The sequence below is a fragment of the Cajanus cajan genome, chromosome 11, assembly GCF_000230855.2.
Source record: "Cajanus cajan strain Asha chromosome 11, NIPB_CcT2T_4, whole genome shotgun sequence".
NCBI lineage: Eukaryota > Viridiplantae > Streptophyta > Magnoliopsida > Fabales > Fabaceae > Cajanus > Cajanus cajan.
In genome coordinates this window covers 23,536,114-23,608,202 of record NC_138527.1, presented here as the reverse complement: position 1 = coordinate 23,608,202, position 72,089 = coordinate 23,536,114, and the positions used below count along the sequence as shown (strand labels likewise).

At 33.6% G+C, this 72,089-nt stretch overlaps 5 protein-coding genes across 7 annotated transcripts in view; 4 read left to right on the top strand and 1 right to left on the bottom strand.

Annotated features, from left to right (window-relative positions):
• Positions 1–34,086: 34,086 nt before the first annotated feature.
• Positions 34,087–37,752, top strand: LOC109791279 (F-box/FBD/LRR-repeat protein At1g13570). The gene is made up of 4 exons (XM_083066874.1): positions 34,087–34,751; positions 35,400–36,224; positions 36,654–36,809; positions 36,900–37,752. The coding sequence occupies exons 2-4, from the start codon at positions 35,409–35,411 to the stop codon at positions 37,200–37,202; spliced, it is 1,275 nt and encodes a 424-aa protein (XP_082923000.1). The 5' UTR covers positions 34,087–34,751; positions 35,400–35,408; the 3' UTR covers positions 37,203–37,752.
• Positions 37,753–39,964: 2,212 nt separating this feature from the next.
• On the top strand, positions 39,965–42,662 carry LOC109791277 (F-box/FBD/LRR-repeat protein At1g13570). Of its 2 annotated transcripts, none has more exons than XM_020350550.2 (4): positions 39,965–40,121; positions 40,599–41,430; positions 41,969–42,124; positions 42,299–42,662. In XM_020350550.2, exons 2-4 carry the CDS (start codon positions 40,606–40,608, stop codon positions 42,395–42,397), a joined length of 1,080 nt encoding a protein of 359 aa, XP_020206139.1. In that variant the 5' UTR covers positions 39,965–40,121; positions 40,599–40,605; the 3' UTR covers positions 42,398–42,662. The 2 variants fall into 2 exon arrangements, with proteins under 2 accessions (XP_020206139.1, XP_020206137.1); XM_020350548.2 differs by having other exon boundaries at positions 42,205–42,662.
• A 3,087-nt stretch (positions 42,663–45,749) lies between these two features.
• On the top strand, positions 45,750–49,647 carry LOC109791275 (F-box/FBD/LRR-repeat protein At1g13570). The gene is made up of 5 exons (XM_020350545.3): positions 45,750–45,810; positions 46,984–47,104; positions 47,687–48,509; positions 49,045–49,200; positions 49,285–49,647. The coding sequence occupies exons 1-5, from the start codon at positions 45,750–45,752 to the stop codon at positions 49,573–49,575; spliced, it is 1,452 nt and encodes a 483-aa protein (XP_020206134.2). The 3' UTR covers positions 49,576–49,647.
• Positions 49,648–61,435: 11,788 nt separating this feature from the next.
• LOC109791276 (F-box/FBD/LRR-repeat protein At1g13570) lies at positions 61,436–63,644 on the top strand. 2 transcript variants are annotated; one of them, XM_083066087.1, is made up of 4 exons: positions 61,436–61,769; positions 61,970–62,795; positions 62,897–63,055; positions 63,178–63,644. In XM_083066087.1, the coding sequence occupies exons 2-4, from the start codon at positions 61,983–61,985 to the stop codon at positions 63,469–63,471; spliced, it is 1,266 nt and encodes a 421-aa protein (XP_082922213.1). In that variant the 5' UTR covers positions 61,436–61,769; positions 61,970–61,982; the 3' UTR covers positions 63,472–63,644. The 2 variants fall into 2 exon arrangements, with proteins under 2 accessions (XP_082922213.1, XP_082922212.1); XM_083066086.1 differs by having other exon boundaries at positions 61,437–62,795.
• Positions 63,645–66,873: 3,229 nt separating this feature from the next.
• NIK2 (NSP-interacting kinase 2) overlaps positions 66,874–72,089 on the bottom strand; it is a 5,296-nt gene continuing 80 nt past the window's right edge. Inside the window, exons 1-11 of the mRNA XM_020350551.3 lie at positions 71,397–72,089; positions 71,174–71,306; positions 71,004–71,075; positions 70,767–70,910; positions 70,588–70,659; positions 70,430–70,489; positions 70,204–70,295; positions 69,755–69,904; positions 69,316–69,657; positions 68,268–68,647; positions 66,874–67,517 (exon numbers count right to left, since the gene is read on the bottom strand). The exon at positions 71,397–72,089 is cut by the window's right edge and continues 80 nt beyond it. Of these exons, the coding sequence (XP_020206140.1) occupies positions 67,197–67,517; positions 68,268–68,647; positions 69,316–69,657; positions 69,755–69,904; positions 70,204–70,295; positions 70,430–70,489; positions 70,588–70,659; positions 70,767–70,910; positions 71,004–71,075; positions 71,174–71,306; positions 71,397–71,496 (1,866 nt within the window). The 5' untranslated portion in view covers positions 71,497–72,089 and the 3' untranslated portion in view covers positions 66,874–67,196. The remainder of the gene's footprint in view (positions 67,518–68,267; positions 68,648–69,315; positions 69,658–69,754; positions 69,905–70,203; positions 70,296–70,429; positions 70,490–70,587; positions 70,660–70,766; positions 70,911–71,003; positions 71,076–71,173; positions 71,307–71,396) is intronic.

Below are 72,089 nucleotides of genomic sequence, written 5' to 3'. Positions count from 1 at the left end.
AACAATTTCAATTAGGGGTGTAAGCAGGTCGGGTTGAGTCGAGTTTGGATAAACTTGTTACTTGATCTAATCAAAATTAACGGGTTGAATTGAATTGAATTTGTACAATTTTTTTTTTTTAAATTCAATCTAACCTAATCCAATCATAAACGGGTAGGATTAGGTTAATCAGATCAACATAATTATATTTATTTATTTTTTGTAAAAATTTAAATATTTTAAAATAGATATATTGTTGCAAATTGAATGTTATTAATTTATAAAGTAAACAATAATACAAATTAAATTCTAAAATAAATTTATTAATTTGTTGCATTATTATCAACTCAAAATTAATATTAATTAATACAAAATAAAATTTAAAATAAATATATTATATTTGTTATAATGTTATCAATCTAAAACACAAAATTTGTTACTAAGTAAGAGTGACAATGAGCATTGTTCTGAGCAAATGATCATTTAAATATTATTATTATTATATATGATCGAGTTGGGTTGGGTCGATAATAAATTGAAAACACAAAATCAGTTACCTAACACGTGCAATATCGAGTTTTGATCAGGTTGGATTGGGTTTAACTCGAATACTGAAAAAATTCAATCTAAACTCATTGGATTGGTTTTGAGTCAGTCTAGGTTTGCAGGTTACTCGTACCCGCTTACACCCCTAATTTCAATAAAGAGGAACTAGTCTTGTCCATTTCAAAAGAAAAATGAGCTTCAGTGTAATTATCGTAAGAAATTGGGTCATACTAAGGACACTTGTTGGATCATTCATGATAGGCTTTTAAAGGTGAAACAAACCAACAACTAGGACAACAGAGTTAACACAACTTTAGTGGCACAAAAAAGTAATTTCTTGCATGCTTGCAAGAGAAAATCAAGGCATGGATCGTTGACTTGGGAGCTTCAGATCACATAAGTGGAGACTTGACTATGTTTAAAAGTTACTTTTCATACCTAAATAATTACACAGATTGGATAGTTGATGGTACTTTATCTAAGGTCATGGGTATAGGTTCAATTATTATCTAACAAAATATTACCTTGAACGCAGTCCTTTATGTGCCTAAACTTAATGATAATTTGATGTCCATTAGCAAACTACAAGAGATTTGAAGTGTCACTAAATTTTCCCCTAACCCATGTGAATTTCATACTTTGGAGTCAAGGAAGGCAATTAATAATGCTAAAGAGTGTGTTGGACTCTACCTCCTCCAAGTTGAAGAGTCAGAAACAGAACATATGGCTAACTCTTCTAGAGTAGTTCCTCCAACTAGTGAAAATCTTATAATGCTATGGCATTATCACTTGGCCATCCAAATTTTTTGTACATGGAAAAATTGTTTCCATCATATGTTCAACAAAAATAAAAAATATTTCAATATGAAATTTGTCAATTGTCCAAACATACCTGCAACTTTTTATCCACCTTAGCCTTATGAATCTACCCAACCTTTCTTCTAATTCATAGTGGTGTATGGGGACCTAATCAACAATGTCACTAGGTCAAGATGGTTTGTCATTTTCATTGACGACCACACACATGTCATTTGGTTTTTTTTAATGAAGGAGTAATTAAAAGTTGGAAAAGTATAAGGGGGTTAATAGTGTATATAAAAAGTTTATACATTTTTTGCAATGAATATGGATAGTCAGATCAAGCAACAAGAGCAGTCAGATAAAATACTGAGTATTTTTATCCTAATTCTGTGACACCCATTCTACCCCCAACATAAGTTCGTAAAATCAACTATCGAAGAAATATAAAATTCAATTACAATTAAAATGAATAATCTAAAATCCCTTGTTCCGATGTCACATTATCAAAGCAATCCCGTGAGTTAACTATTGGAACCTTGAATGCCACTCATGTTCGAATCTTCCTCACCTAAAAACAACCACAAAATGTATGGTGAGAAAATGAAACATCTATATGAAAAACACAGTAGGAAATTTTCACAAAACAATCTCAATTTACAATAATATAATAACACAATATCCATCATTCAAACATGCTCAACATCATTAACTCTAAATTAATCCATTTCACCATCTCATCACAAATCATATATATACCATGTCACACATCCAACACCGTATCACGCACACGCCCTTACTAACGCATCACACATCCAACATCATGTCACGCACACGACTGTGCCAATGCATTCCACTATTAGCACCACACACGACTGTACTGACGTATCACATATCTAGTATTGTGTCATGCATATGACTGTGCCCAAACATCACATAACCATCACTGTATCATGCATGCACCGTATCATGCATACACCCGTGTCGATGCATCTCACGTCCTACACCGTGTCATGCATACGACTATGATAAAACATTACACAACAACACCATATCACGCACATGCCTATGCTGATGCATCAAATTTCTGCGAGAAACTAATTTCAGCGCCTGACGCAAGAAACTAATTTCGGCGCTAACGCGATTTTCTGCAACCCAGAAATGCGAACAAAATTTGAAGTTAGACATGAAACACATAGAAGGGGGTTGAATATGTGTGTGTTAGTACGAAAGAATTTTATAATCATTTTCGCAAGAGTAATGTTCTTCGTCCAATGCACTTTTGAATACCAGACAGTTATGTAGAGCTTGCTTAACACAAGGGTACTGCGTCTGAAAGATTTATCGTCTGCTAAGGAAAATGTTTCATATAACAATAATGATTAAGGTTTTTGCATTTTCCTTTTCAAGATAGTTTCATATAGGGATGAGTAGTAGATAAGACTTTTCAGTGTAACATATTTGTTAAACAAACTTTGCGTCTTCGTCTGAAAAATGATTTTAATAAAGAATAGACATTAGACGAAGTTTTCAGCATTATTTATCAATTAGGAAGAGTTTGCGTATGAAATATGAGTAAAAAAATGCAAACAGTTTTATACTGGTTCGCTCAATTGAGCTACGTCCAGTCTCCTTCATCTGAAGGGTTCTACTAAATATGCAATTAAGTACAAGTATTATTGACCACTTCTGACCCGTTGACTTCACTCATCAACACTAGTATCTTCTTATCAGCCTCTTCAGGCTAGCATTGCGTATTATGGATCACCCAGGTCAGAACCACTCCTGGTCCAAGTATTTTCGACCTCTCCAAGCCTTGAGTATTCTAGACCTTCCCAGTCACGGCCACTCCTGGTCACGAGTATTCTCAACCACTCCTGGTTAGCTAGCTTCACTCACCAACTCTAGTATTCTTAAACCACTTCTGGTTTCCCAAGTATTCTCGACCACTCCTGGCCTGCCAGCTTCACTCACCAGCGCTAGTATTCTCTTATCATCCAATTCTGGCTAGCAGTGAGTATTCTCGACCACTCCTGGCCCGCCAGCTTCACTCACCGGCGCTAGTATTCTCTTATCAACCACTTCTGGCTAGCAGTGAGTATTCTTTGACAAGCCCCCCTAGACTTTACAAGTATTCTTTCCCTAGCCTCTTCAGGCTTTACACATGATAGATTTGTGCTTTGTTTTGAGTGCATACATAACTCTCATAGAGAGGATTGGAAATTTTCTACACTCTCTAAAGTTTGCTACCTTAGTCTTACAACGATTGAGTGTTTGGTTTACTCTCACGGAGAGGATACATAAGTTGGCACACTCACTACGGTTTGATCCTAAGATGTACATATTTGAAACTTCGTAGTTTACTGAGATGAATACATTAATGTACATTTGACTCTATACGCACTGTCTCTGGTTTCATTGCATCATGGGCTGGATATCACTCTTCTTCACGCTTGCACCATTTCGGGCCAAACAGCCAACCTTTTAAGGTTTGATGTTGAGACCTATATATAGTCTTGTGAAATCTACCAATTGCAAGTTTCTGTTGAAGCAGATATAGTCGTCCACGACCAGTTTGATCTTCTCATTTAATGCTCAGATTCTTGCATTAAATGTTGCTTCTTGTGATAGACCTTGCGTGAAGTATTCTTTGTCTTGGTAGCAACAGTGTCTAAGTTTAGCAGAGACTTAGGAACCTTTTTGTCCTTTTCTGGTCTCATAGCTATGGGATTTTGTCTTTGTCTGAAAAAGTAATGTACTTTTTCTGACACATGCATGTTTTTAGTTATTTGCTTGATTTCCTCCTTTCTTCTCTTCTTCTCACAGTTTCAATGACTTCGTGTGTTCTCCTGTGAGTTTGGACGACATTCAAATTGTCCTCTGAAACTTGATTTCTCATGTGGTTGCGTAACAATTTTCGTCTGCGTTTGGTAGTCTACGTGTAGAGCAAGCCTTGACCTTTGTCTGAGCATTTGTCATTAACGCATTGACTTTTCCTTTTGTCTGGTCAACTCTTATATGGTCAGACTTTCAAATTATCTTTGACCAACCTTCGTCTGAGTCTTTATGTTTTGCTTTAGGTTGTGCTTGACGCGCTTTTGTCTTGTTCTCGATTTGTCTTGTGTTACCCTTTCATGTATCGTCGTGTATCGTCTGATGCATATGATTGTTCTTCATTTTACCTGTTCTTATGTTTTTCTAAAGCACTAACACACTTGTTAGAGATAACAACATGTATTATATTTGTCTCACTCAAAACCTTGTTGGGAGTTTCTTCGTTTAACTTAACGAAATTTACATACATTCATCACTCAACAAATAAACCATATTTTCACATTCTAACCGGCCGAAATTCATCATTTTCATGCACAAATACATTATGCAGTCTCAGGTTCCCAAAAACATATATCCTTAAACAAAATCCTAATTCCCTTGAACCCTAACCTACATGCACATTTAATTGATCAAATCCATAATTCAAAACCGCAATTTCAGTAATTTAAGACCAACAAAAACAATATAAATCCATACAAAATTATTTATTATCATCAAACATGCAAACAAAAAGTATCATAAAATTACTAATAATCTTAGGGAACTTTCACTTTACCCATTCCTTCATGTGACTAAGCATATGGAAATCCCCTTTTTCCCGCGTACCTTGTTGATTTATTCCAAATAATTTTGATGCAATTGGAGATTGTTCCTGAGTACTCATTCTCAAAGCTCTTTATTTTTCCTCTTCTCTTCTCTTACTCCTTTAGAATGTCAAAATAAGAGATCCCAAAATGAGGGTTAATTTGCTAACCCCTTCTTAACATTCCGTCGGATCGGGTCAACCCAACTCATTTCACTTTCCGACCCGCTTCTCTTTTCCCCCAAATAATCAAATAAATAAATAAAATACAAAATACTTTTTTTACCAACATTAATAAAATATTTTTGATCCAAAATATAATATATAATTTTTATATCAAAATATCCTATAAAATCAACCTTTTAAATTTTTTAATAAAATACAATTAATTTAATTTTAATTAAAAGTATACTTTATAATTTTATAATAAATATTTTTAAGAATATTAAGTTAAATATTTTAAATTATATATTTTAATATAATAAGAGAATAATGATACAATACTCATATTACTAAGGAATAAAAATATAATTTATTATATATTTTATCATATGAAAAAAAGATAATATAATTCTTGCATGTCTTAAGAAAAGGGAAAAGTTTAAAATCATTATCTTTTTTTTTGGTGAAAATAAGGGGCACGACCCCCACAAACTAAATTAAAATCCTCGAAGGAAAATAGTAGAACTTACATCAGCAAGAACAACTAAAGAAATAAAAGGCATAACATTTTCAAAGACATGTAAATTATTTGTAAGGCTTCTCCCATAGTTAGCTAACCCATCAGCAACTTGATTAGCTTCACGGAGAATATGCCTACACTCAAAGTCACCACCCGCAGCAACAAAGGAAAGGATACTCTGGACCAGACTAAAACATGGGTGGCACGAAGAGCACCCGTTCTGGAGAAGACCAACTGCTAGCAGGGAATCCGATTCAACCACCAATTTTGTAAATCCCCTGTTCCAAGCAGTAGTTATACCAATGTAAATGGCCCACAGTTCAGCCATCAACACACGACAGAAACCGATCTTGGCTGCAAAGGAAAAGATAATTGTCCCATGATGGTGATAGAGAAGGTGAGGAGGAGTGATAGTTGACTTCTCCTTAGCTACTCCTTAAACTCGGATCTTCTTCAAAGGAGATTGAAAACGAAATGATGAACCAAAGAAGGAGGAAGTATCACGGATGGAAGAGGCTTAAGCCTTGGATGGAAGCATCCAAGCTTAAGGTGCAAGGGAAAACTCACTTCAAAGAGGAGGAAAACCTAGTAGGGTTCCTAAGGTGAAGCTTTCTCTCATGGTGACTCTTGAACGAAATTTGGCTGAATAAGCTCTCAAATTTCATTATTCTCAAAAGTGAATACAAAATGTGAAGGAAAGGCTTAAGTATGCACCGAAAATATGACACTTAGGCGCCTAAACTTAAGGCTCACAAATTGGCGCCTAAACTTTGAATTCAAATTTGAAATTTGAATTCAAACTTTGGTGCACATGTGTAAGTCCGAAAATTTAGGTACCAAGGTGCATTTAGGTTTGATTTGAGAGTGATTTAGGGTTAATTTGAGTGGCACATGTTCAGCCACCCATGGTGCTAAACATGTGACTCAAATGTAACTTAAATGACTTCCAAATTAAACCTAATTTAACCTAATTAGCATACTTTAATATTCCTTGTATTTTCCTATTCTAATGACCTAATTACATTGGTCAAACAAATACAATGGAAAGGAAAAATTACAAGAATGAAAATGAGCCCAATATTGGGTACCAAAAGCCCAAAGGCCCATGAAGCCCAAAACTAGGCCCAACAAGCCTAAAACCTAAAATGCTACTCTATGTGGTCCAAAATACAAGACCAAAATATATTCAAAATATGCTAACAAAATTATAATAAGAATGTTCATATCAAGATAGGCCCATGTTGAAACTTGGTTTGAGCCTTCCAAGCCCATAGGGCCCATTGGGCCTTGACTGGCCCAATCTTCCATGTCTAGCCTACTCCTCTTGGATCTTTGAGTATGTCATCTCTTGCACTCCAAAGCATGATTCCATCATCCCCTCCCTCTTGAAAAGGATTTGTCCTCAAATCTCGAGGATGAATGGAAGAAATATCAACACCTACATGTATAACATACAATGGATAAGAGATGAAAGTTTCATAAATCCTAAGAGGAGTCCTTCTATCTAGCCTAAGAAAGAAAAATAAACTATCAAAATTAGACTCCCTAAAAATAGAAATAGGCTCCTCTTCTAAGCATAACCTAGAAGTAAAACCTAAAAATGTAATAACACTATGGCTAAGACAAGAATGATTTTTAAACACTACAACATCTTGCCTAAAATATCCTAAATGGTATCCTAGGTTTTTCCAAAAGTATAAAGAAAAGATAACTAGAAAATGCCCTAAACAATTTTAGCTTTGGTTGTTTACTAGATACTCAGAATCATATAAACTATATTTGTCTTGTAGGGAAGGAGTCATATTAAATTTAAAAGAGTAAGAACTTCCCATAAGAGCAAACATAGAATATAGATTATTACAAGTTGTATCTATCAAATAATGAAAACCAAAAATTGGGTGCTTTATTAAGACCACAAAAATACTTCCTCCCTTGTGCACCTTCAAGGAAGTAGTATAAGAAGTTAAACTAGAACTAGTCCACTCCTTCTTCACTATATCTCTAAGTTGAGAATTCTTGGTTTGAAGTTTATTTTGTTTCTCATTCTCAACTTTAAGATAAGTGGCAGCATTAGGATAAGAGTCAAGACTTTTATGAATAAAGAGAGTTCTTTTTAAGGCTTGTTTAGTAATGAAATAACTCTCCTTGGTCACAATTGTCTTAGTGGAATCCCCTTTATCCACACTCTTCCCTAAGAGATTTTCTTTCTTTTCTTTATTTCTTTTTCTTTTCATTTGTTTTTTATCCTCAAACACTTGGGGTGGTGTTAAAGGATTAAAAACAATTTCTTTATTTTTATGAGTGAAGGATATTTTGTTAGTAAGGCCATCATGTGTAGTATGTTTTTCAAATTGCCATGGCCTACCAAGAAAAATATGACAAGCTTCCATAGGGATCACATCACATAAAACTTTGTCTTTATAATCCCATATAGAAAACTTGACCTTCACTTGTTGATTTACCTCTAATTCCTCACCTTCATTGAGCCAATGAAGTTTATAAGGTTGAGGATGAGGAATGGTGGTAAGGGCTAACTTGTTAACCAACCTTGTGCTACAACAATTAGAACAAGAACCATTATCAACAATGAGAGAACAAGATCTTTTAGAAACTAGACATCTTGTGTGAAAGATGTTCTCTCTTTATGATAGTGATGTGGGACAAGGTTGGCTTCCAAGAAACCTTTTAATCATGAGAAGATCACCATCAACAGGATATAGCTTTTCAATTTGATGATCTTCCTTCCTAGTCTCACTATCACTTGAAGTGGTAGAGCTAGATTCATCAAGACTACTATAAATGTCTTGTCCTCTCAAAATCATGACCTTTTTAGTTGGACATTGAGAAGCTATATGGCCTCTCCCAAGACATTTAAAGCATTTGATGTCACTAGTTTTACTACTTGAAGTGACAACATTTTTATTTTTTTTTCTTTTTCTATTTCTTTTTCTTGACCCTTACTAGAGTTTTTAAAAGAGTCATATTGACCCTCCCTCTTGTAGTCTTTCTTGATATAAGAGTTAGCTTGAGTTTTTCCTTTAAAAGAATCTTTCCTCAAATTTTGTTGTTCCACCCTTATACAAAGTTGGACCAAATCATCAAGGTCCCTATAAGGGAGTAACTCAACCCTATCTCTTATATCAAAATTTTGACCACTTAAAAACCTAGCAATGGTCAATCTTTCCTCTTCCCTTATTTCAGCCCTCATGAGATACAACTCCATCTTTTGTTTATACTCCTCCACACTCATGTTCTTTTGTTGGAGTCTTTGGAGCTTATCCATAAGCTCCCTACTATAATAAGAAGGTATGTGCCTTCTTCTCATAGTACTCCTCAATTCATTCCAATAAGTAATAGGAGGGTCATTGTGAAGTCTTCTCTCTCTTTCCAAGGATGTCCACCAATACATAGCTTATCCTTGGAAAGCTAAGATGGCTAAGGGAACTTTTCTTTCTTCACCTACTTGGTGACAAGTGAAGATTTGCTCCACTTTCATCTCCCAATCCAAGTAGGCATCTACATCCTCTTTACCATGAAAGTAAGGGAGATCAACCTTTGATTCCCTCATGTCGCCACCGGCCCGAAACGGGCTTTCGGCATTCGCGAAGGATGGTTGGACTCTTTTATTTGTTTAAAAATATGGATTGCTAGAATGACTTATTCTCAAACTGAGACCTTGTCAAACGAGCAATTTTATTAAAAGGCTCACCAATCCATGTTAATCCCAAGCGGGACCCTCCATGGATTAGCGGTTTTCATAAAAAGGAAGGGTTCATGGAGTCGCCACCAATGTTTTACTCAAAACATTGGAAAAAGAAGTTTAAGGCAATCGATTCAAAAATCGACTTCGGCCATGACAACCAGAGTCGGGTAAGGGAGTCGGTTACGCGTGGGGAAGGGGTTAGCACCCCACAGCGCCCCTTTCGGGTTCCCTATGACAGATTATTTCTAAAAATAATAGTGCGAAATTACTAAATTACCCCTATTTATTCTAAACAATTATAACTTAACTATCTACATGATGACAGTTAAATATACACACAGAAAGCAGTAAAAGGAAGGTCTTAAGAAGAAACCTTTGAAGCGTGCTTTTATATTCAAGTAAAACTGGGAAGCTTTTTGGCGTTCCCTCGCTCTACAAGCCCGCTCGCTCCCTCCTAGAAAATTTTAACTATGGAAATCCGGAGGATTTCCCTTCGACTCAGTTCGAGACTCAAGCAAAAAGCTCAGAACTCGAGAACTTTGTCGGATCAACTCTCCGAGTGATTTCTAGGCAGAGCACTGCTCAAAAAAACCCAGAATACTCAAGAAGAGGGTTAAAACTCAGTGTAAAAGTGTAGAATGACGTCCAATTGACGTCATATTTATAGGGATGAGGCGCAATACGGCCTCTGGGGGTCAATACGGTCCGTATTGAAGTTTTGAACTACAATACGGCCGTATTGAATTCAGTACGGCCGTATTGAAGTTCAAAAAACCTCAATACGGCCGTATTGAGTTCGGTGCAGCCGTATTGAAGTTCAGTGCAGCCGTATTGAGTTCAGTGCAGCCGTATTGAAGTTCAGAAACTTCAATACGGCCGTATTGAGTTCAGTGCGGCCGTATTGAAGTTCAAGAAACCTCAATACGGCCGTATTGAGTTCAGTGCGGCCGTATTGTAGTTCAAAATGTTCAATACGGCCGTACTGAACTTTTGGGAGGCCGTATTGGGCTTCATTCCCTCCACTTCCTTATTTTGAGCTATTACAAGACCTCTAGACCTACAGAGAATCCTCCTAGGGCCTTCCATGAGTCCTTCTGGCTGACTTTCCTTCAGTCCTCAAGAGTCTTCAAGCTTTATTTCTGACCCGGACAATTTTAGGGGTCTACAGCTGCCCCCCCTTTACTTAGTCGGACGGCCTTTTGGTGTACCGGCTGACAAGTAAAGGAGTTGACCCAATTGTCCGGGTGATGTGCCAACCTTCTGACTTGTAGCGTCTTCCGGTGGAAAATTGTTGAGTAGCCTCTCCAGGTTGTTGCATACCTCGTCGCTTCTGACAACCTCGGTAGCTAAGTTTACCCTCTCCAGGGTCAACTTCACTCGACGCCCGAGCCGGAAGTTGAACACCAACGTGCCTCTGACGACGCTGATGGTTGAGTACTGTCTCTCCAGACCTTGAGTACCGTCTCTCCAGACTCTGAGTACCGTCTCTCCAGACTCTGAGTACCGTCTCTCCAGACTCTGAGTACCGTCTCTCCAGACTTTGAGTACCTTCTCTCCAGACTTTGAGTATCGTCTCTCCAGACTTTGAGTACCGTCTCTCCAGACTTTGAGTACCGTCTCTCCAGACTCTGAGTACCGTCTCTCCAGACTCTGAGTACCGTCTCTCCAGACTCTGAGTACCGTCTCTCCAGACTCTGAGTACCGTCTCTCCAGACTTTGAGTACTGTCTCTCCAGACCTTGAGTACCGTCTCTCCAGACTCTGAGTACCGTCTCTCCAGACTCTGAGTACCGTCTCTCCAGACTCTGAGTACCGTCTCTCCAGACTTTGAGTACCTTCTCTCCAGACTTTGAGTATCGTCTCTCCAGACTTTGAGTACCGTCTCTCCAGACTTTGAGTACCGTCTCTCCAGACTCTGAGTACCGTCTCTCCAGACTCTGAGTACCGTCTCTCCAGACTCTGAGTACCGTCTCTCCAGACTCTGAGTACCGTCTCTCCAGACTTTGAGTACCGTCTCTCCAGACTCTGAGTACCGTCTCTCCAGACTCTGAGTACCGTCTCTCCAGACTCTGAGTACCGTCTCTCCAGACTCTGAGTACCGTCTCTCCAGACTCTGAGTACCGTCTCTCCAGACTCTGAGTACCGTCTCTCCAGACTCTGAGTACCGTCTCTCCAGACTCTGAGTACCGTCTCTCCAGACTCTGAGTACCGTCTCTCCAGACTTTGAGTACCGTCTCTCCAGACTTTGAGTACCGTCTCTCCAGACTTTGAGTACCGTCTCTCCAGACTCTGAGTACCGTCTCTCCAGACTCTGAGTACCGTCTCTCCAGACTCTGAGTACCGTCTCTCCAGACTTTGAGTACCGTCTCTCCAGACTTTGAGTACCGTCTCTCCAGACTTTGTGCATACCTCGGTGCTCTGGACATCTGGGTAGCTGAGTATTGCCTCTCCAGGCTTGTGCATACCTCGGTGCTCTGGACATCTGGGTAGCTAAGTATTGCCTCTTAGGCTTTGAGATGATTTTGTCTCCACAGTCCACTATGCTGCTTCGACGTTTTTTCTGATTTTGTGCCACTGAGGGCTGGATAACGCAGGGATCCGTCTAGGGGATGTGCAGTCATTCATAGGTTCTTGTGTCCCAACTTTCCTTTGCATAGTTGGTGCCCATTGAGGAATTTCTGTTTCCCTAGGGTGTAGACACGAAGATGCTCTTTCTGAGATGAGCGGTGCCTTATGATTGGCTGACGTCCTTTCGACGTTGGTGGAGTATCCCGGTTATCCTTATTCGGGTGACTCTTTTGGGTTTTCTTGGTTTTATTGCCTCTGCGTAGGCTGTTATCCGCTGAGGGATTCTGTCGTTAATTTTGTCTAGCCTCTTCTGTTAGGCATATTATCTTGATGTTCAATGATTGGCTGAAAAGCCAAATTCCGCTTGGGGAATTGTTATTGATATTTTTTATTTTTCTCCTTTTGTAGGGGTGCCTCTTGAGTAGGCGACTGGGGATTTGGGGATCTTATGTATCCCAGAGTATTATTTAGGAAGCCTCTGCAGGCTTAGCCTCACTCAGCACTTGAGTCAGAGAGCTATCTTCCACTGAGGAAGTTTCAAGTCCTTTGACTGAATATTTTGCTTGGATGATCGCGCTTCCATTGGGATTTTGACGATCTTTGCTTTGATAGCTCTCGCTGGGGATTTGTTCCATGAGCTTAAGCTGAGGTTTCTCTGGGGAGTATTATTTCTGCGAGCCTCTCCAGGCTCAGTTATTCTGTACAATTTGTTGAGTATTATTTCAGCGAGCCTCTCCAGGCTCAGTTATTCTGTGAGGGAGTATTGTTTCGGCAAGCCTCTCCAGGCTCAATTATTCTGAGAGAGTATTATTTCGGCAAGCCTCTCCAGGCTCAATTATTCTGTGGGAGTATTATTTCGGCGAGCCTCTCCAGGCTCAATTATTCTGTATGATGCGGAATCTTTGTCTTTTTTTGTCGAATTTTGACTTTTTCTGTATTTTTGCCTTTTTTGTCATTTTTTGGCTTTTTTTGTATTTGATTGCTTTTTCTGTCGATTTGCGGCTTTTTCTGTTGACCGCTGCCATACACAAGCAATTTTTCCTATTTTTCTATTTTATGCAATTGCCTCATGAAGAGGTCTTTGAAAATTTCTTTGTGGCTAATACGGCCATATCCATTTCAGTACGCCCGTATTGAGTTGAAAATTTGTTCATAACCCTATTTTTAGTACGGGTGTACTGAACATGATACGGGCGCATTTGTTTTTTCTGAAGTTTGATTTTTTTTTTTTTTTTTTTTAATAAACAGAGAATAAGTGATCTTCCAGCACACCTATCATCTGTATGCATGTATGCGGTATGATGCACCTAATTCTATTTGATTCATTTTTCAAAAGAATTAACCGATGCGTTTCTCTATTTGAATTTTGCCATTCCTCCAGACGGGCTGTGCGATGCCGATTTCTGTAGCCGAGGAATGATGCGTATTTGATTTTGGTGTCATCAACCAAATGATTTTCCTTTCCTTTAGAAGATGTGTCAACCCTCCTATTGACTACTATGTCTCCATGTTTCCACTAGATTATTCAAAAATCGTTTGGGACAAGAGAGAAAAGAAAAGAAATATATTTTTGTTCTGAAAGTTTGTGTTTTAGAGGGGATTATTTATTTTTTGAAAAATGGATTTTGTAAGAATGGCTTGGCCAATGGTAGGCTTAAGTGTTTAGGCTTGTTTGATTAAACACTTATGAAGTTAAGCACGTCTTGGTTATTAACGTTTGTGATTTGATAACTTGGATAGCTTTTCTTGAGCCCCTTTGTTGAATTCAGTTGGTGGTACCATCATGGATTTATTCTGTTTTTCGATTGCCCTAACTTTTGCCTAAAACACCCATTTGTGGAGTTTTAGCGGGCTTTTGTTTTTGTTCATTATTTTGTAACCCTAATTTTTGCCTAGGTCACCCTTTTGTGGGATTCCTAGCGGGTCTTTTGCTCTTATTTTTGCGCAGTCCCCTTTTTGGGTTTCCTGCCGAGCTTTTTGTTTTTTAGGATTTTTGTCCTGAATGGATTTCTTTTTATCCATGACGACACTTATTGAGGCCAAGGAAAGGTGCTCCAAGTTGTCACGCACTTCCACATAAAAAAAAAATGCGGGTTTATTTTTATTAAGACGATTTTAACCTCATTTATGTTTATTCAAACAGGGTTAAATAATGCGGTCTATAATTTTATTGTAAGCAAGAAAAGAAGCAATAAGAAATAATGAAGAATGATTTTATTATAATCATAGTGGAAACATGTGCCCTATCGAGGCTCGGGGGTCGGGCTGTCCCCGAGGAGTAATCTCTAATAGTCATCAGGTTTACACATCCCTATCGGAAGGAGGAGAGCACTTGATGACGACGACCGGCCTTGATGCTTGTGAACCGGCCTTCCTAAAGATCTGGCTTAAAGAACGTCGAGAAGGATCTTGATTCCTCTTCGTTCTTTGATCTTTAACAGGGTTGTATCCTAACCCTTGTTTCCCCGGATTATCCTTGATGATGGGTAGCTCCGGAATTCCTTGGGAGTCCTTGCCAAGTCCTTGTCCCGGTAAGTATCCATTCTTGGTGAGCATATGGGCTACCTTCTTCATTTCTCGGGGAAATGTCTCAACATTGGCGATCTCCAATGCTTGGAAGGCGGTTTCTAAAGCTTCCTCTGCTGCATCCACATAAGGTATGTTGGATGGCTTGCTGATGAGTATGTCATCTTCAGCTTGTACAGTCACCAGTTTGTCACCCACTATGAACTTGACTTTCTGGTGGAGCGTAGAGGGTACAGCTTTCGCATCATGAATCCAAGGTCGGCCAAGGAGACAGCTGTATGCCGGAGTAATGTCCATCACTTGAAATTCGACGTTGAAGATAGTGGGTCCAATTTGGATTGGAAGATTGACTTCTCCCACCACTTCTCTTTTAGAACCGTCGAAAGCTCGAACGATCATGTTGCTCGGGCGCATTTGGATTCCCTTGATTGCCACTTGCTCGAGCGTTCTTTTTGGCATCACATTCAAGGAAGATCCATTGTCTACCAAGACTTTAGCGATGTGATACTCCTTGCACTTTACAGAGATGTGCAAGGGCTTGTTGTGGTTCGGTCCCTCAGCGGGGATTTCTTCATCGGTGAAAGTGAGGTGATCATTAGCCGTGATGTGACTAACAATCCCCTCAAACTTGTCTTGGGAGATAGTGTGCGACACGTATGCCTCGTTCAAGACTTTCAACAGAGCTTGTCGATGCGGTTCGGAGCATAGGATCAACGACAACAGAGTAATCTTTGCTGGCGTCTTATGAAGTTGATCCACGATGGAGTACTCGCTCTGTCGGATATATTTTAACAGCTTATCTGTCTCCTCCTCGGATTCTTTGTTTTCCTCGGTTTTCTCTTCTTTTTCTTTCCTTTTATTCTTGGGAGCTTCATCATGAAGATCTTCGGGAGTGTAGATCCTGCCACTCCTAGTTATGCCCCCAAGTCCAGCGATGTTAGAGATATCGCTGTCGACAGAAGAATGGATGTCGTATATCCATGGCACAGCCTTATTTGATTTGTAGGGAAAAGGTCTTGGAGTAGTGATCCTTAACGGTGTTGGACCTTCCCCTTTGTTCGTCTTGATTACCAACAACGGAGTTGACGTGTGTTCGCTTGGCACGGTTGTTGGCTTACACTTGATAACGAACGGCGTGCGATCCATTCTTTGAACATACGCATCGATTAATTCTTTCTTTTTATTAATGTTTATTAATGATTTACTAGGAGGGATGTATGAAATGTAAACCTAGATCCCTCCATGATCTTTGATAAGAATGCATGATATGAGATGATGACGTTGAATGTGCATGCATTGTGTTTATTCAACTAAGCATTATCATGTTTTTAGGATGTCCCTAAGATGATGCATGATATTGCTTGGTTTGGATAAATAATATTTTTCTTTATTTTTCTTTTGGGTATTTTTTGTATTTTTTGGGTGAAAAGGGAAACTACCTATATGAATGTGATGAAGGTAGATGTTAACACCGTATAATGGAAGATTCTTATTCCTATTTATTCTTATTTTTTAAAAGAATAGGAATGTTGTATGTTTAAAGAAATGCAATGTATGCTCAAACAATTTCACATAATCAATGCACAAACAATTCACTCATCCACGAACAGTCACGAGCGAATCACGAGGTAGGGGTATCCTGCAGAAAAGTGCATATTTCAAGGAGGTTCTAACTGTTCTCACCGGTCTAAGGCCCCCAAGGTGCCCCCATTATAGGGACCCAATTCCTCTCGTCGTAAGCCGATGGAAAGCTCCAACGCACTGTCGGACTCGAGTTCATGGTTATCACCTTGAGTGATGCTTTCCGACAACGGTCTACGGACACCTATAGACCCATTCGACAACCGGCCGTACTAACATCCACTCCCTATGGCTTACCACTCATGCCCCCGGGTATAGAGGGAACTGTTGTGTGCAAAGGTTCGTGTACAGTTTGTATTCCAAACAATTGCGGAAATTTAAACATACAACAATTATTAAAGCCATATAAATAAAGCATGTTATCATACACGCGAGGGGTAATGAAGTAATTTTAACTATTATTTGTTAAAAATAATCTGTCACTAAATGGGACTGACTCTCGAGGCTTCCCCAGCGGAGTCGCCATCTGTCGCCACCGGCCCGAAACGGGCTTTCGGCATTCGCGAAGGATGGTTGGACTCTTTTATTTGTTTAAAAATATGGATTGCTAGAATGACTTATTCTCAAGCTGAGACCTTGTCAAACGAGCAATTTTATTAAAAGGCTCACCAATCCATGTTAATCCCAAGCGGGACCCTCCATGGATTAGCGGTTTTCATAAAAAGGAAGGGTTCATGGAGTCGCCACCAATGTTTTACTCAAAACATTGGAAAAAGAAGTTTAAGGCAATCGATTCAAAAATCGACTTCGGCCATGACAACCAGAGTCGGGTAAGGGAGTCGGTTACGCGTGGGGAAGGTGTTAGCACCCCACAGCGCCCCTTTCGGGTTCCCTATGACAGATTATTTCTAAAAATAATAGTGCGAAATTACTAAATTACCCCTATTTATTCTAAACAATTATAACTTAACTATCTACATGATGACAGTTAAATATACACACAGAAAGCAGTAAAAGGAAGGTCTTAAGAAGAAACCTTTGAAGCGTGCTTTTATATTCAAGTAAAACTGGGAAGCTTTTTGGCGTTCCCTCGCTCTACAAGCCCGCTCGCTCCCTCCTAGAAAATTTTAACTATGGAAATCCGGAGGATTTCCCTTCGACTCAGTTCGAGACTCAAGCAAAAAGCTCAGAACTCGAGAACTTTGTCGGATCAACTCTCCGAGTGATTTCTAGGCAGAGCACTGCTCAAAAAAACCCAGAATACTCAAGAAGAGGGTTAAAACTCAGTGTAAAAGTGTAGAATGACGTCCAATTGACGTCATATTTATAGGGATGAGGCGCAATACGGCCTCTGGGGGTCAATACGGTCCGTATTGAAGTTTTGAACTACAATACGGCCGTATTGAATTCAGTACGGCCGTATTGAAGTTCAAAAAACCTCAATACGGCCGTATTGAGTTCGGTGCAGCCGTATTGAAGTTCAGTGCAGCCGTATTGAGTTCAGTGCAGCCGTATTGAAGTTCAGAAACTTCAATACGGCCGTATTGAGTTCAGTGCGGCCGTATTGAAGTTCAAGAAACCTCAATACGGCCGTATTGAGTTCAGTGCGGCCGTATTGTAGTTCAAAATGTTCAATACGGCCGTACTGAACTTTTGGGAGGCCGTATTGGGCTTCATTCCCTCCACTTTCTTATTTTGAGCTATTACAAGACCTCTAGACCTACAGAGAATCCTCCTAGGGCCTTCCATGAGTCCTTCTGGCTGACTTTCCTTCAGTCCTCAAGAGTCTTCAAGCTTTATTTCCGACCCGGACAATTTTAGGGGTCTACACCTCACTTTGGGTTCCTTAATGACTCTCCTAGGTTTAGGTTGGTAGTATGCATCCATATTCAAACTACCATCATTTTCTTGGCTTTGAGAGTCATTGGAACTCTTGGTTGAGCTCCTTGAAGAACTTTTTTGACTTTTATTTTTATTGATTTTTTTTCAAAAGTTTTTCTTCTTTTTGCTTAATCTTTTGTATCTCTTCCTCTAAAGCAATAAGTTGTACTTCTCTTTTAATCTTTTCTTTTTCTTTTTGAAGTACCTCTTCTTGCTTCCAAAGTTTTAGTGCTTCAACCTCCTTGACAATTCTTCTAAAACTTTTAGGAGTTTCAAAGTCACTACTACTTTGAGAATGATGACTCATGATTAAGCAATAAGAATTTTATATGCTATGCAAAAGATAGAAAATGTTTTTTGTATTTTCTAGGAATGAAAATAACACTTGGAAGTCTAAGTGTACAAGTTGCACTATCAAGGGAGGTGAGCTACAAAGAGCCACTTAATAACCAAGCCTTTTTAAGTGGAAATCACTAAACTCCTTTGTGGTACTTCCAATTCCCCAAAACTTTTCACAAAATTTTTTGTATGTTTTTCACAATTTGTTTGTTTTTGAGACTAAACTATGTTGAGCTTAGGAGAGCTTGAATCGTAAAGGAGTTTTGATGATCACAACAAGTATACAACAACAACTTGGAGCACAAAAACAAAGTTAAAGAAGAGTCAAGAAAATGCTATGAAATGAAGCTATGTAATAGAGCTTAGGAAATAAATTGTTTTGAATGTGTTTTTATATTTTGTGTGCTTTGTATGCTTTGTGCATAAGCAAATCTATATCTAAACTAAGTAGAGAGTATATGATGATGAATTAAAAAGATTGGAAACTTATTTTGAGGTATAAAATGAAGTTTTAAAAACTAACTCAAAATAATCGATTATCATTAAATATAATCGATTATTCCAGCTAATAGGCTAAGTGGAATGCCTTGCTGTAATAATCGATTATTTTCCAAAATAATCGATTATCCCAGGAACAACTCTCTGGAATAATCGATTATCTAGCTAAATAATTGATTATATTGTTCTTGGTTGATTTCCAGAAAATCTGAAGAACAAAATAATCGATTATTCTTTAAAATAATCGATTATCTGTGTCTGAAACTTTTATAAATAGTTTGAACTTTGAGAAACTTCAGACAAGGAGTTAGAACTGATAATCAATTTGTGAAAAATGTTTTTGTGAGTCTTTGTGACATCTTGGAGAGTTTTCTTTGTGAAATCCAAGAGTGAAAACGTTTGTGAAAAGCTTTGTTAGAAGATCATCATCATCATATTCTTGAAAGGGGAAGATAAAGATTTGTTCAAGAATTCCAGGTGAATTCGTTCCTTTTATTCTTTGTGAATCTTTGTGGAAAATATTGAGAAGGGTTTCTCAAGTGGTAAGGTTTCTTGTAGTGGGTTCTACAAGGGGTGCTTTCTTGGGGTCAAGAAAGTGGTTATCTTTAGTATTGAAGTATATGCATGTGTGTGTGCTTGTAAACCTTCTTGCTTAAAGATAGTGGAACAAATCTTAATCAGGTGTTGATTAAGGACTGGATGTAGGTCACATGTGGAGTGGCTGAACCAGTATAAAAGACTTGTGCAATATTCTTCTACCTTATCTTTTACATTGTGTAATTTCTTGGTTGAACTTTAAAGAAGATAAAACTTGATTAACAAGTGTATGTGAATCTTGATGGTTTAAATATCAAGTGAGCATATTGCATTCATATTTTCTTAACAAGTCTTTAGAAAAGCTTCATTTGGAAATTCTGTCATAGAAAAGTTTTGATTGAAATTAAGATCCAAAATACTCTGATAAATTTTTAAAGGGTCATTGAATCCAATTCACCCCCCCTCTTGGATTGTGTCATTCTTTACTAACAATTGGTATCTAGAGCAAGGTTCTTGAGAGTTATTCAAGATTTCAAAAATGGCCAACAACAACTTACCCTATGGTGAGGGTATGTCTATTCATAGACCTCCTGTTTTCAATGGTGAAAACTATGTCTATTGGAAAATTAGGATGAGAATTTTCATTGAAGCTATTGATATTGTTGTATGGGATGCTATTGAAAATGGACCCTATATTCCTATGAAAAAATATGATGATGGTGAGCTTAAGGAAAAACATTGGAGTGAGTGGAGTGATGAGGAAAAGAAAAGAGCCCAACATGATAAGAGAGCCAAAATCATTATAACATATGCATTGTCTATTGATGAATTTTTTAGAATTTCATAATGCATATCTGCTAAAGAAATGTGGGATACTTTGCAAGTCACTCATGAAGGAACAAGTGATGTAAAGAGATCAAGAAAGCATACTCTCATAAGAGAATATGAGCTATTTAGAATGCAAAATGGTGAATCTATTTTTGATTTTCAAAAGAGATTTACACACTTGATAAATCACCTTGTTGACCTTGGCAGGAAATTTGAGAAGGAAGAGCTGAATTTAAAAGTGCTGCAATGCTTGGACAGATCATGGCAAGCAAAGGTGACAGCCATTGAAGAATCAAAGGATTTGACCTCCTTGAAATTAGCTACTCTCTTTGGGAAGCTGAGAGAGCATGAGCAAAAGTTGCACATATTTGATGAACATGAGCAGCAAGATAAGAAAGGCAAAGGAGTGTCATTGAAAGCCTTGAAATATGCCAAAGGTAAAGAGGTGTGGGAAGAAACAAGCTCCGATGATTCCGAAACCGAGAACTTCAATCTGCTGGTGAAGAAGTTCAGAAAGTTCATGAGAAGAAAGAAGAATTCCCCCTACAAATTCAATAAAAAGACAAACAAGAAAGAGGAAGCAAGCACATCCTCCTTCAATTGCTTTGAATGTGGAAAACCGGGACACATGAAAGCTGAGTGTCCAAATCTCTTGAAGAAGCAACAAGAGGAGAAGAAATTTAAGAAAAATGGAAAAGGGAAGAGAGCCTACATTGCTTGGGAAGATAATGACTCGAGCACATCAAGTGATGAATCTGAATGTGAGGAGAACAACTTGTGCTTGATGGCTGGAACTGACCAAGACACAATTGTAAGTGACTCTGACCTTGAATCAAATCCGGATTATGATCAGCTCCAAGAAGCTTTTATACAAATTCATGAAGAAGCTGTCAAATTAGGTGCCTTAAATTCAAAGTTGAAAAACAAGCTGAAATGGTATGAAAATGCTTTAATTGAAGCTGAACAAGAGCTTGAAGATTTGAAGCATTAGCATGAAAATCTTCAAACTATGTTTAACTTTAGTGAAGCTCACTCCTCAAAAGATGTTTGTGAACATTGCAAAGTTTTTGAAAAAGAAAATGCTGATTTAAAATCTACACTTGCAAGGTTCACTAATGGAAATGAAAACTTGAACATTCTTTTGGGAAAACAAAGAAACACTTTTGATAGTAGTGGACTTGGTTTTAACCAAAGTATGAGCATGCCATTTAAGTCAAAGAAAGAAGCTTTTGTGAATAATCAAAATTTTAGAAAATTTAAAAGCAACTTTTCTAGACAAACAACTTGTTTTTATTGCTGCAAAAGAGGCCATACAATTAGGAACTGCTATTCTAGGAAATATGGAGTTCCAAATGGAGAAATGATTAGGATTGAGAAGAGTCAAAGGCTGAGAACTAACCTACAAGGACCCTCCACATGGGTACCTAAATTTTTCCTCTGAATTTTTGTTGTAGGAATGCTTGAGGGCCAAAAATCTACTTTGGTATCTTGATAGTGGCTGCTCAAGGCATATGACTGGGGATCCTTCAAAATTCACAAATCTGAAATTGAAGAATGAAGGGTATGTTACCTATGGTGACAATAATAAGGGGAAAATTCTTTGCCATGGCAATGTTGGTAATCCCTCCTCTCAAACATTGATTGAAAATGTTTTGCTTGTTGATGGGTTGAAACATAATTTGCTGAGTATTAGTCAATTGAGTGATAAAGGCTTTAAAATTGAATTTGATGATACATGTTGCTTGATATGTGATAAAAAGAGTAAAGAAATCAGATTCATTGGTAAAAGAATTGACAATATATACATGCTTGACTTAGAACACTCTATAACAATGTCAAACACTAAGTGTCTAATAACTCAAGAAGAAAACATATGGCTTTGGCATAGGAGAGCTGCACATATTCATATGGATCATTTGAATAAGCTGTGTAGGAAAGAATTAGTGGTTGGTCTACCTAAACTCAAGTTTGGTAAGGACAAACTATGTGATGCTTGTCAAAAGGGCAAGCAAGTGAAGGCTAGCTTTAAAAGAAAAAATCAGATTTCCACATCTAGACCTTTGCAATTAACTCACATTGATTTGTTTGGTCCTTCAAGAACCATGAGCTTAGGCGGAAACTACTATGGCTTAGTAATTGTTGATGACTATTCTAGATACACATGGGTTATGTTTCTTGCAAATAAAAATGATGCTTTTAATGCCTTTAGAAAATTTGCCAAACTTGTTCAAAATGAGAAGTGCTCAAACATCACCTCTATAAGAAGTGACCATGGAGGTGAGTTTCAAAACTTGATGTTTCAGAAATTCTGTGAGAAACATGGTATAAACCATAATTTCTTAGCACCTAAGACACCTCAACAAAATGGGGTTGTTGAGAGAAAGAATGGGTCCTTAGAAGAACTTGCTAGAACAATGTTGAATGAAACAAACTTGCCAAAATATTTTTGGGCTGATGCTATTAACACTGCTTGTCATGTGTTAAATAAAGTTCTGATTCGGCCTATATTAAATAAAACACCCTATGAAATTTACAAAGGTAAGAAGCCTAACATTTCATATTTTAGAGTGTTTGGGTGTAAGTGCTATGTGCTGAACAATGGGAAAGAGCAACTTGGCAAGTTTGATGCAAAGGCTGATGAAGCAATATTTCTAGGATACTCTACAAATAGTAAGGCTTATAGAATTTATAATAAGAGAACTCTAGTTGTAGAAGAATCTGTCCATGTGGTATTTGATGAGTCAAATAAGCAAGAGACTAGGCAAACTGAAATTGAAGATTTAAATGAGTTGCTTGATCAATCCCTATTGGAGAATGAACCTAATGAAGTGCCTAAGGAGAGTGAATCACATGAGAAAGCAAAGGAAACAAGTGAACAACTGCCTAAGGAATGGAAAACCACTAGAGACTTATCAATGGACAACATAATTGGAAGCATTGGTAAGGGTGTCTCAACTAGGAGTGCTATTAAAAATATTTGTAACACTATGGCATTTGTGTCACAAGTTGAACCTAAGAACATTGATGAAGCACTTAAAGATGAGCATTGGTTAATGGCCATGCAAGAGGAACTAAATCAGTTTGAAAGAAATGAAGTGTGGGATTTAGTGCCATTACCAAAAGATTATCCAATTATTGGAACCAAATGGGTTTTCAGAAATAAGCTTGATGAATCTGGAATAATTCTAAGAAATAAGGCAAGACTAGTGGCTAAGGGGTATAATCAAGAAGAGGGAATTGACTATGATGAGACTTTTGCCCCTGTAGCAAGGATAGAAGCCATTAGATTACTTCTTGCTTATTCCTCTATAAAGAATTTCAAGCTTTATCAAATGGATGTGAAAAGTGCTTTCCTCAATGGGTTTATACAAGAGGAAGTGTATGTGGAACAGCCACCTGGTTTTGTGGACTACAAGAATCCTAATCATGTGTACAAGCTCAAAAAGGCACTCTATGGCTTGAAGCAAGCTCCTGGATCATGGTATGATAGGCTGAGCAAATTTCTAATTGAGAATGATTATGAAAGAGGAAAGGTGGATAATACATTGTTTGTCAAGAAGTTTGAAAATTATACAATGTATGTACAAATATATGTGGATGACATTGTGTTTGGATCTACAAATATCTCTCTATGTAAAGAATTTTCTAAAACCATGCAAGGAGAATTTGAAATGTCAATGATGGGAGAGCTTACATTCTTTTTAGGATTGCAAATTAAACAAATGCATGATGGAATATTCATAAGTCAAAGCAAGTATTACAATGAACTTCTGAAAAAGTTTGGTATGGAAGGGTGTAAGGAGGCTACCACACCAATATCAAACAATTGCAATCTTGACTTAGATGAGAAAGGAATTGCTGTTGATAGTCCAAAGTATAGAGGCATTATAGGATCACTCTTGTACTTGACAGCAAGTAGGCCTGACATAATGTTTGTTGTGTGCCTATGTGCAAGATTCCAAGCTAATCCTAAAGAATCTCATATGAAGAGTGTGAAGAGAATTCTTAAGTATTTGAAAGGTACAACAAATGTGGGGTTGTGGAATCCAAAGGGAGTCTCACTAAGTCTGATAGGTTACTCAGATTCAGACTATGCTGGGTGTAGACTAGATAGAAAGAGCACAAGTGGAACTTGTCACTTGCTAGGTAGTGCACTTGTTTCATGGCATAGCAAAAAGAAAGCTTGTGTTGCTTTGAGTACAGCTGAGGCTGAATATATAGTTGCTGGAAGTTGTTGTGCTCAAATTCTTTGGATGAAACAACAACTAAGAGATTATGGAGTTGAGTTGAACAAAATTCCTTTGTGGTGTGACAATACTAGTGCAATAAATTTGACCAAGAATCCAGAGTTGCACTCTAGAACAAAACATATTGAAATAAGACACCACTTTTTGAGAGATCATGTTCAAAGGAATGATTGTGTTGTAGAGTTTATGGAAACAAGCAAGCAATTAGCTGATATTTTTACAAAACCTCTACCAAGAGAAAGATTCAACCATTTGAGAATTGAATTGGGAATAATCAATGAATCATGTTTGAATTGATTATGCTTTGAGAGTGGAAATTAGAGATGGTTGGAAGAAAGTATCAGTGACAAATAAGACTTGGTAAAATTTGACAAATGTTAAAATTTCTGAGAAGCAAAACTTCTCTGGAATAATCGATTATCTAAAGATATAATCGATTATCTTAAGTAATTCGTGGAAATAATCGATTATCTTGAGTAATAATCGATTATCTGGAACATGAAGAATTCCAAAAGTCTCTGAAATAATCGATTATTTGGGCAATAATCGATTATCTGGTAAGAAGGAACTCAAGAGTCACTGTAATAATCGATTATCTTGGGTAATAATCGATTATCTGGAAGCTGGAATCTGAGAAGTCACTGGAATAATCGATTATTCTGTAAATAATCGATTATCTGGGTTGTGTTAGGAGAAACTACCCTCTGTAATAATCGATTATCCTTAAAATAATCGATTATCCTTAAAATAATCGATTATCCATATCAGATTGTGTTTTTAAGTGTTTTTACTGATGCAAATAATCGATTATTTGCATAAATAATCGATTATCTGGGCGGTGTGTTTTAAAATTTCCTGAAACAGTTATCTCCGCGCCAACTTTTAAAACCACCCATTACCCTTATACCCAGAATGTGTTAGGGCATAAAACACTTCTCTCAACTGATCTTCTCTCATTCTCTCATTTTCTCTCAACCCTCAAAACCCTAACCCTCTCAAATCCTCTCAAAATCTCTCTTCTTCTTCATTTTCTTCAAGACCCATCCATGGCATCTTCATCCAAAAGGCCAAAGAAGCTTGAAGTGAGGGGGAGCAAACGTCCTCTACCCTCTGGGCAACTTATTTCTAAATGGTTCCCTGATGAGAAGACTCAAGAGTACTATTTTGAGTGGTATGCTGGCCGGAGAATCATTCCTCCGAAGACCCTAAAGCTTGATTGGTTCAAGAACGAAGGTTTTAGTTTTCCAACCCTTTTGGAGCATCAAGGGCTGAAGAAATTTTTAGAGCTGGATGGTCCCTATTATCCTGAGTTGATTAGGCTTTTCCTCTGTTTTGCCACTAGCAACGATGGCATTATGCAATCGGTGGTAAAAGGGAAAATGATTCGGCTGGACGGACTGACATTGGCGGCTGCTGCGGGTCTGAGCGGTACTGGAGCAGAGAAACCCCAACCCTTTAACTTTGGGGATTTTGAAGAACTGACCACATTCCGGGATTGTCAAAGGAACCCGGTGAACACCAATTATGAGAAATTCTTGGCGGGAGGTATGAAAAAGAACTCTCGTTTAATTTCTTTTATTATTGCTTGGATGTTGAAACCCAGTTTGCACAACCATGCTCAAATGTCAAGAGATGACATTTTGTTGATGCATGTGATTAAGAAGAAAATTAAGATCGATTGGGTATCGGTTGTGAATGATTGTATATGGAAAGCAAGGAGAAAGGAAGATGGTCTGATTCCATATGCTCTTTTGCTATCTAAAATTTTTGAGAATGCTGGAGTAGATTTGACAGGTGAAAGAAAAATTGTGTTGCATGCTTCGAATAAAATAGAGAAGTCTTCTTTGCATCACATGGGGATGATCAAGCAAGAAGACAAGTGGGTGTTTAAAGGCGATGTACTCCCTACACCGGAGCCGGCAACAGATGAAGACGGTGTTCCGTCCCATGATGAGGATCAGCCACCACAGGTGGAAGCTGAGCCTGGAAGGGAGTCTGAACCGGAAATGAAGTTGTTCTCACCGTTTGAGCAAATAATGATCAACAAGATGGATGCAGTGATGGAAATGTCGAGAAGACATGAGTCCTTATTTTCTGGTATTCTTGACAGATTTGATGATTTGGATTGTGAAGTGAGGCTGATCAAGACCCAACTTGGGATACCGGAGGATGAGGATTGATCCGTGTTCTGTTTCTTTGATTAGTTTTAATTAGGATTGTAAATTCTGTTCTTGAACAATTAATTTCAATTTGGTTGTAAGTTTTTTTTAATTCTGGTTCTGAACAATTTACATTCTGATGAAATTTGGACTTTATTTTGCTGATTTGTTGGTCTGAATGTGGTATCATGTTATGGTTTGCTTGACTGATGCAAAAGTGCTCTGTTTTGTGAGCATATGAGTTGCTATTTTGGTTTTGATTGGAATACTCTATTTTTAATATTGTGGACATGTTTTTCTTGACTTGATTTGGTATGAACTGTGGCTAAATGGTGCACATATGATTAATTTAGTTTGCTGAATCAAAGTTTTATTTTGGTTATTGCTGGACATACTCTATACATGGCTTATATTTGAAAAACTTGGCTTACTTTATTTTTGATAATGCCAAAGGGGGAGAAATGGTATGGTGTGTGTATAGTTGTTTTTGCAGGTATTGTGCTTGTGTGTGTGTATTGTGCAGGTTGGAATGAATTGAAGGCACAATGGCTGAAAATTTTTGAAGCACAATAGCATTGGGTTGATACAATATGAATCATGGGTTGTCATCATCAAAAAGGGGGAGATTGTTGAGCTTAGGAGAGCTTGAATCGTAAAGGAGTTTTGATGATCACAACAAGTATACAACAACAACTTGGAGCACAAAAACAAAGTTAAAGAATAGTCAAGAAAATGCTATGAAATGAAGCTATGTAATAGAGCTTAGGAAATAAATTGTTTTGAATGTGTTTTTATATTTTGTGTGCTTTGTATGCTTTGTGCATAAGCAAATCTATATCTAAACTAAGTAGAGAGTATATGATGATGAATTAAAAAGATTGGAAACTTATTTTGAGGTATAAAATGAAGTTTTAAAAACTAACTCAAAATAATCGATTATCATTAAATATAATCGATTATTCCAGCTAATAGGCTAAGTGGAATGCCTTGCTGTAATAATCGATTATTTTCCAAAATAATCGATTATCCCAGGAACAACTCTCTGGAATAATCGATTATCTAGCTAAATAATTGATTATATTGTTCTTGGTTGATTTCCAGAAAATCTGAAGAACAAAATAATCGATTATTCTTTAAAATAATCGATTATCTGTGTCTGAAACTTTTATAAATAGTTTGAACTTTGAGAAACTTCAGACAAGGAGTTAGAACTGATAATCAATTTGTGAAAAATGTTTTTGTGAGTCTTTGTGACATCTTGGAGAGTTTTCTTTGTGAAATCCAAGAGTGAAAACGTTTGTGAAAAGCTTTGTTAGAAGATCATCATCATCATATTCTTGAAAGGGGAAGATAAAGATTTGTTCAAGAATTCCAGGTGAATTCGTTCCTTTTATTCTTTGTGAATCTTTGTGGAAAATATTGAGAAGGGTTTCTCAAGTGGTAAGGTTTCTTGTAGTGGGTTCTACAAGGGGTGCTTTCTTGGGGTCAAGAAAGTGGTTATCTTTAGTATTGAAGTATATGCATGTGTGTGTGCTTGTAAACCTTCTTGCTTAAAGATAGTGGAACAAATCTTAATCAGGTGTTGATTAAGGACTGGATGTAGGTCACATGTGGAGTGGCTGAACCAGTATAAAAGACTTGTGCAATATTCTTCTACCTTATCTTTTACATTGTGTAATTTCTTGGTTGAACTTTAAAGAAGATAAAACTTGATTAACAAGTGTATGTGAATCTTGATGGTTTAAATCTGTAATTGAACATTATTTTTGAACCTCATTATGTTGTAATCAAGTGAGCATATTGCATTCATATTTTCTTAACAAGTCTTTAGAAGAGCTTCATTTGGAAATTCTGTTATAGAAAAGTTTTGATTGAAATTAAGATCCAAAATACTCTGATAAATTTTTAAAGGGTCATTGAATCCAATTCACCCCCCCTCTTGGATTGTGTCATTCTTTACTAACAAACTAAACGTGAGCAAATAAAACTACACAAGTCTAGACGAATCAGGGCAGCAAAGTAAACACAAATATGGACAAGAAACTTAAAAGAAAACAAGATTAAGTAGCTAGTCGTATAACCCTAAGTGGAAGCTTGAAACATATGAAATTTCCAAGCCACTTCCACTAGTACTACACGTGAGAAGGCTATCAAGGAGTTAGATATACCTGACCAGCTTCTTAATACTCCCTCCAAGCTTTACAAATTGGTTTAAAATACAAGAGATTTTGCAAAAATTTAAACTAGCCTAGAAAGCAATAAATGGCGGCTTTAGTGACCAAGCTAGTGACGGATTTGTTGTCCAATTTTCTAACACTTGTTTAAGTGTTTTAATCCGTCACCAACTCTCCAATAAAGAAGCTCCTGGACCTGCACAATAAACACACAAAAGAGGTTAATGGAGGCTCCTCACAAGGTGAAAGGAATGGTCACTCAAGTGAAGGAAATTTAGGAAAAGCTAGGTCACTAAATTAGGTCAAAATTTTGTAGTCTTAGTGTCCAAACTTTTCCTACTCTTTGTTGAGCAATGCTTGATCCTTAAGCAAAGATTTGAGGCCACTTCCAGCACAGGGAATTTAATGAAAGAAAACAAGACAACAATAAAAGCACAATTTGAAAAGCTTATACCAAAAATGAAGAGTAATATGTATATATGACAAGACTCAAAGAAATTCAAAATAAGCACAAGCTAATAGGTCCTAAACATGTTGATTGTGGAAGAAAATTCAAAAACAATCAACCAATGGATCTATGGAACAAAATGTGATTCAAAACATATAAATCCGTAAAGAAACTCAATCAAGACAATTAGAACACAAAGAACACACTAGAACACAAGAAGAAACGGACTCAAAAATTGAAACAACTTATCTCCTTGAAGACCTTGCTCTTGATACCAAAAATGATAGAGAAGGTGAGGAGGAGTGATAGTTGACTTCTCCTTAGCTACTCCTTAAACTCGGATCTTCTTCAAAGGAGATTGAACACGAAATGATGAACCAAAGAAGGAGGAAGTATCACGGATGGAAGAGGCTTAAGCCTTGGATGGAAGCATCCAAGCTTAAGGTGCAAGGGAAAACTCACTTCAAAGAGGAGGAAAACCTAGTAGGGTTCCTAAGGTGAAGCTTTCTCTCATGGTGACTCTTGAACGAAATTTGGCTGAATAAGCTCTCAAATTTCATTATTCTCAAAAGTGAATACAAAATGTGAAGGAAAGGCTTAAGTATGCACCGAAAATATGACACTTAGGCGCCTAAACTTAAGGCTCACAAATTGGCGCCTAAACTTTGAATTCAAATTTGAAATTTGAATTCAAACTTTGGTGCACATGTGTAAGTCCAAAAATTTAGGTACCAAGGTGCATTTAGGTTTGATTTGAGAGTGATTTAGGGTTAATTTGAGTGGCACATGTTCAGCCACCCATGGTGCTAAACATGTGACTCAAATGTAACTTAAATGACTTCCAAATTAAACCTAATTTAACCTAATTAGCATACTTTAATATTCCTTGTATTTTCCTATTCTAATGACCTAATTACATTGGTCAAACAAATACAATGGAAAGGAAAAATTACAAGAATGAAAATGAGCCCAATATTGGGTACCAAAAGCCCAAAGGCCCATGAAGCCCAAAACTAGGCCCAACAAGCCTAAAACCTAAAATGCTACTCTATGTGGTCCAAAATACAAGACCAAAATATATTCACATTATGCTAACAAAATTATAATAAGAATGTTCATATCAAGATAGGCCCATGTTGAAACTTGGTTTGGGCCTTCCAAGCCCATAGGGCCCATTGGGCCTTGACTGGCCCAATCTTCCATGTCTAGCCCACTCCTCTTGGATCTTTGAGTATGTCACCTCTTGCACTCCAAAGCATGATTTCATCAGATGGTCACGACATACACCTCCAGCTGCAGCACTCTTGTCTTCAAGACTAACCGAGGCATCACAGTTCAGCTTATATATCCCAACAGGTGGATGAACCCAAGATACTACCTGTTGATCCCTCTTATTAGTTGTTGCAATGGTTTGACATCTAAACTGGGGTATACTATCCTGTAAGATATCCACTTGGACAAGAATTCGAGACACCGGTTCATAAGGCTGAGAAGAAGAGCCCTGAAAAGTGACCTTATTCCTATACTGTCGTAGGATATCCAAAGTAACAACAAAGATCAAGCACCATTCACGACCAGCAAATAGAGCCTTATCGTTGAGATTTGACAGCAACCAGTGTTTAATATCCATACCAAAGAAATCCTAATGTTTTGATCCAGGAAGCACAAAATACCAAATAGCCCGGGAAATTGCACATGATCGAAACACATGATCCACCGATTCCACATCATCAACACATCTCATGCATGAAGCATCTGTTGTCATGTGCCTAGCCCTCTTGATATCATTCGTGAGTAATGCATTAGCAGCAATTTTCCATAGTAATAAACGGACCCTCTCCAGCCAAGGCCAGCACCAAATCCTTTTAAATAACAAGTCATTTTCACCTACACACTCTTGAGTAATATTACTATATGCTGAACTAATAGAAAATTCACTGGTGCTTGACCCTCTCCAAGTCAAAGAATCAACTCCTCGAGCTGCAAGAGGGGGGGCGGAATAGCTCGAATAACATTCAACACTTCCGTGGAAAGGTAAGGCCTAAGGGTTGGAAAATTCCAATTGCCATTCCTTTCAACAAACTCACACACCTTCTTTGGTAGACTCTCCATTGAGGGCATGACATGAGCTGCCTCGGCCAGCTTACCATAGCCTGGGACCCAGTTATCATTCCAAAATGAAACCAACTGCCCATCTCCAATATTCCAAGAAATCCCTTGAAGAAAATAATGCCAAACATTACAGATCCCTCTCCACAAATTTGAATTGGGTCTGTTCGAATTAATAATAGGGAGAATAGACTCCCCACATCGATACTTACACCGAATAAGTTTAACCCAAAGGGCATCTCTACGGGTTCAAAGATCCCAACCACACTTCATCATGTAGGCCATATTACATTTCTTTGACAATCGTAGTCCCAAACCACCACAGGCCTTTGGTCGACAAACCTTTGTCCACTTAATAGTATGAACCTTTTTGTGATTTTTAGTATCTCCCCATAAGAAACTTTAACACTTCTTATCCACCTCAGCAGTGACTGACAAAGGAAGATGAGTGGACTGCATAGCATAATCTGGTAGTGCTTGTAATATTGATTTGACTAAAGTTAGTCTTCCAGCAAAGGAGAGTTGATGGGCCTTCCAATTTGATAATCGCTAATTTATCTTAGACACGATGAATTGAAAGGAACTTTTAGAGACTCTCTTATGAAGAATCGGGATGCCAAGATACTTACCCAAGTCAGAAGATCAGAAGTATGCTGAAAACCCATCTTCTGACTTATAGCTTGTTTTCTATGCCACCCAACATTATTAGAGAAGAAAATCTGGATTTTTTCACTACTAACCTTTTGCCCAGAACTTTTACAAAAAAGCTCAAGAACCTATATTATAACATCTGCTTGCTCCTCACTAGCTTGTGCAAACAAAAGGAGATCATCTGCAAAGGCCAGGTGAGAAAGCTTAGGGGCTTGCCGCGCAATCTGAATTGGCTTCCAAAGCTTAGTCTTGACTGCAACTTGAATAAGGCGAAAAAGTCGCTCAATAAAAAGTACAAACAGGTATGGTGAGATTGGATCTCCTTGTCTGATTCCTCTTTCATGCTTGAACTCCTCAAGCATTTCTCAATTCCACAACACACGCATCTTGGAAGAGGAGATACAATGCCAAATTAGCTCAACACAATTTATAGGGCAACCCACTTCATAAAGAGTATCCCGAATAAAATTCCAATTAAGTCGATCATATTCTTTCTCAAGGTCAACTTTAATTCCCATCCACCCTGTAGCACCTTTTTTGTTCTGCGTAGAATGGAAAACTTCTTGAGCAATAATGATATTATCTCTACTGTGTCTATTAGGAACAAAACTAGCCTGACATGGACCCACTAGCTTTTCCATTAACGGCCTTAATCGATGAGAAAGAATTTTAGTAACCACCTTATATGAGACGTTACACAAACTAATTGGTCTGAAGTATTTCAACATAGAAACATGTTGTATCTTAGGAATTAAAGAGATGAATGTATCATTAATCTCATGAAGCCTTTAGGGATTTCTGAACATATCCTGAACAAGCTTAACTAGAGAAGCACCAACCACACTCCATTGAGTCTGATAGAAAATTTCTTGAAAACTATCTGGACCTGGAGATTTGAAAGCACCCATACTTTTGATAATTCAGTGAATTTCCTCAATTGACGCAATTTCTCCTAGGGATTTAAGAGCATCCTCATCCAAGGGGGAAACATACTTTTTACAACAAAATCCTGATAGACCGAACCCGCCCAATATAACCCGTATAAAATCAAAATTTTAACCCGATTTACCTATAAGACCTGCCGAACCCACCCAAAAGAAATATTTTTTTTCGGGTTTTTCGGGTTCGGTTCGGGTGTCAGTTTAATGCTGACCCCTACTTACAAGGGCTTTTTTGAACCAATAACCATGGTCCATAGTCACCAGCAGTTACATCACGTTCAATTGTCTCCGCGATTTTAGTCTTATTAGCCTCCATAATATCCGGATTTGGTACAATCTTCTTTCTTGCCAAGAAACCGTCTTCTCCATGAACCACCCCTTCTACAGTTGCAGCTTTCGTTGCCACTACAACCTCTTCTACCACAGGTTCGTTTGGTTGAGCACCATGAAGATGAGAATTGGTAGCCCTACATCCAATCTGTTCACTACAAGATGAGTCTTTAAGAGTTTTTCCATATCTGAAGTCCCCTCAGAACGACCCTCTGTTGCCTCCGTTGTACCGACCCTTGCTGGTGACTCAGCAGCACTCTCGTCACTGGTCTTCCGTTTCACTTTTCTCGTCACTGGTTTTTCCATATTAAAATATATTACATATTTACTTAAAAAAATATGAAATTTCTAATGGTCAGTACCCGCCCCCCTCTAGATCCGTAAGAGACGGATTCAAAACTCTGGCAAAGGGGAATCAAATTTTTATAATAATAAATTTAAATAAATAAGTACTTTTTTTTAAGGGAATAAATAAGTACTTTAGTATGTGTATTTCACAAATCAAATATTTATTATATAATTGAAATTAAAAATAATTATATATATAATTAAAAATTATATTTAAATATATAAATTATATTTAAAATTTATATAAATAAAATTTTAAATTTTAGATTAATAATTTACATTGTAACATAAGATTATTTTTAATTATTAATTATTTATTTTAAAATATAAAAATTTAATTTATAAATAAATATGATAAATAAAGAATTAAAATAGATAAAAAAATTATTAAAATCTCTAAAATTTCAACAACGACACAAGAAAGTCGTTTAATACATAATAGTCAATATTAAATTATAATTGTTAAATATATTATGTTATTTGTTTAATTTATTAATATTATTCTTTAAAATCACAAAATCCATCGTCAATATAAAATTTGTATTATTTTTAATTTATTTTAATATAATATATATTTAGTACAATAAATATATTTTAAGTTTAAATATGTTTTTAGTCCCTCAAAATTTAAGGTAAATTTAGTTTTGGTCCCTCAAATTTAAAACTGTTGTTTTTAGTCCCTATAATTTTTAAAAATCTTATTTTAGTTCCTTAAATCACCAATAACATATTTGAAAGTGACTAATTACGACAGTTATGCGATATTAACCAGATTTAATGTAATGTTTTCACTAATAAAAATATCAATAGGTAAATTTTATGTAATAATGTTTGATAAATTTCTTAACAAAATTTGAATATAAAAATTAAAATAAGATTTTTTAAAATTATAAGAACTAAAAATAATAATTTTAAATTTAAGGAACCAAAAACAGATTTACCTTAAATTTAAGGACTACAAACATATCTAAGGCTATATTTTATAATAACCAACAAAAAGATATAGCTTTATCCTTAAAGAAAAAAACTGATTAAGTGGGAGGGAATATACCTTCTGCTTATAAAATAAAAAATAAAAAATAAAAAACCAAAAAGCATTACTATTATTATAGGATAAATATTTAAACGCAGGTTTTTGCTTTGAGGCTCCATCTTCGAGGTTATGAAAAGGCTGTAAACAAAATATAACGGTTTTTCCAAGTTCCAAAACTCTCTCCTGCTCAATCTGAGTCTTCTCCAGAGGTAACATTTTGAGGCTCAACTTTGGTAACCACCATGTTTAAATTTAATAATGAAAAGTGGATTCTTTTTGAAAAGTATGCAATGCTTCTCGAGCATGAATATGAAGAATGAATCAGAAATTCAGAATTAAATAATCAGACCCATTAATTATTTTAAATTTCTTGTCAAGTTTATTAGAGCATGTTTAGTTTAGGAAGTATTATAATATCAAATTTTACGGCTGTTTGTAATTTGTATTGTATGCTTGAGTGATAATTCTTTAAATTTGTAAATAATTTTTTTGAAAAATTAGCTCTTGTTTTATAAAAAGCTGAATATTTGAAATTTCTCAACAATTTTTTTAAGTTGATGTATTACATAAAATTGATTTCTTGTTGTTTTTAAGCGAAATTAAACATCTTATAATCATTTTTCGTCAAATTTATTCAGACAAAATTTGATTTTGATTATAATCAATCACAATAATATTGATTGTTCGTAGATTATTAAAATAATCTAATTTTTCATGAGTTTTCCAAACTCACCCTATGGTATGTTATTTCACCTTCTGATGTCTTTAGGTGTGTAATATAGTTGAACTGAGATGCATGCACTTTTATAATGTTGATCCTAATATTTACTCTTTGATGAAACTTGGGATTGATTTAGTCTGAGAAGATGGGGGATCATGGTGCACACATCGATCGAATCAGTGACTTACCAAGGAATTTAATTGATGTCATTCTACAACACTTGCCAATCGAAGATCTAGTTAAGACAACTATACTGTCAAGGAAATGGAGGTATATGTGGACTTCTGTCCCACAACTTAAGTTCAATAGTAATTTTTTTAGCAAGTGTGAGGATCTTGGATGCCTTGAAACTTATGTTACTGTTACGAAGCTGCTTCTTCTCTATGATGGCCCCATGCATAAGTTTATTCTTGAAATCCCTTCAAACTTCCCAATCCAAAGGAAACTATTCAATGAGTGGATTCTGTTTTTGTCAAGGAAAGGTGTTAAACATCTTGAACTTGTAAACCTTGCAAATTTACGAAGAGTTCCCTGTCAAATGCCATCTCATATCTTCTCTTGTCAGGAATTGACTTACCTTAAACTTCATAATTTTGAACTGTCAACTAGTCTTGATTTTGGTGGCTTTAGAAATCTGGTGGAGCTTCGGTTATATGTAATTGTGTTTGAGTCGGATGCACTTGAGAGTCTTATGTCTGGTTGTCCCTTACTTGAGAAGCTCATCATTTTTCACTGTTCTGGTTTCCAACATGTAAATGTCCATGCCCCTACTCTCAAAGTCTTTCACGTATATGATTCTGAGGTTATCAAGTCGATTAGTTTGAAGCATAAACATAATCTGATTGAGCTCATACTCTCGGCTAATACACTTGTGAATAACGTTGAGGGTGGCTGGGTATGTGATTTGCTGAAAGGTTTGCTGAAAATTGAGAGGCTCTGTCTGGGAAGAGGTTATTTCAAGGTAAGAAAACAATGACAAGCATCTGAGTCTATTCATTTTTGTTTGATTGAATTTGGTTTGTCAACTTTTGCATTAGTATGTTTTACTTGTTAGAGATACTCTACATGGAGTGAATTCTCCACAAGTGAAGTTGTTGTCGGTATATTAAAACCAAGGATTAACAAGCAACATGTAAAGCATGAAACTTCGTATTCTTGTCAAGAGTTGACATTATTTGTCCTTGCTTCTAGATACATATCTTGGTTTCCCTATTTTATTCTCTAAAATTGTTATTCATCTGATATTTTGGTTAATAATGGAAACAAATTAAGTTGCTATTTCCTTCATGAACCAAGATTCCTTATTTGATGGCTTGTCTTGTATTAATGAACTGTATTCTAGCTGGATGTGTTCAAATATATCTCACAACTGTGTTGTTTTTATGTTTAGATATTTTCTGCTATCAATCCACCAGTGCTGCTTCGGTCATTCAACACTTTAAAATATCTTGAACTGGGAGATGTGAATTTCGATAAAGTAGAAGAGCGTCTATTTGTTATTTCTTTACTTCAAAGTTCTCCTAACTTGGAGGAACTTGTTATAGAGGTGACAAACTTGACTTGTGCTTACATTTTAGTTTACTTTTGTAATTATCATATTTTGATGTAGTTTTCTCTCTTTCTCTTGTTTCAATAGAGTAAAAGAGATGCTGTGGAGCCACAAGTGATTTCGAAGGAATTTGAATCCATTGACTGTTGTTTTAGTCGGCTTCAAATTGTGAAACTTGAAGTTGAAACTGAATACAAGCATGCCCTTAATTTGATTCGGTTAGTGCTTGCAAAGGCCTCATCATTGAAGGTTCTTAGTTTCAAGGTTGGCTTTGGTTTAAGTCGATCAGAGGCTCCTATATTGTTAGGTATTTCACGTGATTTGTTGCGGATGAAACGAGCATCTACGGCAGTGGAAGTTATATTTTTTTATGAAGGTCTTGTTGAGTAGTGTGTTGTATTTGCTTCTGGACTTCAGTGTGCTCAACTCTTTTGGTTATTAAAGTCCTAGATATAAACGGGATTTTACTCATTTGGTTCATAATTTAGTGTCACTCAAACCTTTTCATCTTCAAATCCTAACGATTAATGCTACGATAACGAGGATCAAGATCATCTTGAAGGGTCAGAATGCTTTTTCATCGAGGTGAAGGTCGGAATGCTTTGTAACAACTAGTTGTGACCCAAGTAGTTGTGGCCCAACCCGAATGAACCCATCCGTGTAACCCGAAATCCGAACTCGAAAAGTCCAAATTTCTATAATGGTAAAAAATTGATCTATGTTTATTTTGATTGGTTTGGATAAAAAGAACAATTTTAACTTGAATCCGACCGAATCCAACTGTGATCACACCTATATAAAACTAATTATCAAGGAAATAGAGTCATATTTGGACTTTAGTTCCACAACTTGAATTTAATGTTAACTTTAATGATAATTGTAAGCATCTTTAATACCTTAAAACTTCTTTAGTGTTACGGAATATCTTCTTCACAACTATTCAAATCCCTTCAAGCTATTTAATCAAAATGAAATGCCTCAAGATGTAGATTCTATTTTTTTTCTTAAGAAAGGAGTTAAAATTCTTCAGGTTGTGAACTAAAAACGTATATATTAAGAGTGACACAATGTTTTGATCAATATTATAAAAATATAAATGTATATTTTAGAATTTTAATATAGTATATCTAGTAATATTAAAATAATAAAACAGTAGAACTCCTTAGACGTAGATTAGTTGATAAAATCTCATACGCCAAGTTCCACATTAACATTAAAGGAATTATGTCATTTTAGTCTTACAAAACATACTTTATAAATTAGTCCCACATGGGTGATAATATTAAATGAAAATAATAGATAGTAGAATTTCATATCTTTTTAAATTAGAGTGCACATTGTTCATGAAAATGAATTTCAACTTACCTTTCAATTAGTGCATCTCCAAAATCTTTTACCAGGATTTTCTTTGTTGTGGGATATCAAAATGATAACGGGTTTCTTACATTTGCAACTAACTTGCTGTCGAGCAAAAGACAAGCACAATGAACCACGGAATGAACTCATTTGATGAAGACAAACCCAAGTTGGGTCAAAGACGATGACAAACGAACAAGAACCCTAACTCCTTCTCTTTCAGGGTTCTTCTTCTTCACTCAGAGAACTCTCTTTTTCTTCTTCTTCTTCTTCTTCTTTTTCTAGGGTTCTTTCAATTTGTTCTCATCCAAAGATGTTTCCTAAACCCTTAACCGTGAAACGTGGACATTTAAATGATATGACAGACACTGTTGGGTAATGACATGACAGTCTGTCAGCCATGTCATCACTTAATAGAGAGGGACTAACACCAGGTACTAAATTGGAGAAAAAAAAATAGTCAAGTATTTAAAACAAAAAAAATAATAGATAGTAATATGAAAATCAACTTAATTGGAAGTAGTTTGAACATATTTAAGCCTTCTTAAATTGGTGTCTTGTCTCGTACTCAAAAATTGTGGTTTTCTACTTAGATCTGTTCAAAACTTCAAATATATCTTACCATTGTGTTGTGTGTATGTGTAGGTTATGTCTGCAAGCATCAATCCACATGTGCAAATTTTGAATATCATGAATTGGGTGATGTGAATTTTAATAAAGTAGGAGAACTTTCGTTAATTTTTTATATACTTAAAGGTTCTCCTAACTTGGATGAAGTTATTATAAAGGTGACCAAGAACTTTATTTCTTGATCAATTTGCTTTTCTAGTTATCATATCTTGATTTAGTTTTCTGTCTTGTATTCATAGAATAATAGCAAGATTGTTGTGCCACAAATGATTTTTAAAAAATTTGATTGCAAGGATTGATTCTTTAATCAGCTTCAAACCATGAAGATCATAGTTAAAACTGCTTATAATTAAGGATGCACTTAATTTGATACAATTTGTGCTTTTTACAAAGTCTTCATTATCAAAGATCCTATATAATGGTCTTATTAAATAATTGTTGATTTGTTGTATTTGATTTTTAGCTTTTATGCTTCTCCAACTTGCCCTCTGAGTTTTAATAAATTTAATAGATTTTTTTTTGATATATTTGAAAATCAGTTGAGATTGACAAAAGAAAATTATACGTTATAAATGTTTGCTACTTTTTTATTAAAACATGTTTTTTCATTAAATATAATTTTAAACTAATATTTAAACATATACAATTAGTTTATTCTTGAGTTTCTTTTTAATAGATTTTTTTAAGTACATGCGACGTGACTCCTTAAAGTAAAATAATTTTATAATCATTTTATTTCTTTTTTTCTGTAATGAAACTATCTCTCAAACAAATACAAATAATAATATTATTCTTACACCATGAACATTTAACTTAAAATTTTAAGTAACTTATTTAATCTTAATTAAATAATGATATGTATTAATAAATGATCAATTTAACCATTAATATTTATATAAGTAAATCATAAATCATATAAACTATGTAATTTTTCTACATGAATAGTTCATTTTTTTAAATAAAACTAAAACAACTCTTCACACTTTAAATCATGAACGAATAGTAGAAGTATAAATAATAATTACTGACCCTATATATTAACATACATCATTTCTAAATAAATGATATTTAATTTCAAAGATTAATTTATGTAAATTAACGAAAGAGTAAATTTTTTTAAAAAAAATTAAAACTAAAAATCGAATAAATTGAGAGAATAAATTATATGGTTCCTTAATAGGATCCGAGCATTTTTTTCATTTCGCTTTTTGCAAAATCTTTGTTTTAATAAAAAGCCCTAATTCGATTACTCTAACTAATATAACATTCGGATTCTCTTCTTCGTCACCTATCGAAGTTCCGAAAGTGTGAATCTTGTTCGAGGTAATTTTTCGAGGCTCAAGTTGAACAGCATATTTAAATTTAAAATTGGTCACCGCAACGATGAATTTATTTATAATTCAATTATTGTTTCGTAGATATTACATCTTCCAAAATTTAGCATTTAGTATGTTTTGATCGATGTTACCCATAGGTTCAATAGAGTTTGTTAAGCATGGTGATAGGGATTGAATTTCTTAGAAACTTTGTTAGGAGATGCAAAACTCACTTAGATGATCTCTACGTGCTAAAAGAATTAGTTTTGGATCTTGGTGAAAACAAAAAGAAAATATTATGAATTGGTAATTGGGAGGCTGTGCCCTGTTATTTATTTTAAATCTCTTGCAAAGTTCATTAGATTGTGTTCTCTATTAGATGTTCTTTTTATGTTCTGGCTTGTGGGTGGTGTCTAATATGGTTGATTATGGATGTACTTTTATAATGTTGATCATAATATATACTCTTTGCTTGCATTTCTAGTTTACTTATGATCTGGTACCAGAAAAAGGCTTATCTTGACGACTACATTGATCGAATCAGTGACTTACCTAGGAATGTAATTGGTAACATCTTACAATATTTGCCCATCCAAGAACAAGTTAGAACCAGTATTCTGTCAAGGAAATGGAGGCATAAGTGGGCTTCAGCCCCACAACTTGAGTTCAATGGTAACTTTTTTGAGAAGTGTCATGAGTCTGGAGTTGATTCTTCTAGTTTAGTTACTGAAGTTCTTCTGCTCCACAATGGCCCGCTACACAAGTGTACTTTTTACCTCCCTCCAATATATTACAAACCAGTGAGAGAGGAATGTATCAGTAAGTGGATTCTGTTTTTGGCAAGGAAAGGGGTTAAAGTTCTTGAGCTTGAGAACATAGGAGAAGATACCTATCAAACTCCATCTCATGTCTTCTCTTGTCACGACTTGACGTATCTTCACCTTGGGAGTTTTATTCTGTCAACAGTGCCCAATTTTCATGGCTTTAAAAGTCTGGTTGACCTTAACTTGTATTACATGAAATTTGAGTCATGTGCATTTGAGTGTCTTGTTTCTGGCTGTCCCTCACTTTTGAAGCTCACCATTTATCACTGTTCTGGTTTGGAAGATTTTTATGTCTCTTCTGCTCTCAAAAGTTTGCACATAGAAGATGACGAAGTTATCAAGTCAATTTGTTTGAAGCAAACACAAAATTTGGCTTCTATCACACTCTTGGCTAATGGACTTGGGGATGAAATTGACAGAGAATGGGTAACTGATTTGTTCAAAGACTTGTCGAAACTAGAGAGACTATCACTGGGAACAGCTTATATTGAGGTTAGAAAACAATGACACATCTAAGTCTATTAACTTTTGTTTAGTTGGATTTTATTTGTTGGACTGACTCTTGTATGTTAGCCTGGTAGATTTTATCTAAAACAATAGAACAATGTAGTAATTTGTTGACACGTGGAAATGCTCTCTCTAATTACACATCTCTATGGAGTGATTTAAGTTCTCTTTTATTAAATGACTCTAATAATTTTTCCACAAGTGAATATAAGCTACCAAGTTATGTTTTGCAAAAATGAAAACCAAGGATTAGCGAACCATACATCATCATCAATTGCTTTATAATTTCATCACGAATTGACATTTTTTCTCATCAGTTTCCCCTAGCTTGGTGGCCCTATTTTTTATTTATATATTTATGAAGTTATCCTTTTCATCTATAGTTAGTCAGAAAGAGAAACAAGGTTGCATTTATGTTTATGAACCAACATTCTTAATATGGTGCCTTCTCTTATACTACAAACTGTATTTCTAGTTGGATGCAGTCAAATGTATCTTACCATTATGTTGTTTGTATGCATAGATTTTGTCTGCAGGTGTAGGCATCAATCTGCAAGTGCTGCTTAAAGATGTAAAACATCTGGAATTGAAGGGTGTGAATTTCATTGAAGCAAGAGAACTTTTTTTTATTATTCATCTGCTTGAAAGTTGTTCTAACCTAGAGAAACTTGTGATAAAGGTGACCAAGAAGATCTATACTTAGTTTGCTTTTGTAATTTTGTCATATTTTGATTTTGTTTTGTTTTGTTTGTTTCATAGAATAATAGTGAGGCTGTGGAAACACAACAGATTTCGAAGGAGTTTGACTGCATTAACTGTAAATTTAATAAGCTTCTAACTTTGGACATGACAGTTAAAACTTCCTATAAGCCTGCACTTGACTTTACTCGGTTTGTGCTTGCAAATTCCCCGGCATTCAAAAAGCTTACTTTCAAGGTTGGTCTTGATCTAAATCAATCAAATGCACCTATATTGTTAAGTATTTCTCAGGATTTGCTGCAGATGGAGCGAGCTTCACCAAGATCACAAGTTAAATTCCTTCACGGTGCCCGTTTATGTTATTTTTGATTTTGGCCTTCCAGCCCCAACTCCTTTTGTTTTCATATATTTTATTTTTCCTAGGTTATGCTCCAACCTCTTTAAACAATAGATTTATTAGTACATTTGGTTTTATGGAAAAAAATAGTTGGAGACAATTCAATGTTAAGTATTTTTTATTCTTGGGTGGAAGAGTATGGTAGTGTAGGTTGGGTGATTCCAAACTAGAGGATGATGAATGTAGCTCTGTTTTCCTTTTTTTTCTAGGATGGCCTCACACGGCCCAAATCCAAAAAACAACATAAAAATAAGAAACAAATTAATGAAAAAACAGTTTTGAAATTAAATTTGATAAGTTAATGGGATTTAGAAGGACCTGGGCAAATTAGCATGAGCATTATTTGTTAGTCAGTCAGTTACCAAAATTAAATAAATAAACAAAATAAAAATAATAAATAAACAAATTTTGGTATAAATGGCCGAATTTGAAATGAAAAAGTGGAGGGGGGTATTGTAATCGGCTCAATGAGAAAAATCAAATCAATAAACTAATCGAAAAAGATAACACAAGAGTTTTGAGTTAGTGTTAGGCTCAATCTGATATTGAAAAACAATAGTCTTCTGGTTCAAACCAAAAAAATAAAAAATAAAAATAAAAAAAGAAATCTTCTAGAGCCATTGTGGTCCAAATCAATTTGACTAATGTTACTTGGTAGTAAAAGAAAGATATGGATAATAAAATGTAGAAAGAATACAATAAAATGAAAAATCAAGTTATTCACAAAATATTTTATTTTAACAAAGATTGAATGGTAAATATGTTGCTAAAAAAGGATAAAATAAAATGTAAATTTATAAAAGTTTAAATATATTTTTAGTCTCGGTAAAATTAGCAAGTTTTGATTTTGGTCTTTTTATAAAGAATTCTTTATTTTTGATCTCTCTAAAATGAAATTATTGTTTTTGGTCTTTATTTTTCATGTGACTATTTTTAATTATTTTGTTTATTAATTGGTTAAATGATCATTCATGACTATTAGTGATATTATGTTAGTGTTAGAAACCTCAAAATTTGTATTAATATTTAAAAAAAATATTTATAAATTTTAGACAGATAAAAAATAAAGAAAAAAAATTATAAGAATCAAAATCAAATTTTACTTATTTTATATGAAATAAAAATATATTTAAGTCATAAATAAATAAAAAGTAGAAAAGATTGGATGAGAAAATCCATTGTTTATATATTATCAAATAGACCCAATTAAAATATTACACTTGAAAGAAGTTAAATTCATGACTCAAGCTTGAGTAAACAACACACTACAAACTACTCTATATTTATTGTCCCAAGTATTTCTTTAAACAAAAATGTATCTTTGGGATAGTATGATAAGAAGTAAGGTGCGTGAAAGGATTCAGCAAGTCAGATTAAGATGTGATAAGATTAATGATACTTGAAAAATATTTTGAAAAAGAAAATCCTATAGACATCCTATATATGAATCCTATAAGATGGTAGCTTGAGTGAATCATTATAAGTTTCAAGAGTCATCTCAATACTTCTAATTATATGTTAAAAATTCGTCGTGGTTACATGTGTTTGGAAGGAAAGTAAAATGGATGCAAATATAAAGGAGAAAAATAAAGTAAAAGGAAATAGATAAAAAAAAATGAAAATAGGTATGTTTGTTTTAAGAGAAGTAAGAAAAATAAATAAATAGAAAAATGATAAATTATATCATAATTGATTATGTCATAAGAAAATCGATTATAGGTCTTGTTTTATCGATTATGTCATTGAAAAATCAAATAAGTGGCATGTGCATTTCTAGTAAAGTGTAAGAAGATGCAATTTTGTGCTATTTCACATCAATTGAACAAATAAATTTTATTGTAACAGATCTACCACCTTACATTTCTTTGCTCATTGTTTCCCACAATCAATCACCATTTTTAAAATGATCGTTATTTCTACTCTCTTCAAGAGCATCCTAAATTTTCATAAATAATTGTTATAATAATAAGAATAGTAATAGAAATAATATTTGGTTTATTTTAATTAGCTTTAGTTAATTAATTAATTAGGACTTTTAAGATAACTAAAAGAGGTTTTTAGAATTTAAATAAAATAAAATAAGTTGGTTTGAAGTTAAGTGACAAGGTTTTTTTATTATAGAAACTTAACCCATCACTTAAATTCTCAAGGTCTAAGGGAGAAAGCTAGAAAAATAGTTTGAGGGTCTTTTTAGTTCCTTCTAATGCTATAGAGAAATGTACATACATTACTTGAGGAGACTGAGGAACGAATTCAAGAGTAGTGTTTTATACTCTTGCAACAATAAAGATCAAGTTATAGAGGTAAAGCGAAATGAACTTATCTCAATCACGTGTATGTCTAAAAATTGTTGGTAATGGGAATAACCCTAAATCCTTAAGAAATTGTGTATAATGGGAATAAAGATCACGTGTATGTCTAAAGATCCATACATGTGGATGCACTCTCAAGTCTCTGTTGTGACAAATCCACACTTTGTCGCAACAAATTTGAACTCATACATCATGGAAGACCCACACTCGTGCAACAAATTTGCACTCAAATGACAAATCCACACTTGTGGAAAAAGAAGAAGCAAGAGAAAATAAGTAGAAAAGAAAAAAGAAAAAAAAAATGTCGCTAATAAAAATTGAAATATATTGTATTAATTTAGAAATTTGTTTCTTTTTTTAAGATTAGGATATTAGGTTAATAAATAAAAACTCTTGAGATGATAAGAATCATCCAACATATAGAGAAAGTCATCGCCTTAAATGAAAGAGGAGTCATATAGATGAGGGTTTCTAAGTTTCGCTAGAGACTTGTGAGGAAGGGATTTTCAAGGTTCTTCTATAAAACCTATGAGGAAGGGGCTTCCGATTTTCAACCATAAAAATTGTGAGAAGGGGTTTTCAAGTTTTATCCACAAAACTTGAAGGCGGGATTTTCAGGAACATACATGTAATACATTTTGAGAAGATAGGCATGAAGGGTCAAAGAACGTTAAATAAATTTTGTGTGATTTTTTTTAATCTATTGATGGTGTTATTTTTAATATATTTCTCATCATTATTGTCCGTAAAAGAAAAGAAGTTTTTTTTTCTTAACATTGATATCAGAGTTGATGGTTTCAATCAAGTAACTGACTTAGAGTCTTAGACGAGTATTTGACAATGGAAGGAAGGTGGATCCAAGTATGTGGCGTGTCCTGTTGATTTGTGAACTAACGATGGTGAAAATATCTATAGCTGATAGTGTGGCTAAAACTCTAAGGCCACTGTTGAATATTTGTAGATGAAAAAAAGATTTTCGCTGAAAGGGAGTTAAACCATGGTCCTTTGTTTAAGAAAATATTCATTGTGAGGTACAAACAAAGTTTCACATCATTAGATCATAAGAAGAAATTGAGGTTTAAAAAATTATAGATGTCTTCTGAAAACAGTTTATAAAGCACACATAGTCTCCATTTGTATAAAGTATTTTGAAAGATGACCAAAAGCAAAACCATAAGAGCTTAGGACCAAAATGGACAATACCATACCAATGTGGAGACATGTGTGTGTGAACCTTGAGTGCCCAATAGAAAGCAACAACTAATCTTTGTCAGGGATCATTAATGTACACAAAGTGAGTATTCCATTCCTAACATAATCTATTCCATAGTTAAGGCCAAGATTTGAACCTGAACAATTTGATTAAGAAATATAAGTTACTATCACTTATGACAACCAATATTTGTAATGACTATCCTAGATTTTATCTGCAATTATTAATAATATTATATAAGTGAGTGACACCTCTATTATAAATCATTGACATAAATAATTTTTATTTAATATTTACTTTAAAATGATCATCAGAGATAAAAAAATATATATATATTCTCTTTATCCCATAATAAGTGTCTTACTAGAAGAAAAAAGTTGTCCCAAAATAAATATTATGTTAGATTTCCAATATAATATCAATTGTCTCTTTTTTATTTATATTGTTAATAATATTGTGTAAAAAGTAGTGTTGTGTTGTATTGTGTTGCATCATTTCTAACAAAGAAAATTAATTATTAAATTAAATTTATAAAATTATTATTCTTTTTTATCTATTTATTTTTTCTTAATATATATAAAATAACTTAAAATGATCCTTATTGTAAGATAAATGAAGTAATTTTATATTCTAGAATAATAGAAATCAAATAACAATATTTTCTAATATTAAAATAAAAAATTTCATTTTAAAAAATAAAAATAATATTTAGAAGTTGTAAAAATTAAAAAATAATTTTTTTTACATAAATTAAAATTAAAACTCACTTATACGTACATTTAAAAAATATATATTTAAGTCAGAACCTTTACAATATGTTATAAAAAAAATAAAAATAAAAAAAACAAACAAACGAACAAACAAATGACCTTTAAAACAAGCCTGGAAATAAAAGAGTAACCTTAATAGGATCTGAGTGATCTTTTCATTTCCCTTTTCACAAAATTTGAGAGCTATTCTCTTTCTTAGAATAAACTCTCCTTCATCTCCCATTCACCAAACCTTTCGAAGGTGTCTCTCGCTGAATCTTGTTCAGAGGTAAATTTTTCGAGGCTCAACCTTGTACCCACCGTATTTAAATTTAAATTAGGTCACAGTTGTGTATAAGTTACAATTAGCTAGTAGATAGAACGAATCAAGTCTCTTGATTTATCTGTTATAAGGTTTGTCCTGTAATACACACGATTCAATCCGGTTCCCTCAGGATCCATTTTCGTTAGTGTTAAAATAATGTTTCATTAGGAACACCACTTTCCATAGACCAAAACCTAGCAGATATTACATCTTATGTAATTTAGCACTTAGTATGCTTTGATCGGTATTACCAATATGGTCAATATTAAGCATTTAGATGGAGATTTGATTTCCTGATCCTGCATTTAGAGAAGATTTTGTTGGGAAAGAATTAGTCTCTGATTATCGGTTTGGACCTTGGTGAAAACCAAAATAAAAGGAAAATATTATCAATTGCGTAATTGGGAGGCTGTGCACATTGTTTATTTTAATTTCTTGTAAAGTTTATTTGTTTGGGGATGTGGGTGTGTAATATAGATGTATGTGCTTTTATAATGTTATGATAATATTTACTCTTTGCTTGCTTTCTAGTTTACTTATGATCAGGTGCCAGAAAAAGGTTTGTCTTGACGATAACACCGATCGAATCAGTGACTTACCAAGGAATGTGATTGATAATATCTTACGATACTTGTCCATAGATGACCTAGTTAAGACCAGTATACTCTCAAGGAAATGGAGGTATATGTGGGCTTCAGTTCCACAACTGGAGTTTGATAATGACTTCTTTCTGACTTGTGAGTGTGTGGAAGGAATCGAATCTTCTAGTATAATTACAGAAATTCTTTTGCTCCACAGTGGTCCGCTACATAAGTTCACAGTTCACTTTTCTTCAGAAGATTTTATCTCAGTCGAAAATGTATGCATCAATAAGTGGATTCTGTTTTTGTCAAGGAAAGGGGTTAAAGTTCTTGAGCTTGAGAACCTACAAGAAAAACCCTATCAAATACCATCTCATATCTTCTCTTGCCATGACTTGACTCATATTCACCTAAGTAATTTTGAACTGCCACCTGTGCTCAACTTTTGTGGCTTTAAAAGTTTGGTTGACCTTCACTTGTTTGACATTATATTTAAGTCGGGTGTTCTTGAGAGTCTTGTGTCTGGTTGTCCCATACTTGTGAAGCTCACCGTTTCTTATTGTTCTGGTTATGAACGTATTTATGTCTCTTCTCCTGCTCTCAAAAGCCTACACATAGAAGATGACAAAGTTATCAAGTCAATTTGTTTGAAGCAAGCACAAAATTTGACTTCTCTCACACTCTTGGCTGATGGACCTGGTGATAACATTGACAGAGACTGGGTAACTGATTTGTTGAAAGACTTGTCAAAACTCAAAAGGATATCACTGGGAACAGGTTACATTGAGGTGAGAAAACAGTGATACATATCTAAGTCTATTAACTTTTTTTTAGTTGGATTTCATTTGTTGGCTTGATTCATATGTTAGCCTGGTAGATTTTATCTAAAATCAATAGAACAGTATAGTAATTTGTCATATGGACATGTTCTCTCTATTTACACATCTCTATGAGTGATATATGTTCTGTCTAATTAGTAATTACACGACTGTATATTAATTTTCCACAAGTGAATATAAGCTACCAAGTTATGTCTTGCAAAAATGAAAACCAAGGATTAACGAATTATACATCATCATGAATTGCTTTATATTTTCATGACAAATTGACATTTTCTCTCATCACTTTTGCCTAGCTTGGTGGCCCTATTTTTTCTTTATGAAGCTATCTAATTCATCTATTGTTGGTCAGAAAGAGAAACAAGGTTGCATTTTGGTTTATGAACCAACATTCTTAATACGGTGCCTTCTCTTATACTACAAACTGTATTTCTAGTTGGATGTGGTCAAATATATCTTAACATTGTGTTGTTTGTATGCATAGATTCTGTCTCCAGGTGTAGGCATCAATCTGCCAGTGCTGCTTAAAGATGTAAAACATCTGGAATTGAATGGTGTGAAGTTAATTGAAGCAAGAGAACTTTTGTTTATTGGTTATGTGCTTGAAAGTTCTTCTAACCTAGAGGAACTTGTTATAAAGGTGACCAAGAAGACCTGTACTTTTCTTAGTTTGTTTTTGTAATTTTCATATTTTGATTTAGTTTTCATTTTCTTTGTTTCATAGAATAATAGCGAGGATGTGGAGACACAACTGATTTTTAGGGATTTTGACTGCGCTAACTTTATTAAGCTTCAAACTGTAAACATCACAGTTAAAACTTTGTATGAGCCTGCACTTGACTTTATACGGTTTGTGCTTGCAAGTTCCCCGGCATTGGAGATCCTTACTTTCAAGGTTGATTTTGGTCTATCAGATGCAGCAAAATTGTTAAGTATTTCAAGTGATTTGCTGCGGATGGAGCGAGCATCGCCAAGAGCACGAGTTAAACTCCTTCATGATGTTCTTATTAAATAGTGTTGTATTTGAGTTTGGTCTTTCAACCCTAACACCTTTTGTTTTAATATATATTTTATTTTTCCTGGGTTATGCTTCAATCTCTTTAAAGTTTAAACAATAGTTTTATTATTACACGAGAGTCTATGGAACAAAATAGTTGAAGTCACTTCAATGTGAAGTGTCATTTCTTTTTTCTTTGGTTGAAAGAGCGTAGGCTGTGTGATTTTCAAACTAGAGGATGATGATGATTTGCGCTGCTGATCTCGGAACAGAGATGTAGCTCTCTATGTTCTTTGACTTTTCCCCCCTTTTTCTCTAGGATGGACTCAGCGACTCATCCAAAAAAAAAAATGACATGAAAGTTGAGAAACAAATAAATGAAAATGTTGGATAAGGGAGTTAAACACTAAAGAGCACTTGATCTATGAATAGTGAGCAAATCATATAAGTGACCTAACATTATAACATAATCCAAAATCTTAACGTATCAGGTAGGTTGATCTTTCTCATTCATGAATTACTTAATGTGTTTAACTTTAATCGATATAGGACTCATTTCACATGTTAACTCTAACATTCTTTTTTTAAGTGTGAATTTTTTTTACATGATTACACTCTCTTGCTAGCAGATGTCTTTTTCATTCATGAGTATTTAATTGTGACTTACTTGTATTGTTGTTAACACACTTTAACGGAACACATCCTCCTCACTCTAAGAAGGCTTTCGATGCAATGAATGATCTTACTCTTAGATCTCCCATCAATTTCATTATTTGGAATTTCACTCTTGGATCCATCACGAACTCTATTGGTCAATATTCATTTGAGTCAGTTACTTGGTTGAATCATCAACTCTGATACCACTGTTAGGTCAAAAAGTTAAATAATGGAGAGTACTTGATCCCTAAGTGGTGAATAAATCGTATAAGTGAGCTTAATACTACAACATAACCCAAAACTTTAAAACATTAAGTAGATAAGTCTTTTTCATGTATATACTACTTTAAAAGTCTAACTTTAATCGATCTGAGACTCATTTCATAATTGGACTCTAATAGAAAAATCAATTATGAAATTAAGTATGACAAGTTAATGGATTTAGAAGGACCTAAACAAATTAACATGAGCATTATTTATTATGAACATTCAATTATAAAAAATAAGTAATAAATAATAAATAGATTTGGGGGATAAATAAGGTGCCCACTTCGAAAATAAAAAATTAGGAGGGAGGCATTGTTGTAATGGCCCAATGAAGAAAAATAAAATATATTTTAATAATACATCTCTCATCCTTAACTTCCTAGTTTTTCTTTCTGTTTGAACCATTAAGGTTGAGTTGAAATAACTTCCTAGTCCAATTTTGATTAGACCAATTTGATAGGTCTGGTCTTAACAATTTGATTATTATATAGTTAAGTGAAAATTATTAAAATAAAATAGTGCATATATATTTAAGAGTATTAAAAATTTATTTTGATTTTTGGCTCAAGGTCATATCTCGAATATGTACTTATATTAACTACTTAGAAAAAAAATTGTCACTCATAGTATTTATATCTATTTTTAATAAGATTGTTATTGATAAAGGATAGATGTGATCTATATCAAAAAGGTCAATAAAAGTTGTTACTAAAATATATTAATGTTGCATTTAAATAAGGCTTAAACATAGTTTTAGTTCTTGCAACATGAATAAGTTTTGATTTTAATCTTTGTAAAAAATTTCATTATTTTTATCTCTCTAAATTTTGGAACTACTTTTTTAGTTCTTATTATAATGTGACAAATTTTAACTATTTGTGCGGTTATTAAAATATTAAGTGACCAATGCAAGTGTTATTTATCATTGTTAGTGATATTATGCTAGAGATCTAGATGATCAAAGAAGTCTCCTCTTAGTTGTTGGCTAGGACAAACAGGATACCATCATTACTAATAGGTAATAAGAGACGGTCCTGTAGCCTATAGATTATTTGGTGATGAAGAATGACTTGCATCTATGTAGAGAACTAATAATATGAAATATATACTTTAGGTTTTTGGCTAGGTGACTAATAATATAAAAGATATTATGTTAGGGATCTGAATCATGTAGTCTATAGATTATTTGGTGATGAAAAGTGACTACATTTGTGTAGGAAACTAATAATATGGAAGCTATACTTTAAGCTTTTAGAGAGAATAAGAAAATTAGAAGAAACACATTTGTGAAGAAAAAAAATTCATTCAACCAAGTTTACCTTTATCCTTCATAAAATCCTCTATTTATAGAAGATGAAATCTACTAAAGATAAAATATATTACATCACATTACTTAACTTTGATATTACATCATATTGTCTGACCGTACTTAACTTTGATATTATATTATTTAATTTTATCTAACTTTGACATTACATTATTACCTTATCTTTATATGATATCTAACTTTCTACAAAATCTTAAATATTATTTACTTATCTTAAAATGATATAAAAAAAATGTTCAAACTCTAATTATTAACTGTCTCTTATTATTAACCGTTAAATTTTAATTCATTTCTTAAAAATTACAAGGAGAGACGAAATGCTACTATAAGGACGTCAAGTTGTGTGCGATTAGTTTCTCCCAAAAATCGAACACGTCAACTTAGTGGCATTATGTAATCCAACAAACTAATACTCCACTCACATTGTAAATTGATAAAATCAATAAAATAAAATAAAATAAAAATTGTACTACGACGTTTTCAATTACATATTGTACTACCACGTTTTTAAGTTTTCAATTGTCCGTTTTCATTTATAACGAAAAGGTTAAAAACAAACGAAGGCCCTGTCTACCATTTTTTTTTTTAAATATATAAAAATTATTATAAAATATTTTGTGGTTCTATTAAAATTTATAAATAAAACATATTATAAATTAATAAATAAATTATTGTGTTAATTTACGCTTAAAAAAGAAAAAAAAAATACATGTCTAATTAATATATAATGTTATAGAAAGAAAGATAAAAATATATATGTATATATATATATACTAAGATTTTATTTTTTTTAAGGTTAAATACTAAGATGTTAGATTCTATGTATAAGTGTTAAAAAAAAAAGTTCTTGAATACGCTGAAGCCAAATTTTCTGGTCTGTCCCTAAAAACAAACAATATATTTTTTTTTCTTCAGTTTTTCACTTATTTTTTATAATATGCTCATTGATTTCTTAGTAGGATATGAGCGGTTTTTTTTTTTTTTTTTTCATTTCACTTTTTTGCAAAATTTGAGAGGTATTATCTTTCTTGAAATAAAAAGCCCTAATTCACTATCCTTCATCTCCCATTGACGAAACTTATGTTAAACTCCAATATTATATTTTCACCATCATCGTGAATTGCTTTATATTTTCATCACAAATTGACATTTTTCCCATCAATTTTGCCTAGCTGAGTGGCCCTATTTTTTATTTATTTATTTATGAAATTATCATTTTCATCTATTGTTGGTCAGAAAAAAGAAACAAGGTTGCATTTGTGTTTGTGAACCAACATTCTTAATATGGTGTCTTCTTATACTACAAACTGTATTTCTAGTTGGATGCATCAAACGTATCTTACCATTGTGTTGTTTGTATGCATAGATTTTGTCTGAAATAAATAAACAAAATAAAAATAATAAATAATCAAATTTTGTTATAAATGGTCCAAATTGAAAATGAAAAATTGGTTTGTGTGTGTGGGGGAAGAAAGAAGGGGGGGGGGGGGGGGTAAAATATATTTATGTTCAAATTTGATTTGTAATATAGATTTTTGCTCTTGAGCTTCAGGTTAACTAATCCAATAAGATGACACAAGAGTTTTGAGCTAGTGTTGGCAATTTGATACTAAAATACAAGAGTCTTGATTCAAATTGAGACCGATTGATTATTGTAGGATTTTTTTTTTAAATTAATTACGTAAATAAGGTTATTTTGAAACTATTTACACCTTTGAGATAGTTTACTACAATGTCATTATGGAGCATAGCAACATTAGTGTCACTTATAATATATATATATATATATATAAGTCATGAAAATCATGTTGTAAAACCGGTAACGCTTCAACTAAAGTTGCTACGGCCAGTAACAACACACAACACTTAATTTTATTTTTACGAAGTCGCTGCAGGCTATAGCGCTTCAATTTTTTTTTAAATAATTAAATGAAATCGTTACAGGCTATAACGACACTAATTAATTATTTCTTTTAAAAAAAACAATTTATTTAAATTTTTAGCAAATAACATTTTTAAAAAAATTAAATTTATTTAATAATTTTTAAGACTAACATGAATTGTTAAAAATAAAGAAAAAATAAATTCATTTTTGAATTGAATTGTTTAATATAAGAAATATAATTATAAAAAAATATATGTATATATAATTGTAAATATAAATATAATAAAATAAGTAAATTTTTTTATTAGCAGTAAAATATAAATTTTTCATAAATTTTAAATAAATAAAATTATATTATAAAGTCGCTATTGTGACACCCTCTACCTCAACATACATATACAATAATTATAAAACATATTCTCAGAGTAAATAAAATCATTTGAATTAAAACAATGGTTCCACTAACATAAGAGTAGAGAATTCACATTCGTAAACGTAAATCATGGTCAAATGTGGAATTTACAAGAAAATGAAACAGGGGAGTGAGAAACATCTCACTCGGGTTCAGGTGTAAAAATAACAGTCAGACAACACACACACAAATCATAACAAACACAACCATAACTACACATTAATCAGGTGCAAATTAAAATTATACACACAATAGTAACACATGCACAGTCATTCATATCACATATCACTGGTGTGTTGCCTAAACAACACACTTAAAGTAGTCTAGGAGTATATGTAAGGAGCTACTCATACACTCTCAACTAGAAAGATGTACTATTAGGGTCTGGTCGAGATAGCGAAGCTGCGTAAGTTACGTCTCGTGCTAACAAATGGGCGGAATTGAGACATCCAAACTGCACTATCCCCTAGGGCTCCCCCAAGCTGTTACACAAGGAGGGCCTTCCCTAACGGTGTACTCCATATCGTACCTGTCACATAGATGCACATGATGCATGTCACACAGATTCACACTTCATGGACCATGACTTTACTTGTCATGGAATTTCATGTCTTATCTCATTTCATCACGTTCCACATTCTCATAGTCATAGTATTCACAATAGCACGTAATTCACATCATGTCATATGTCACTTGTTCACATTTCACATTTTTCATAGTCATACTCATAAGATCATCATTTGCAGATTCTTGTCCTTATCATACTCATAAAACACATCATTTACGTTAACACAGTAATAAAGCAATTCCCACACAATTTGTACCTTCAAACAAGACATAAAACATGTAAAACATCATAGGGGTCATGCCCAGCATGCTCCAACTCACGCGCAACGCATTAAATGTCGCACCAAAAGTGGAACATCATGCTCGGTGCGCCCTAAGTGCGCCCGGTGAATTAAATGTCGCGCCTAAAGCGGAAAAATCTGCCCGGCTTAAAAAATTGCGTTAGGCTTAACTATTAAGCTCGGCTTAAAAAAATTGCGCTTGGCTTAACTGTTATGCCCGACTTAAAAAAACTAATTTCGGCTTAAAAACTATGCCCGACGCCCCAACGCGAACTTGCATTACTTAACTTCGCAAAATCTTGCATTTTTCACAACCAAACACGTAATTATAGCATTCAATCGGTAAAAACACTTCAAATAACTCCCAGAATACGAATCCATACTCAATTTTATGTAAACTACCTCAAATCTTGTCAAAAGATCATATCTTTAATTGTTTCTCATAGGGTTTCCCACAGGAACCCACAAAACACTCTAATTAATATCAAAACTTATCTAATTTTGAAATCAATCACATTATTAGTGCAAACTAAACATGACGAAAATAATAAAACTATAATGGAATTAAAATTGAACTACTCAAATTAAATAACATGAATCAAATACTAGCTAGTCTTAACTAATTCCTAGTGTCACATATCTTATTAGAGCAAAACCCAACGTTGAGGTCTAGGCCTCATCACCAATATTCTCAGCATCATACTAATGAGCACCTACAAAAGTTACAAGGAAACTACTACAAGAAAAATGCTGATTTCTGACAGAAATTTCTGATGGAAACAGGTAAATTTTTGACGAATTTTTCTTTTTCTGACAGATTTTAATCCGTCGGAAAAAGTGGCATCGGTAAAAAAAATCCGTCGAAAATAATTTTTCCGGCAGCAATTTCCAACAGAAAATTCTGTCAGAAAATTCCGTCGAAAATTTTCGACGGAAATATCTGTCGAAAATTTCTGATAGAAAAATTCGTCAGAAAAAATCCGTCGGAAATTTCCATCAGAATTTTTCGACAGAATTTTCCATTCAGAATTTATAATTTTTTTTTAATTTTAATAAATTTATTAATGTAACAATCCTCATATTTGGCCTCTCAAGGGTTCTATTTCACGATATTTCACTGTTTAGCGTGTTTTATCCTTACTTGTGCAATTTCTGGGAAACTTCCCAGAAGGTCACCCATCCCTGTACTACTCCAGGTAAAGCATGCCTAATTGTGAAGTTCTGATGAGTAAGCTACCGAAATGTATATGTATGTTGTCAGTATAACTTGTACAAATTAATTCATTTAAGTCATCCTCAAATATACAATCTGATATTTGTACTATAATAATAATATATAATAATTTTATATTACGAATAATAATAATAATAATAATAATAATAATATATTTAATTATTCTTTATTTATATGTACTTACTTTTATAATTAACATCTACTTATTTCTATTTAAAATTATAATTTAAATTATTTAATTTTATAATTTATAATTATAATATAATTTATAAAATTATAAATATTTATTTATTACATACTTATAAATTAAATTTTAATATTTTAAATAAATTATTAATTAATTTAATATATTTATTTACCTTAAATCAAACATATAAAATTCAAAAAATGTATTTATCCTTGTTTTTTCTTCTTCTAATTATCAACTATTAATAAAATACTAACTTAAAATCTTATCTAATTATATATAATATTCTCATATCAAATTTAAAATCAGATATTAGTTATACAAAAATATTAAGATCATATAATAAATTGTCAATAAAATTTTAGTTAAATAATTTAAAATAATTAATGTTTCAATTATATTGTTAATTAGAAAATAATTTATTCCAAAACTAATTAATTTTTTTATATTAATTATTAGTAAAATTTAATAACTTTTAATTTAACAATTAATTGGATCGATGAAATTCAACACACACCATGAGTTATTGAGCGGAATAACTTTACCAAGAGTTATTTTGTAAGTTATCTTAAATCAAACATATAAAATTTAAAAAATGTATTTATCCTTGTTTTATTTTTTAATTATCAACCATTAATAAAATACTAACTTAAAATCTTATCTAATTATATCATATAATATTTTCATATCAAATTTAAAACCAGTTCTTACATTTTCGACAAATATAAATTTGTTTGAAATATTCCATCAATAATATAGCTTTTCCTACAAAAAATTTCTCATCGAAAATATAAATTTTCCGACAGATTTAATTTTGTTTTATAAGAAATCATCTTCGATTAATATAACATTTTTTACATATGATTTAAGAGTAAAAGATTTTCAATTTAACGGTTGAATTTACAAAATTCACATTTAATATAAAGTTATTGAGCGGTGTAGCACTTAGGTAATTATATCCCCCCTCATATATATATATATATATATATATATATATTAAATGTGACTTTTACTATGTATTACACCGCTCAATAACTTTATATTAATCCAAGATGATTTAATACTTCATTTTTATAAAACAAAATTGATGTAATATATTCATTTCAAAATACACTAAAATATGAACACTTTGATTACCTTCCAGTTGTTGTTCAATTTTAACAAAATTTGATATACACGTATAAAGTGATATGAACTTTCAATTTAACGGTTGGATTTACAAAATTCACATTTAATATAAAGTTATTGAGCGGCATAATACTTAGTAAAATTTACACCGGTATAAATATAACCCCCTATATTATATATATATATATATATATATATATATATATATATATATATAAGACATATATAAAACTAGACATATATGATAGAAATATAAATTTTAGTGACTAAAATATAAAAATAGACTCATCAATATTTATTATATTTTTATATTAAATTATATTCATATTTTATATTGAATTAAATATGTTTATAATCATGTAAAATGAACGAATATAAATTTTAGTGACTAAAATATAAAATTAGACACTCAATATTTATTATATTTTTATACTATATTATATTCATATTTTATATTGACTTAAATGTGTTTATAAAATATAAAATGAACGAAATTTGATTTTGATCTTTGTCAAAAAAAATTATTTTTCAATCTCTTAAAATTTGTAAACAATGTTTTTGATCCTCGTAAAACAAACTAATTCTTATTTTGGTCTTTATAAAATATTTTTATTTGATTTTTTATTTTTCTAAAATTTAAAATCATTGTTGTTAGTCCTTAATAATCATTTTAAGATAGATAAATAGCATTTCTTTTAGTGATCTATAAAATATTCTAGAGGTAACATGCATTGATAGGATATTGCTAACAATTGTGAGTAACATCTAGAATGATTATTTAACTTTTTAATAACTAAATAAGTAGTTAAATTTATCACATGATAATATAGATTAAAGAAGATAGTTCCAAATTTTAGAAGATGAAAAATAAAGAAAAAAGTTTACTTAAACCAAAATCAAGACTTGCTCATTTTTCTAGAATTAAAAACATTTTTAAACTTAAAAATAAGTATAAAATCGACTATGGTTGACAAATATCCATTATGTGACATGTTTGAAGTGTACTAAAATTATATAATCTATTATAAATTTGACATAGTTGCTAATACAAATGAAGGTGCTCCAAATAAACATAACATAATTGATTATGTCAATTAATTATAATACTAAATTATATAAAAAAAAATATTATATATAAAAGAAGAGAAAGAGATAATATAATAATTAGTTAAATTATTTAATTTTTATAAATTTTTTAATCACATAAAGTACAATATTAAAATATTAAATATCTTTTATTTTTCACTTAATTCTCCTGTATTAAATAGCTAGTTACAATTCTTACTTTAATTGTCAGCTTTTTTTATTAAACCATTTCTCATATATTTTATTTTCTTTTATTACTTCACTCCTCCAATAGAGCATTAATTTTTATATGATTAAATAATATAAATAAAAAAAATATTGCATTTTCTATTTATTATTATTTTCTTAAACCTAAGAAACAAAGTATACATCTCTTGTTATCATATCATAGATTATTTTAAAGTGGGGCCTATGTTATTTTAGATGGGACCGGGTTGATCAATGGTGTGTGATTGATGAAGGAACCAACCAACATCATTACAATGGTATAGGGTCTGCACTGAATATACTACGTTTGATCATTTTTATATTTTTAATACTGTTAAATTATTATAAAATAAGTCTTTATGATTATAATTTTACCCAAACATTTAAAAAATGTCTATAATAGATAAATAAGTCATACTTAAGATATATATTTTTAAAGAAAGTTGGGTTCAAACTAACTAAATTATAATAAAATATAGTGTGACCTAATTTATTTTCATCTTTACTACTAATCGTAGATATAAAAAACTTGTAATAAATAATTATAATATATATTTATACTTTTAAAAGTTATATATAAAATTTTTAATACTGCAAATATATATAAGAAATTAAAAATAATAAATTAAAAATAAGAAATTAAAAATAATAATTAAATAATAATTAAAAATAAGAAATTTTCGACGGATTTATATTTTCGTCAGAATTTTCAACGGAAATATAAATCCGTCATAAATTTCTGACAGAAAATTCTGTTAGAAATTTTTGACAGAAATATAAATCCGTCAGAAATTTCTAACGGAAATATTCGTCAAAAATTTTTGACGGAAATATCCGTCAAAAAATTCCGTCAAAAATTTTCGACGGATTCATATCCATCGAAAATTTACATTTTTATTGTAGTGAACAACACAAAAGAAAAGAAAGTGAGAAACATCTTACTCTTGCTAACGATGCACGAATGCAAACTGACTAGCTAGCCAAACACAAACAATACATATAATAAAATATAACATACATAGTTACACATCATCATATTTAACTCATTCATAGCATAATAGGCAACAACAAGTAAGATTATAATACATATGCAATGGACATGAACTACATGTTATCATGCTTGTGACACTAGTAAAAACATCACACATCATATTTATGCATTGTCGTTAGCAACACACTAGAGTAGTCTAGGAGTGCATGTCGAGTCACACCCTTTATGCACTCTCACTAGAAAGACATACTACTAGGATCTGATTAGAATAGTTAAACTGCACAAGATACATCCCATTCTAACGAAGATGGAATTGGGACTTTTGAACTAAGCTATCACCAAGGTTGGCTCCCAAGCTTTTACATAAGGAACCTTCCCTGACACTATATTCCATATCGTACCCTTAAAAAAATACCTTTATGTACATGATGCATGTCAAACAAACTCTATACATAACATTTCACATGATCTCATTAATTCATTGTCAACTAATCTCGTATCATAAAATCATCTACCATTCTCAATATAACAATTAACAATTCAATTATCTCAATTAAATATTAGCAATCAATGGCATAAGGGATCATATAATCACAACTCATACATAGCTCACAATCATATCAATAACACACTCACATACTACATTTTCATAACTTAATCTTCTACAATATTGTAGGTCCAAACACCTTAACTAGAGCTATATATATGTTATTAAGTTGATCTTAATTTTATTAGAAAGTTAAGATAATTATTTTCAACTTCTATGTTGACTTCAGGAGCCAATTATGTCATCTACTATTTTAAATAAATGCAAAACAGGCAACGTTTTAGCTTAAATATGATAGTCTAACAGTTTGACTAGGGATGGCAAAATTCATTGTACCCACGGATATCCATGAAATGAGTAGCCTAAATGGATACCTACAGGTAATGGACAAGAATATTCTTTTACTTGTTTATAAACGAGATGGGAGCAAGTATAGTAGTATCCATACCCATGAGTACATGCTAAATAATATTACTTAAATATTTATATTTTTATCTTATATCTTTTATCTTATTTTTAATATTTCAAAAAAATTATTATTAATTACAAGTTCAAAAATTAATATCAACTATTTATCTTTAATATTTCAATATACTTAACATCAAATATAAGTTCAAAATTATTTATAATATTTTTTTAATTTTTAAAAAAATTTGCAAGTATCCATAGATATACTCACAAATATTTATAAAATTCACGGATACTTTTTTACAAATACACACACAAATATGAAACGGGTTATGAGGCGAATTTTTAACTGACGGCACAAGTATGGATACTTTATTACCTACCCTCACAGGCCCATTATCATCCTAAATTTGATTTTTATTCACTAATTTGATCGTTATATATTCCTTTTTAAATGATTTTAACGATATTTGAAAGCTAATATTTAAGAATACAACTTTTATCCATATCACAAAAGCCGATTGGGGCATCTACTCGCAAATAGTAAAACAAGGCTTAGACAATGGTGGCCATTTGGTGGCCATGACCACGATACAATGGTGGTCCATTAAAAACCAGGCTTAAACAAGTTGGGCCTTAATGCGGCCCATAAAAGAAACTAAGACAGTAACTTTGCTTCTCATACTTTTCAGCATTCACTTCTAAGGCGACACTGTTTATTCGTGCACGCAACTTTTCACTCTCAATTATTTCTTACAATTCCACCGAACCCAAAATTAGAGACAGAATTGTTGCTCTAAAGTTTCATTAAAGTGGCTTCAATTCTCTTCTTCCTTTTTCTTCCCCAATGCCCCTTTTCAATGCAATCCAATTCTATGCTTCAGTTTAATCCGAGATCCGCTTCCTTCATATCTCGCTACATTTTAATGGCTTCGTTCTCAATGCGAACAATTTAGTTCCCAAAACGGTGTCGTACAGATCCTGGGTTTTGCTACATTTCTTCGCACCCCCAACAATTCAAAACCAGGGTTTGTAATCTTTTTCATTTTCTTTAGTGGGTTGTTTGATTTACGCGGTTGAATTGTTTAAAAATCGAGTTTTTTTTAGTGGGTTGTTTGATTTGTGGGGTAGAATTGTTTAAAAATTGAGTTTTTTTATTGGGCGGGGAGGGGGGGGGGGGGGGGGTTCTGTTTTGGTTCCTTGTGTTGTTGATGCTGTTGTGAATTAGGTGAAGCATAGGAATGGGTGATGTGATGGGTCCTGACTTGATCAGTGACCTTCCTCAAAGCATTATAGAGAGCATTCTGATGAAGATTCCAATTAGGGATGCTGTGAGAACCAGCATTTTGTCTAGTAAATGGAGGTACAAGTGGTCTTCAATTACTCAACTTGTGTTTGATGACAAATGTGCGCCCTTTAGTTGTGACAGAGAGGTTGTGGGGAGAAGTGTTGCCAAGTTCATAACCAGGGTGTTGTTTCTTCACCAAGGGCCAATCCATAAGTTCCAAATCACGAATTCGAAGTTGCAGAGCTGTCCTGAGATTGATCAGTGGATCCTTTACCTCTCGAGGAATGATATCAAGGAGTTGGTTATGGAGTTGGGAGATGGAGAGTTCTTTAGAATACCTTCAAGCCTTTTCAATTGTAGGAAGTTGAGGCGGTTGGAGCTCTCCCGGTGTGAGTTGGATCCGCCCCTTTGTTTCAAGGGGTTCATGTGCTTGAGGAGCCTTGGCCTTCATCAAGTTTTGATATCCCCTGATGCAGTGGAGAGCCTCATTTCGAAATGCCCTCTCTTGGAGAGTTTGTCAGTGTCTTACTTTGATAATTTGGCTCTTACTATCCGTGCCCCGAATCTTAAGCACTTGTATCTTGAAGGTGAATTCAAGGATATATATCTTGAAGATGCTCCATTTTTGGTTGAAATATCCATTGCTATGTATATGACTGATGACATTGCTGAGCACTTTGAGCAAAGCTCAAATTGCAACTTTGTCAAGTTTCTTGGTGGAGTCCCTAATCTTGAGAAGCTTGTTGGGCTTATCTACTTCACAAAGGTAACATTTTGTTCTCATCTGTTTATTGTGTTAGTTCATCCTCAAAGGATAATATGTATGGCCAACTTATTTATTTTGTTCATTTCTTCACTTTCTTGAAGTATTTGAGCATAGGTATTGACTCGGTGCATCTTCCAATAATGTACAACAATTTGGAGACTATTGAATTATATCAAGTAAATTTTGAGGATACAAAGGAGATACTTGTCATCCTTCATTTGATTACAAGCTCTCCTAATCTAAAAGAACTACAAATTTCAGTAAGTGCTCAGTCTTAACTCATTGCAAAAGTAGAGATTTTCAGTTTTTACAAAGTGAATTAATTTTACAAATCAGGCCTGTAATTACATAATAAGATTTTTTATGCAATTGACTTTGGCAGGGTTCATCAAACATAGCAGTTGCTGCCGATTTCCCTGACTTGGATTTTTGGGAAAAAGAATGCCTTTCAGATACTACACTTAACAAGCTTAAAACTGTGAAGTTGTCAGAAATGGGTGGTTGGCCACATGAGATAGAATTTATGAAATATTTGCTCGGTCGTTCTCCTGTGCTTGAGACGTTGAATATCATTCCTTGTGTATTTGATATGGAGAATAATTTGAGAATGTTGATGGAATTGGTGAAATGTCGAAGAGCTTCTACTCAAGCAGAAGTTGTTTTCTACCGTGAGTGAAATTGTGTACTGTGTCATAAAATGCATTCTTTTGTACCATTTCCAATGTTAATTCTCCTTGGTTTATGCATAACCTTTTAAAATGCAACTTTTACCAATGAGAAAACTTGTAAATTCTCTAGTGAAAGTAGGAATTTTATATTAGATGGATTGAAGATTTGTGTGGCTTACAAGTTGTGAGTCCATTTTACTTAAAAGAAAACCTAAGTTAGCATTTGGGAAGTTAAAACATATAACTCATTAATGATCGCATATAGCTAGTTACTATTTCTTTAGAGTTTGTTTGGATAAATTTGAGCAGTAGTTTTAACTTGTTTGGTTACAAGATAAAAACACTTTTAAGAGTTTTTTAACTAGAAATTAAAAGTTATTTACAATAAAAAAAGTTCTCAAAAGCACTTTTAGGCTTATATCAAAAAAGTTTAAATGGCTACTATTATTTTGCCCTGGTGATTGTTTTAGAAGCTTATTCCACCTGGAAAAAATTTGAGCTCTTAGAGCATGTCTGGAAACAATTATTTCTCACCATTTCAGCTGTTTTTTTTTAGTAAAAAAGCTGTTTGCAAGAAAAAAGAAGAAGAAATTATATGTTTCAGACAACAATTGAAATATGTAAATAATTTTTTTCCTAAAAAATAAGTTGTTTTCGTGTATTTGAAAATTGACGCTTATTATTTTTTGACCGTCTTTTTTCTTCTAAAACTGTTTTACTATGAAAAGTCGATTTTTTTGTTATTGTATCTAAATTGAATTAAATATTTTATAATCGTTTTTCAGAAGCTAATTCAAATAAAAATTTAATTTAATTATAATCGATTATTTCTAATTTTGAAATATTTTTTTAACACATTCTCGAATCATTTAATGGTTTATGCAATACACCTTAATTTAGCTTAATATAAGAATGCTAATACTAGCACAAAGTCGGCAATTCAGTGTACCCCAATTTCGAGTTAATATCTGCTCATGCCTTTGGCTGGTGAAATTCTTGATGTATTTGATATGATTTTTTTTTTCTCCTTCTGTAAATCAATTCTTGCTTCTTAAAAAATTACAGGTTGGTTACTGTCAAAGCTCTATTACTTCAGTAAGATCATAATAATAGCACTCAGGTAGAGAGTTTTCTACCTCTGCCACTCATTGATTCAGTTCTCTGTGGATCCCAATGCCATTGTGGAATCTTCATGGTTTCCTTCTTTTTCTAAACAAAGAGTTGTTTTGGCAATAAATTAATTAAAGTAGAAAGATTCCAAATGCAAACATGTGTTTTCCCAGAGGACTGGCCTGTAAAATAACATTATGGGGCTATATGCTATATGCCTATGGTGCCCCTCACTTACTTTTGACACGTGCGAGACCATGGGATCCAACAGCTTTACCGACCCAAATTCACCAATCAACCTCACAATAATCATCAAGTAAGATATTTGTAGCCTCCACATCCCATCCTAAGGATCATGCAAATATAGCAAGCCTCTTGCACCTCCTAAAGATGTCCTATTCCTTCCAGGGCAGTACAGACCACAGAATAAGCTTGTCTGTGTCAAAAAGTATTGTGTAAATTTAATCAAGTATTTTTATTTTAAGTTATGCACCCTGTAGATATGAGAGATTTAAAGAGTTAATCAATAGTTACTTTCTTAACGAATACGTGTATCAACTGATATCATATTGCTTCAATTAATTTGTATTTTCAAATTCGAGTTCTAAATATACATTTATGTTAAGTATTTGAAAAGAGAACTTTCACAATGATCGTACTTGATTCGAACAAGATTGTTTTTAGTAGAAAATACATGTGATCTATATTAAGAAAGATACATTTTTTTACACTCTTATTAATTGAAATTTGTTAATAATCATGAAAAGAACATTGGTTACCGAATTGCTCATTGTTACGTTTTCATGTAGTATTTAAAGTTTTGTAAAAGGGAATTACAAAGAGGAAATTAATGATGTCCAACAAGTACCTTGTAGGACTATGCTCAAGTGTATGATTCACTAGCCAAGGGAATTACAACTATGTTTCCACCAAAGGAAGAAACCAATCCCCAGAGTTACTAAGTAGATGCAGCTTAGGCTTGAAGCAAACACAAATATCTGTGACTTTTCTGCCTAGTCGAGGACTATAAAGGCGTGTTTGAAAAAAGTTTTGTTGATCGTAACCAATGTTCACTCTGGGAAGACAAAAGAGACGTTTCTCCCATTTTTAGCATTGGAATGAGTGAATGTCTATTTGACACATTGCAAATGGTAAACCAAACACAAACTAAATCTTGAGAAACATTTCAAGCAAAAGAGATGATATAGTATATTGTGGTATAATTGATAGAAAGCATTTCAAATGGAGATCCTCTCATTTCTTTTTTCTTCCATTTATTTCATTACTAAGTTTTTTAATAAATAAATGAAAAGGAGATGATACACATTTAATGGAGAGTATCATTTGTCTTCCCAAAACCATAAACGGAGAGGACCTTTGTCCATTTCGAGCATTATATATTTAAGAAACAAATTTGCATCCAAAAATATGTTGAACTTAGAAGTGAAGTGCACATGCCATGATCTTGAAATAGAAATAAAATCATTGCATGAGTGTTACAAAGAAATACATTAGAATTTAGAAGCAAAATATTGTTGAATTGTAACCATTGATCCAAAAGCTAGCGGAAAAATGTTGGTCCATCCAAGTTTATAAGCCATCATTCATGCTCTATTAATCATGTAAGATTCTTCAACATCTGCAAACTGTATGAACTACGATTACCGTTAGAATTATTCATGACAGAAGAAATCATTGCTGTTTTAAAGCATCTTGTCTCAATACCAAATTGTGTACAGGAATTTATAGCATTCTTCAACTTACATAAAATGGAGACCCTTCATATGAGAAAAGGAGTATGGAAGTTGTCCAATGAAGAAATTGTCAGAAAGATCAAAAGTTTGAAGCTTTTGGAGCGTCCCAATCTCAGAGCCACTATCATTGGGGGGATCACAATTCATGTTACAGTCATTGTGGCATATACTTATTTTTAGTTTAGACAAAGTTTAATTACGATAATATTACCAGTGTAAGTAATGAGTTTTAAGGTGTTAACCAATAAAATAACACCTTGGTATTGCTCTTAAAATAAGGTTTCATTATCATTTTGGTCCAATAGTAGATGATGGTGACTAAAAACAAACAAAAATAATATATAAAAATTACTCAAAAATAGAATTTATAAAAATATGAGCACCAAAGAATAATTAAATTTTAAAATAATATAAGAAACGTTAGCCGTATACTCTTTAAAAAAACTCTTTAAATTTATGTTACACAATGAATTATATGCCTCACCATGCACTGAAAACCTGTTAGAATGTAAAGCAGAAAACAGAAGAAAAATAAGCAACGGATCATAGATGAAATCTCTCAAGTCTCAAAATACTATATTATTGACAGTTTAAGTACAATCTATTTATATGAACGTTATTCTTCTAACAAGTTGAAGGAGCCAGAAGGACATTAATTTTCCACAAAAATCTTCGCTCCAACTATTAAGAAAAACACATAAACACTCAATCTATACGTCAATGTCTCCAATCAGATTCTGTACAGTCAGAAACTAGCATCACTCTTTGAGATATGCTACTATGATGCTAATGTTACATCAAATTCACTTGCACTAGAAGAAACTTTCACTTTCTTACACTCTTCACAATGTCACAGTGACTTTTTTGAATCATCTTGGTCCAGAAAGTTCCATTGCTTGGGCAAGCAATGAAGAGTCATCTGTGAGATCAGAGTAGCGCTCTGATGAGGAGAGTTCATTTCCTCTACTTCTTGTTGATTCAGCTCTCTGTGAGGCTTCCCATTTCTCTGCAAGCCCATCTCCTTCAAGCATCCTAACCACTTCAGACATCTTGGGTCTGTGGCTTGGAAGGTACTGAGTACATAGAAGAGCCACTTGGACTATTTCATCAAGCTCAATCCTATCATAGTTGTTTTTCAGGTCCTTGTCAACTAACAAGTCTATTTTCTTCTCTTGGTGGATTTTCTTCACCTGCAAGTATAGTGATGGTGATTACATTTAGGACATGTCACATGAGAGCTTACTCATAAAGATTGACTGTGAAATTTGTTGAAATAAGTTAACAAGAGCTTATTTCCATGAGTTTACGTGAAACCTTTCATTAGTAAACAAGTAATAAAAATGGATAAATATAGAGAGTTAAGGGCCTGTTTGAATAAGTTTCTTCATAAGCACTTCTTGAAAAAAAATAAAAAGAAGAAAAAAAAAAGACGAAAAATCAAAATAAGTTTCTCCATAAAATAAAACTAATAAGCTTACACACTAGTTAAAAATATGATTTTGAAGAAGTTAATAGAAAAATGTTTCTACAAATTAGCTTATACATAAGTTAATTTTAACGTATAAAGAAACTTATTTCATTTTTCCTTCCTGATTTACTCTTCTAGAAGTGCTTCCGGAGAAATTTACTCAAATAAGTCCTAAATATGTTTTTAGTTTTCATAAATATGATAAATTTTTATGTGTCTTAGTTTTTTTTCTGTTAGTTTTGGTGTTCATATTTTCTTTTCAAATTGATTTCTATCATAATTCATTGATGGCCTGGGACATGATGTCATGTTCAGGGTCATGAATAAATGATGCATAGAGATCGGTTTTAAAACCTTAAAAATATATAAGGATCAAAATCAACACAAATATTTAAAATTAAAATTCACCATTTTATACTAAGCCATAAAGAAAAAAATGAAATGCTAAAAAGACTAATTCTGGTTGGCTCACCCAGTCTAGCATGACTCCTTTCTGGTTTGCTGCTTTCCCAAACTCAAGAGCTCTTTGGCCAGATATCAGTTCAAGAAGAAGAATTCCAAACCCAAACACATCTGTTTTCTCAGAAGATTGGCCTGTAGAGAGATACTCAGGGGCAATGTGTCCCACAGTGCCTCTCACTGCTGTTGTCACATGTGAATCCCTGTGGTCTAACAGCTTTGCCAACCCAAAATCTCCTACCACAGCCTCACAGTCATCATCAAGCAAGATATTTGCGGCCTTCACATCCCTGTGAATAATCTTTGGATCACACTGCTCATGCAAATATAGCAACCCTCTTCCAGCTCCTAAAGCTATTCTCTTCCTAGTAGGCCAGTCCAAAGCTGGTTTGACTGTATCATCAAAAGGTAAATGAATACCCATAATTTATAAATCATATTGTATGTTTGGAAGCTCAAAACAGTTCTTATACTTTGTTTTATGGAATTTAAAATCCAAGTTGAGATGCGCATGAAACGTTTCATGTGTGATAGTAGACCCAAGAATAATAGATAAAGAGGAGTGCTAGCTACACACTCTCCAATTCAGTTCTCCCTACACATTCTGTACTGGGTTAAAATTTATTGGAAACTATAAAATCATGAGTGGAGGATCATTAAACGAGGAGTGCTACTTATCAACACAATTTTATGATTTTCAATAAATTTCAACAAATAATGAGTGTGTTTGAAATAGTGTGTTAGAGTGTGTTACTAACATTTATCACAGATACATATGCTAGTTAATATTCAATTGGTTCTAGAAAGTGACGGCTTGTGTTGTTTTGGTCCCTGAAAGTTTTGTTTATACAAATTAGTCCTTCGAAATATATAATTGTTTACAAGTTCTCAACTCAGTTGGACTAACTTGTTAGAAAGTTAACACTTTGGATGATCAATTTGTATAAACATGCACTTTCAAATACTAAAGTAACACCAGTTAGCATATTTGAAGAACCAAATTGAATGTTAAACACTACATATACAGTAACTGTTATCTAGCAGTACAAATTTGTCATTACCTTTAAGACGAGTAGCAACACTTCCATTTGACATGTAAGGATAAACCAAGAGCCTCTCTGTAGCTGTCATGCAGAATCCATACAGGCGAAGAAGATTCCGATGGACGGCTAAGCTGATCATCTCAACTTCAGTCTGGAATTGGATCTCACCTCCAATGGCATTACCATCTTTAAGCCTCTTAACTGCTATAACAGAACCATCTTGGAGATACCCTTTGTAGACATTTCCAAAACCACCTTTCCCAACCAAGTTCTTGCTGCTGAAGTTGTTTGTAGCAAGCTGAAGTTCTCTGAAGTGAAACTTCTTGAGGTTTCCAAGGCAAACCTCTTCACGGTGTTGTTCTGAAAATGGAAAAAGTTAAGTTAAAACAGAGAAGAGTAAGTAATATGATGAGCCTACTAAGTTTGCGGTATATGCTTCTGTTTGTGATTAACTAACCATTGACATCAAAGAATATTTGCTTGTTATATCTTTGTCTCCACCAGATGAGGAAGCCAAGTCCCAGAATTAGTAGGCATATGCAGCTTAAGCTTGAAGCAAACGCCAAAGCAACTTTGTGACTCTTTGGTCTTTTGGTGGATTGTGCATCTTGAAAAGCATTTCAGGAAGCTGTGTTAGGGTATGAAGGTAATTGCATACAGAAAAGAAAGAAACACATACAAGGGTTGAGAATGATGGAAGCAATGATTATAAATATGTTAAGACAACTTAGAAATTGATAGTTTTGAACAGTTTTTTATGAAATACTTTTGCACCCCAAAACAGTAGTTTTGGACACAAGTTTGGACTAAGACCACTTTATGACAGATAAGAAGAAAACTTTAGATGCAACATCATGAGGATGGAGAAGCATAAACAAATCTACAACATGTAAGAACTATGATTACCTTGAGAGTTATTCGGAGTAGATGGAATTAATGTTGTTCTGAAGCAGTTCTGCTCAGCTCCAGGGGCACATATCTGAGGGTTGCCTACAATACTATTTCAAGAGAAGGAAAAGCATACAATTAATTAATAACATGTAAACAAAATTTCTATTTTTTAACTCGCATGAGGAAAACAGAGAAAATATTGAAGGAGAAAAACCAATAAAATAAAGACCAAACATCTTACTTGAATGTTTTTGCATTTAATCTTGGTACAGGTCCACTCAAGTTATTATAAGAGATATCCCTAAGCAAAATTCAGTAGAAGACAAACAGTTGATCAGAAATCAAGTTAACAAAGGAGTAAAGTTATATATCTGTAATAAAAGGTCATAAGAGACTTACAGAAAGGCAAGCTGAGTCATGTTAGCCAAAGAGGAAGGAATTGGTCCAGTGAGACTGTTATTGTTTAGCCGCCTGATTGAAATTCAAATTCCTATCATCATATTCTTGATAGGGAATTAACACACATTTTTCTATAAAGCCTTTAAAAAGGATGCATAGCATTCTATTCTTGAACTTACAAATAATTGAGACCCTTCATGTGGGAAAGAGAATCTGGAAGTTGACTAATGAAGAAATTGTCAGAAAGATCAAGAGTTTGAAGCTTTTGAAGCCTTCCAATCTCAGAGGGAATTGGTCCTGTTATATTATTATCCTGCAGGAGCCTGCAAAATGCCTAATAACTAATAAAATATCCTTAAAAAAAACAAATCTAAAATCCTCCAATGCTTTCTTTTAACACATAGCAGGTTACTCACACAGTCTGGAGGTTTGTTAAGTTGCCTATGCTTGATGAGAGTGTGCCAGATATTCTTTGGCTTGGAATCCCCCTGAAAAGAAAAGGATGAAATAAGGAGACTCTTAAGATGTAAAAGAGTGAAAATTGAATATTTCTTGTTATGGTTTGGTTTGTTCCAGTTTGACTTACAGGGAAATCACAAAATGATCAGGGGAACAAGTGACCATAGCCCAGTTGCAAGGATCCACAGCATCAGAATCCCAATTATTCAAGACAGAATGAGGATCCACCAGTGAATTCTTAATGCTCATCAGAGCTTGAACTGCACGTAAAACAAGCATTTATTAGGACTTGTGAGTAACCTCACATATATGTGCTCCAAGAAATAAGGGAAGTGCCCCTAGTCAGTCACCTTCATAGTTGACACCTTTAGGAGAAAGCAAACCAGCCACTGAAGTCCACAAGAAGAACAAAGCTAAACAAAAGAGAGTCACATCCCCTCTTCTCTCCATTTCAAAGGATCACTAGAAACTTATTACCACAGCAAAACTGGATCAAGTTTTAAGGAGGAGGCAAGTAAGGAGCCGGTTTTGAATGATTCAGCTATTCACCACCAACTACAACTTGGTTTGTTTTTGTTACATGTCATGTTTGACATCAGAAGAGAAACCAAGTCCAACAGTGCCATTCCCACTGCTTTGAGGCCAGAATTGCACTCACTCCCACCCTTGTGTCTGACTTGAATCAGAGCCAATGGTTAAAAGACTTAAAAGAGAACCAGCATGCCTGCTGATGGTTCAACAAAGAAAGCAAAGCAAAGAATATATAATAAAAGCCATGAGGCACCCCTCCATTAGCCTCTTTCTAGATAAATGCAAAAGATGATTGAAAAAGAAAATTCCTTCAATCATGTATTGGTCTAAAGAACAGGAGTATTATTCTATTCCTTCAAATTTAATAATAATAATAATAATATAACAAGGAAAAAAAAAAACAAAAAGAAAGTAGGAGCAAGTGAAGTATTATCTGTTAAGCACTGTGAATGTTTGGCTCAATGGAGCTTAATCAGAAAATTAACTAAGTGGGTCAGTGAGTTTAGCTGCCA

Excerpts from the sequence above, each read along its gene's own strand:
- LOC109791279 (XM_083066874.1), top strand. The coding sequence starts at position 35,409 with ATGGGGGATCATGGTGCACACATCGATCGAATCAGTGACTTACCAAGG. Across the intron at positions 36,225-36,653 it reads TGGGAAGAGGTTATTTCAAG|ATATTTTCTGCTATCAATCC; the intron begins GTAAGAAAACAA and ends TTTTATGTTTAG. Across the intron at positions 36,810-36,899 it reads TGGAGGAACTTGTTATAGAG|AGTAAAAGAGATGCTGTGGA; the intron begins GTGACAAACTTG and ends TTGTTTCAATAG.
- LOC109791277 (XM_020350548.2), top strand. The coding sequence starts at position 40,606 with ATGATCTGGTACCAGAAAAAGGCTTATCTTGACGACTACATTGATCGA. Across the intron at positions 41,431-41,968 it reads TGGGAACAGCTTATATTGAG|ATTTTGTCTGCAGGTGTAGG; the intron begins GTTAGAAAACAA and ends TTGTATGCATAG. Across the intron at positions 42,125-42,204 it reads TAGAGAAACTTGTGATAAAG|AATAATAGTGAGGCTGTGGA; the intron begins GTGACCAAGAAG and ends TTTGTTTCATAG.
- LOC109791275 (XM_020350545.3), top strand. The coding sequence starts at position 45,750 with ATGGTGAAAATATCTATAGCTGATAGTGTGGCTAAAACTCTAAGGCCA. Across the intron at positions 45,811-46,983 it reads AAGGCCACTGTTGAATATTT|TGATCTTTTCATTTCCCTTT; the intron begins GTAGATGAAAAA and ends ATAGGATCTGAG. Across the intron at positions 47,105-47,686 it reads TCGCTGAATCTTGTTCAGAG|GTGCCAGAAAAAGGTTTGTC; the intron begins GTAAATTTTTCG and ends ACTTATGATCAG.
- LOC109791276 (XM_083066087.1), top strand. The coding sequence starts at position 61,983 with ATGGGTGATGTGATGGGTCCTGACTTGATCAGTGACCTTCCTCAAAGC. Across the intron at positions 62,796-62,896 it reads GGCTTATCTACTTCACAAAG|TATTTGAGCATAGGTATTGA; the intron begins GTAACATTTTGT and ends ACTTTCTTGAAG. Across the intron at positions 63,056-63,177 it reads TAAAAGAACTACAAATTTCA|GGTTCATCAAACATAGCAGT; the intron begins GTAAGTGCTCAG and ends TGACTTTGGCAG.